The 72,089-nt window shown below is 41.8% G+C and overlaps 2 protein-coding genes across 5 annotated transcripts; both read left to right on the top strand.

Moving 5' to 3' along the window:
• The first annotated feature begins 6,791 nt into the window (after positions 1–6,791).
• LOC135552848 (T-box transcription factor TBX2b-like) lies at positions 6,792–17,146 on the top strand. Of its 4 annotated transcripts, none has more exons than XM_064984753.1 (7): positions 6,792–7,707; positions 8,818–9,094; positions 10,389–10,535; positions 12,227–12,303; positions 12,623–12,792; positions 13,804–14,411; positions 15,350–17,146. In XM_064984753.1, exons 1-7 carry the CDS (start codon positions 7,349–7,351, stop codon positions 15,773–15,775), a joined length of 2,064 nt encoding a protein of 687 aa, XP_064840825.1. In that variant the 5' UTR covers positions 6,792–7,348; the 3' UTR covers positions 15,776–17,146. The 4 variants fall into 4 exon arrangements, with proteins under 4 accessions (XP_064840825.1, XP_064840823.1, XP_064840826.1 ...); XM_064984751.1 differs by having other exon boundaries at positions 12,605–12,792; XM_064984754.1 differs by having other exon boundaries at positions 6,799–7,707; positions 8,818–9,085.
• Positions 17,147–42,012: 24,866 nt separating this feature from the next.
• On the top strand, positions 42,013–63,638 carry LOC135551525 (T-box transcription factor TBX4-like). Its single transcript, XM_064982733.1, has 8 exons — positions 42,013–42,156; positions 42,831–42,925; positions 53,938–54,057; positions 58,107–58,254; positions 61,205–61,357; positions 61,611–61,699; positions 62,479–62,717; positions 62,924–63,638. The coding sequence occupies exons 1-8, from the start codon at positions 42,013–42,015 to the stop codon at positions 63,595–63,597; spliced, it is 1,662 nt and encodes a 553-aa protein (XP_064838805.1). The 3' UTR covers positions 63,598–63,638.
• The last annotated feature ends 8,451 nt before the right edge of the window (positions 63,639–72,089 follow it).

Genomic DNA, 72,089 nt, shown 5'->3' with positions numbered 1-72,089 from the left:
GAACATTCTCGGAGCTGCATGGAGTATTGTGTGTTTTCAACCTGTGTTGCCAGAAGCAGAAAAGAAACAAAAACTCCATTCACTCTCAACCACAGACAATGACAACGCAGGTAAATGTTGGTGGGAAGATATTTCCTCCATTGTTTTGTCAAGAACGATATACCCGCTGTCATGACGTGTTTATAAAAGCCTTTCTTAATGCATTGATGTTTTTGTATATTAAAGTAAATAATACATTTTTACTACAGGTCACGTAGAATTAATGTCCAAGGGTAGCAAACTATGTAATGTGTGTAAACAGGCACCCGCACGTACACACACACACACACACACCTTTGAATCACTGTCAAATGAACTTGGACAGAGTGAAACAGTGAACAACACAGACACCATGAAAGTATATTGGTTTAGTGAACTAACATGGAGGCTGGAAAGCGGCAGTAAGGGTGTTCCTCGGTTCCCTGGGATCATTTTAGCGCCCCCACCTGTTGCTACCTGTGAAAGGTAGGCTGTCAGCATAGAATTGGGAGCAAGAATACTTCTCTCTGACTGTCAATTTCTCCAGACAAACGCTTCAAGATGTCTAGATGTGCATCGGAAAGACAATAAATAGGCTATACTATTCGCTAAATAAATTTACAATCGACGGAGCTGGCGTAATCAACAGTTCTCTGCTAATATTTTACAAATAACCTCAACCTATTATTACAAAAGCCTACTTTCAAGGTGATAGCTGCACGTGAAAATAACATCGTATTCACGTTTGCTGTAGGGTGGGGGTTATTCGGCTAACGGTGCTGCTTGTGCGAATAGTTATTTTTCATCAATCAGTCGCAATTTGGCCAAGCGGACAAGACAGCCCACCGGCAGCCCTGCTGACTCGGGTCAATGAGACAACACGAGCACGAAGACGAGCAAATTGAACACAATTCGCAGAGGGTGAAAAAGAGGGATTAAAACCCGGCTTTAATGAGTGGGAGATGAAGAAATTGAGAGACATTTAAACTGTAGAGTGGGGGCAGGGAAGGGGAGTAAAGTGAGAATGAAAGAGCGATGGGGAAGAGGAGGGAGAGGGGGTTGGTGGTAGCCTGGCTGGAGGAGGCGCTGGGTATACATGTGACAAGGGGAAATATTAGGGACTTTGACAGGTCTTAAACGGTCTGGCGCCAAGGCCTCAGTCTACCGGCTAAATATAGCAGGAGAGATGATGGGATGAGAAGAAGAAAAGATGAAAGAAAAAATACAATGTAGTGGGAGTAGCCTAAAAAAGAACAAAACAACATTTCAGACAAATAAGGCTACAGTAGTAACAATACAGTAACCCGTTATTTCGTAATTAGAATTTTCCCGCAGCATATCAGTAACACGCGGATCACCACTATGACCTTGAAGGTGTACTGTTCTTTCCGCACATTTTCACCTAACACTTGCAATTAAGCAAATTATATTGTGTGGACCTTACATGGCACAGGGCTTAATGCAAAATGATGTCTGTTACTTTGGGGTTACAACCTTTTCCATAGGAAATGATCTCGAGGTGTGGCGAGCACATCTCTTGTCACGCACAGGAGCAAGCGGAAAGACGTAATGGGGCATATTTCTATAGGACTATGTTCAACATTTAACCGAAATATGCTGAATATTTCCGTTATTGCCAAGTCTCTCATCTCTGCTTTAACAGGTAGCATAGAACGGGTAATGCTTCTGGCATGAATGACGTTAAAAGTCATCTGTAATAACACCACATCACTTGAGGATTGCGTTTTTGTCCATTTAGCCTTATATAGTGTATTCACACACCTTGATTTTTCCACATTGTGTTGTGTTAAAAGGGGGATAAAAATGTATTTAATTGTCATTTTTGGTCAACGATCGATATTAACACAAAAAAATCTAACATTTATTTTAAAAATATGGAAAATGTAACACTAATATATCTTGATTAGATACGTATTAAGATATCTGAGACAGCAATACATGTTAGAATCACCTTTGGCAGAGATTACAGCTGTGAGTTTTTCTGGGTAAGTCTCTAAGAGCTTTGCACATCTGGATTGTACAATATTTGCCCATTATTCTTTTAAAAATTATATAACTAGAAATTGCTTGAAAGCCATTTTCATGTCTTGCAGTAGATTTTCAAGCCGATTTCAGTCAAAACTATACAGACCATTCAGGAACATTCAATGTCGTCTTGATAGGCAACTCCAGTGTAGATTTGGCCTTGAGTCTTAGGCATACTTAGTTAAGTCCACAACTGAATGCATTCAACCAAAATGTGTCTTCCGCATTTAACCCAACGGCGCCGGGGTAGCAGTTATTGTTGGGGGTTAACTGCCTTGCAGAACAGAACTGCAGATATTTCCACCTTGCCAGCTCTGGGTTTTGAACTAGTAACTTTTTGGTTACTGGCCTAACAGTCTTAACTGCTAGGCTATCTGCCATTGTTATTTACCTGCTGAAATTTGAATTTGTCTCCCCAGTGCCCGTTGGAAAGAAGACTGAACCAGGTTTTCCTCTAGTATTTTGCCTGTGCTTAGCTGTATTCCATTTATTTTTATCCTAAAAAACTCCATAGTCCTGCAGATGACAAGCATACCCATAACATGATGCAGCCACACCCATGCTTGAAAATATGTAGTGGTACTCATTGATGGGTTGTGTTGGATTTTCCCCAAACATAATGCTTTGTATTCAGGACAAAAAGTAAATTTCTTTGCCATATTTTTTGCAGTATTAGTTAAGTGCCTTGTTGCAAACAGGATTCTCTGTATAGGCTTCCCTCGGTACTCTCTGTCATTGTGGATTAACTATAACGTTGTTGATCCATCCTCAGTTTTCTCCTTTCACAACCACTAAACCCTAACTGTTTTACGCTGAACTGTTAAAATCACCATTGGCCTCATGGTGAAATCCCTGAGCAGTATCTTTGTAGTGACTGGGGGTATTGTTACACCATCCAACGTCTAATTAATATCTTCACCATGCTCAAATGGATATTCAACTTCTGTTTTATATTATTTTTACCCATCCACCAATCGGTGCCGTTCTTAGCGAAGCAGTGAAAAACCTTCCTGATCTTTGTGGTTGAATCTGTGCTTGAAATTCACTACTCGATTGAGGGACCTTACAGATAATTGTATGTGTGGGGTACAGATATGGGGTAGTCATTCAAAAATGATGTTAACCACTATTATTGAACAAGGAATGAGTCCATGCAACTTATGTGATTTGTTAAGGACATTTTAACTCCTGAACTTTTTTTAGGCTTGCCATAACAAAGGGGTTGAATACTTATTGACTCAAGACATTTCAGCTTTTAATTTTGATTAATTATTAACATTTTCTACGAACAGAATTCCACTTTGAAAGGATGGGTTATTGTGTCAATGACTTACACACAATCTCAATGTAATAAATGTTTAATAACGGCTGTAACACAACAAAATGTTGAAAAAGTAGGGTGTGAATACTTTCTGAAGGCGCTGTAGATGTTGGGTACACAGAGCAAATAACTGGAGCGTAACTGCAAACCCGTTGTTGATATAATTAATTGTTTAAGTATATACATAGAAACCATTAACATTCTCTAGTGGTGCTAATATTTTCCCGCTCAAAATGTTTATTCTGTCCAACTTGAACCTCAGTAAGTAGGCTAAGCTTTAACGATGAGTCTTCTATATAGTCGAGCAGCAGTATAGCGTCTGTTGGAATGCACATCATTTCCCTGACTGGGCAACTGACTGACTCAGTCGACCACTAGTTGAATGTGTCGCCTATAAAGGACGAAAAACACAAGTACAAAGGAAGAGTAGTGCTTTAGAAAATGTGAGATTGATTTTTTTAAATGTACTCGAGCAAAATCAAATAGATCTGAAATAGGCTTCATGTTAAACAGCACTGAAACTGTAGCCCTATACATACATTCCCTAACTGTAAAAGGTTTAAGAACATTATATTCACAAAACTAAATGATGAAACATGTTGGGCCTAATGAGCTAGGAAAGTAGTCACCAAATGTTATATCCTTATCCATTATGCATAACTGACCACCCTTAACCTATTATAACAACAATAATTCTACAGGGTTTCAACAATTTCCCATTATTATGATTACATTGTTCATACTAGAAATGAAATAATCACAATTTACCTGATTCCTTTAAATTAAGCCACATCATAAAGATTCCAATTATGTTATGCAGAATAATTGATTCAGTTCAAGCCTGATAAAGGCCTGCCTACATACTATATTCTGCGCGCCGTGATCACAAAATGTATTGACAACTAGGCATAATTAAATTCACTACAGTTTTGAGCACGACTGGTGTGAAAAGAAGTCTATAAAACCATTTACAGAATGTCTCTCAGATAAAAATGCTATTGGAAGTGAAATGAGTTTTGGAATAAATATCAATTAGTTTTATCTTACTGCACATTGCATAGTGACGTCAATCAGGTTTTAAAAGGGTAGGTCTGCAAAAACAAGTGATCTATGTTCCAAAAAATATTCCACTGTCTCTAGTTTCTTTAGAATTTACAAGTTTAAGACAACGTCCTGGACTTTGCTGGGATTTTCATGTTCAGATATAAGTAACACGTGTCTCACCTCATACCACCAAGGCTCATTCTACAGGGTGCTTAAAAAAACGTTTTATTAGTGGTACATTCCTAATCAGATAATATGAATAAGATAGTAAGATATCCATATAACCTTGATGCACTAGAATAGACCACAAAACCTTATACCACGTCAAAGGTGTGAAACTCTAAATAGTATGCTACTTTACGTATAAATTACGCATAGATTACATTTAATTTCATTCCTGTTTTTTTTTTCAAATCTAACGTAAATCCTTCAAACTCTCAACACGCACTTGGAAAATAATGTGTTATATTCTATTGACACTAATGCCAATGGAGCTGTGCGAACACTGATAGGGAAGAAATGTAGACATACACAAAACACCGACTCAGCCTGCGATAGAAGGGTAAATCGGAAATGTGTTGTTTGTATCTGACGAACTCATTCGGAAGGATTATGAGTTTTTGTTTCAGTTTTTAAGTCGAAGTGACGATGTTCTGGATTGAGCTAGCGCGGAACCGGATCTACTATTTCTGCGTCAGATAAACATCAGGGCAGACTGTTCCGTGTATCCAAATTCTCACATTTTGATGCAAAGTTTTTTTTAAAATCCCTTCGAAAGAGCATTCTCAGACCAAAAACTCCAGGCATAAGCCGCAGCTTTGGCGTAGATAGCAAGGGGGATTGGAGGGTGCTCGCTGCTGGTAGGATTTTAGGGTAAATATGAAGTGACAAGTGTCTGCTCTTATTGTGGTGCGTCTGCCGACTGGCGCCAAACGGCTCTTTAACCAACGGAATTCAAGTTAATCAAGCCAAGGGTCCACAGAATGGATTTCTTAAAGGTACAACACAACAGTACCAAGACGAAGTTTTTGGTCGGAGCGCCTTAGGGGTCGTTGCAATGGTCTCAAGTGTGTTATGTACTGTATGGGATTTGACACATACCAACAAACTGTTTAGGCGAGTCAGGACGCTGTTGTGCCCTCACGCTCAGAGAGACATAGTTCACTTTATGTTTCAGTTTATGCTGAAAATGTTTCAGTTTATACTGAAAATGAGAGCGAAGAAGATCATATTAGCATAAAAGGAATAGTCTACGTGTATATAGTACCGTATAGGAGAGCTATCGACAGGCTTCGTCAGGCTATTCCTGGTTTTATTTATTTTCACTATTTAGGCTATAAGGCAATCAAATAAAGTGAATGTACAATAATCACTTTGCGTAGGTCATTACGTGAGCATGAAATATTTATTCTGCCTCAAACCAAGTGAAGAGGACATAGATAGGCTACACAACAGAAGAAAAAAACATATATTTCGTTTCTCTAAGGCTATAAGCAAGCACTCACCGCGTTATATATCTGTCGATTTTGCCCTCGAAAATCATTTGTTTTGTTTTCTTCTTGCCTCGACGCAGCATCTGTCTCTGCGCTTTTCAAATGGCCCGGGGCAGTTTTTAAAGTGGCAATGTCCGGTTTATTAGTCGCTGTCCTTGCTGTGAATCGTTCACAAAACAGCAGCGAGTCACGGAAATGGACAGCCCTGAAATATAATCACTACATCGAGTCCGATAGCCCACCATTCAGGTACGGGTGGCTGTGGACTCTCTTTCCGTCTCAGCATAGTCTGTGTAAGTATATCATTAAGCACAACCAGTGAGGGAACTAACTGTATGCTATTTTGGCCAAACCACGATCAACACTTCAACAGATATAACTGCACGCGGATTTATAAACAAACGAAACCAGATATAATGGTTATAAGGTAAATTGACCTAAACTGACAACATAATCTTCACATTAAATGGAACCACAACGAATCTATTTGGAATCTTCGTTTGCCTGAGCTAAATTCATACTTTAAAAAAAATCAATCACCGGTATAGCCTACTAACTTGATTTAGCCTACCTCTAGGCTATAATGAAAGCGACTAAAGAGCAATAAACGTAGGCTATCTATTCGGGTATTGTTTCTGGGCTGGAGTTATGCACCTCGTCGAAAGTATAAAGCGCAAGCCGAACGAGGTGATGCCTCCACCGGCCAAGAATTGAGGGCTGACCCGGTGCTTGGCTTGGAGATAGGGGTGGGATTTCTCGAGCTTTCCTGTCATTGGTTAATATTTTATTCCGTTGACATGTTTTCTTACTGCTAATGCTTCCGACACCTTGTTGTCCACCCCCCTCTCTTAGAGCCTGGCTGGAGCTGTCAAAACCACGCCTATAGAGGCCCACAATTGGTCCAGAAAGCGTAAAATCAGCAATCAAAGGGGCTTGGTTCATTAGTGTTGGGATCGAGGCAGGAAGGACATGTGAGATAGTCACAGTTCTACAGCGAACAGGGCAAGATCATTTCAACTCCGTGTCCGTGTGGAATGATTGCTCTAGCCTTCCGAGAGACACATCTTATTTTTATCAAAGCGATTGGTGGGGAGAAAGAAGGAAACCACGATTCTGCTCTCAAAGCGTCGCTGCTTCTTTATCTTTGACTGATATTGTTACTGTACTTCGTGGAGGTACCAGCAACGGGAGGTTACATGTAGTATTATCTAGTTCCTATCAATTCATTTTTTTCCCAGATAATAACCATCTATAACGCGTCTATTCATAGGCTAGCTTTCTGGCACCGTATTCGAAATTACTTCTGAATAATTGTTACAGAAATAAGACTGAAATAAATTATTCTGGAAACGGACCTACTATTTTTGCCCAAGGGGGAGAATATCACTGTATATCATCATTTCACTTCGATATTTTGGATGCACCGATGAGAGATCCAGTTTTCACAGGGACTGCCATGGCTTATCACCCGTTCCACGCTCACCGGCCGACCGACTTCTCCATGTCAGCTTTCCTAGCGGCCGCGCAGCCCTCCTTCTTCCCGACGCTCACTCTGCAACACGGGGCTCTCACTAAGCCCATGTCGGACCACCTCGTCGGAGCAGCGGAGGCAGGGCTCCACCCGGCTCTCAGCCACCACCATCAGGCGGCTCATCTCCGCAGCTTGAAGAGCCTGGAGCCCGAGGAAGAGGTGGAGGACGACCCTAAAGTCACACTGGAGGCCAAGGATCTATGGGACCAGTTTCACAAAATAGGAACAGAGATGGTTATTACCAAATCTGGAAGGTGAGAGTGCGCCCTGACAAGTATTGCCAGCGAAGCTGACTACAGCGTCATGGTTATTCTCTGTCCATCAGTGGCGATTTTAGCGTGTACATCTTGGTGGGACAAATATTGTCCATACTGTATAGGCTTTGTGTTAAGATGTGCATTGTGTTCAGATGTATTCTGTAACGCTACAGCAAGATTATGGCGAAAGCAAAGAGGGTACGAAAGAAGTAGCTACATTTAGGATTATAGGCAATAGTCCAGGCCCTGCTAGGCTAGACTGGCTCGATGTGATTGTGTTTTTCATTGTATTCTATTGCATGTTCTTTAACTTATAAGCCTAATGTATCATCGAAATAAATAAATTATTTAACTTAAAAGTGATAAAATACAAACAAGAGTTTTCTTTATCATTGTGACCTGACTTGATAGCATTGTGTTTAGTTTCGATGGTACGATTATAATGAAGTTATAATCAAGTTTGGAGCGTCTTTGACAGTAAAGGATATTTGACATATTTTGAAAATGTAGAATTGAGTTTAGGCTAGCAGTCTTGCCAGAGAGGGAAAAAACTCCCCTGGCTTTAGTCAGTAAAACGAGAATAGCATATGGATGGATCAAACTGCATTCTCTCGTGACAGTTGAGCTTCTGGATTTTGTAAACAGACTGTCAGACTTGAAAAAAGAAGATTGTGATTTAACCTGATAGTGTCATATCATAAATATATTTCACTCGGCTGATTGCAGACGAATGACTAAATATTATAATTAACAATAAAAAATAAATACAAAGTACTTTTAAGTAGGCTATTAGGACCTACTCCTTATTCGTTTTATTTCCTACAACTATCATGGTATTTGCAAAGTTGCATGTACATAATTCGATGGAATGCTTTTATTATGAATGACAGTTCTGTCAATGAATAGTACTTTATCATTTGCCTCGATCGATGACTTGGTGTTGCATTTTCCTGGACACGAAGGAGAGAGAGAGAGCAAGTCGCCTATTGACGTGTTATTACAATGTTATTGCCAGATTTATGGGTCTTGTCTGACAACATTAAATGTCATATTTGTATGAATAATCCTACATGGAGTTAATTCCACGCATATTTTTCTGTCTTCCAGGAGAATGTTTCCTCCATTTAAAGTCAGAATAAATGGGCTTGATAAAAAAGCCAAGTATATTCTATTGATGGATATAGTCGCTGCTGACGACTGCCGCTACAAGTTCCACAATTCTCGCTGGATGGTAGCGGGAAAGGCCGATCCGGAGATGCCCAAAAGAATGTACATTCACCCGGATAGCCCGGCTACGGGAGAGCAGTGGATGGCCAAGCCGGTTGCTTTTCATAAACTGAAGCTGACCAACAATATCTCGGACAAGCATGGATTTGTAAGTACTGTATGTTGACTTTTATTTACATTTAAACACGCAATTGTATTTCTGATGGATAACAATAATTACACACATTTTATAGACAATATGTTTTAGGTTTGGTGTAACACAATGTATTTATAGACATATACTGTTGGATTTAGGCCTAACGTATTGCCACTGTATTTATCCCTAATAGATGGATTAGTATTGCCAGGCTGTGTCGACAGGCCTCTTTCCAAATATGATCTCCCAAAAGTAACCTATAAATCTAATATCATGCTCTTGTTGGTAGAACTAGTCATATAACGCAATTACACATTTATAAAACTGAGTTGTACACGATTGTGGAAGAGGATTGTATTCATGATTCAAGTATTAGATTTGCTATTTTAAAAAAGCCTCATATAAACGAAAAGGAGTTCGTGAGAATTGGGGATTATGAACTTCAGAAATCAGGTCAAGGAGACCTGGCAGAGTGGAAATCGGTTTGGATATGGCGAGTCTCTGTGGCGTCCTTTCGGTTTGATAGCTTTACTCCGATCTAGCCTCACTGTCTTGAGCTTGCTTGAGCAGCGTGGAATAAAAACAGTGTATGGATGTAGCCTGTACTCGAACTCGAAGGCCGTGCCTATTCGTGTTTCGCCGTCGGTCCCTGAAGTGCTTTTTGTAGCCTACTGTAAAAAAATAATATCCGCGGAGAAGAGGGAAATGATGGATGCCACACAAAGTAGGCTATATTGAGAGAAGCTGCAGCGTGTGTTCAATGCTCCTATGTGCAAACAAACAGACTCTAAACAAATTGAATATTTACATGCCAGACGCATCCAGACGTTTTTGCAAAATGTTGCAGACAGTGTTTTGATAGATGTAGGCCATAGGCTATCCAAAGTTTACCTTTAATTATCCAGCCACTGTGTATAGGCCTACGTATTGTTGTAGTTAATGAATGTATAGAATATACATGTTATAAATGTTATCAGATACCCAGTAGGTTGGCCAGCAGATATGACAATGCAAACATTACATTAACTGTTTATCTTTAATATTGTTTTGTATCTCGATCTGGGTTGACCACAGGTGTGTTCTCTTGCATTCTGAGAATACACACTAGGCCCAACTCTAAATAAGACCTACTCACTGTTATGAATAATAATGATACTAGGCCCAGTAATAATTAGTATAAGAAATAATAATAGCATATTTTAATGTCATTTTATAGTGTTAATCACTTATGGGCCTACGAGTTATTTTGAGATAGGCTTATCATCAGATGGTCTCGATTAAATTATAATAATATATTTTTCCCATATTTCCACAGACGATTCTTAATTCCATGCACAAATACCAGCCCAGGTTTCATATCGTGAGGGCCAACGACATCCTGAAGCTCCCCTATAGCACCTTCCGGACATACGTGTTCCCGGAGACTGACTTCATCGCTGTCACAGCTTATCAAAACGACAAGGTAAGCAATTTAATACAGTAGCCCATACAATACTATACAATACTGTACAATACAGTGGAATTTAACATAGGCTACATTAATGTTCGAGACCATGAAATAACCTCGCCATAAGAGTTTGGGCCTATACTCACACAAATGCCACGATTTTGTATCAGCAAAGGGTTAAACTGAATTTCAATTTCGATTTTGTTTTGTTTGTTTTTATGCTGTGAAAACTTGGTTCATTTGTGGAATTAGATGGCCTCACTCGTTTGTTTAACCTTGTTGCATGTAATGATCTTTGTTTGCGAACGTTAAATACGTACTTTTTACAGTTGCTGCAGGGTTTTTAATCTGTAAGACTAAATGCACCTGCTCAATCAAACCGCATGTTGGTCATCATTGTCAAATGTTATGGTTAACCTTACGTAACCAGTCTAGCCTGCAATTGCAGGGATATATTTGACTAGTAAAATACGTATTTGTAAAGATTGGCTATTGCTGTTGTCTTTCCGTCTATGGGCTATGGACGATATGCTGCTGGCTACAATTCCATTCAAATCTAATTAGATGGCGCTTCTTTGGACACTGCCACCGTTTGGTTACAGACTGATTTCCCCATGGTTATTCAGGGTGTCAGTAATTCCTAAGATTGATGGTGAGTATTTATTTTAGTTGCAGTCTAAAATTATCTAGCTCCCTGCGCCCCCCTCTCCTCTTCCCCTCCATGAGTCTAATTGGCGTCCGTGTCAGAGGTGGTCTTGTTGCTATCGTAAAGTTTATGGCAAAGAGTCACAATCGATCAGAAGGCACTAGCCTCGTCAGTTTGTCCGCGAACTACACAGTTTCAGAGCCTGCCTGCGCAATCAAAGCGTGACAGATGGGGAACTGTGACTCCCTGATTGGTCGATTCGTGAATTCCTCAAGAGTTCCATACACGGTGAGGAGGGGGGAAACACCGGCCTCTCAAACAGGACAAACCCCATATCGAAACATTTAGGCCAAGCGGCGTGTACAGCGGTTCCAGTGACAGGGTTGGCTTTAAAGCCCATGTAGTATTTTTTTCCATACATGCCTTGCATGAAGCAACCCGCACTCAGCTCTCCCCCTCTCTCACTCTCTTCGAAAAGAATGGATGGAGAGACACTGTATGTTTCTCATGGGGCTCGTGAGAATAACGCCTCGTCATTAAACCCCTATTAATAATGCAACATCTACCGGGGCTTTCTTTCATCTGAGTGTGTTCGGTTCGGTGTGTTTAACGGGACACGATGTATGTGGGAGAACTATATCAGACTAAATCAAGTGGAGAACAACACGTGACCCTATATATAGGCCAAGACATTATTCGGCCTAACTGGACCTATATGCCCATAGGCCGAGTTATGGGCCCAATTCTACTACTAGTACTACTAATCAAGTGGGGCGGCAGGGTAGCCTAGTGGTTAGAGCTTTGGACTAGTAACCGAAAGGTTGCAATCCCCGAGCTGACAAGGTACAAATCTGTCGTTCTGCCCCTGAACAGGCAATTAACCCACTGTTCCTAGGCCGTCATTGAAAATAATAATTTGTTCTTAACTGACTTGCCTAGTAAAATAAAGGTAAAAATAACAATAATTAACTGTAACGTCTATGGTTAGGCCTATTTGTCATTGTTTATCTTGTGTACACCCTGCTCTGCCTAATATATTTTCTCTATCTCCTGTCTACAGATAACACAACTGAAGATTGATAATAACCCTTTTGCCAAAGGATTCAGAGACACTGGAAATGGAAGGAGAGAGAAAAGGTAAGCATAGGTTATGTCCATTCACCCATCACACTGTGTAGTCTAGCCTAGTTCTATAGAAATTATATTATCATAATACGATCAAATGCATAGGTCCTATGTTATGCATGTTTTAACAATGCCCCAGCGTTATTCCTTAATCTGTTTATTAGTTAACAAAATAAAAATGACAAAATGCATGCTATTCTCAACTCTGATGTAGGCTTATCATTGAATGTAGGTCGGCCTAATGCTGGCATCATGTCATGTTAATGGTGTATGGATGCCTTACTTGAATACATGTACCCACTATTATTAAAAGGGAACCGTTCAACTCTAGGAAACAGTTGACCCTTCCCTCCCTGCGGATGTATGAAGACCAATGCAAAGCAGACCGAGACGGGGGCGACTCTGATGCCTCCTCCAGCGAACCAACAACTGGCCGAGAAAGTGCGCACTCCCCAATCGGACCTGGATCCAGCCCCCTTAGGTTCAGTCGAATCAGCCGAGGTAAAATAAATTATATTCAACCTAAATCTCAGTTCGTTTGATAGGCTTAAACATAATAATGCAATTGTGGCCAATGGCATTTAGACTTATGGTGGCTGAACTATGTAGGCTATAGGCCAAATCCTCTAGTAATTTAGACTATTTGAGAGAATAGGCTGTAGGCCTATACCCAATAGTGTACGGTTTGTGATAACTTCATTTAATTTATTATGTCAAAGTATTAGATTTACATACTAAAATTCATAGAGGGCGGCAGGTAGCCCCATAAAGGGCGAAAGGTTGCAAGATCGAATCCCCGAGCTGACAAGGTAATCAAATATGTCGTTCTGCCCCTGAACAAGGCAGTTAACCCACTGTTCCTAGGCCGTCATTGAAAATAAGAATTTGTTCTTAACTGACTTGCCTCGTTTAAAAGAAAATATGCAACACAAAATGCAATTTACCAAGAAAACACAGAGTAATAGTACATTTTCTAATGACAAAATGTACTTTGATCGTTTTCAGCAGCTCATGTTCTTTAGATGTTCAATGTTCTTTCGTGACAGGCTATTTGTTCAACTCGCTTATTATTGAAATATTAAATAACTGTTTCCTGTTGTAATGTTTAGACTTAATCAGGCTATTTGACCATCGAAAAAGTAACTTTTGACTGCTCAACTTTCGAGTCATAACTGAAGTCTATTTACTCTTGGGTTAAAATACAACACAAAAGCCACATGTTAATGCTCGGAGTAAGCCTCTTGGGCTGACATGTAGGAAGGAAACGGTTAGACAAGGCATGTTAACACTAAATCATGACTGTACACTTAAAATAATCACTTACACAGTGCGTGTGTGTGTGCTTGTGAGTGTTGTAACCACTGCCGTTTCAACTGCTATTTTACATTCCATTATTAATAATATATTTGTATTTATTTAAGTCTGAGCATGGCATGGAATTTTGTGTTATTTTACATTTAGGCCCACCAACATACAGCTAATTCTGACTACAACTTTTTTTTTATATAACAGATGATAAAACCTGTACTGACAGTGAGCAAGAACTTGATCATCAGGATGAGCGTTGTTCCGCATCAAACAGCCCTGGACCGGAGCCGCCCTCTCCCTTCAGCCCGAGGTGCGAGGACCGGGTGAAGGATAAACCGAGCCTGGACAAGAAAGACGACTATCCTGGCTCCAGGAAGCCGAGTGACTCCATATTCAGGAACCCTGAGAAAGGAGACAAAACGGAGAACAGGCACAGGAAAGACACTACAGATTCGTCAAAAAAGAACACCGCAGACAGCGGCGGGATAAGCGCAAGCAAGGAGAGTTTCTCCCCGCTCATGGTTCAAACAGACAGCCCCTCACACTTCAGCGCGAGCCACCTGCAGAGTCTGGCCCTGTCTGGCTTGCACAGCCAGCAGTTTTTTAATCCCATGAACGCCGGACAAATGCTGTTTCACCCTGGACAGTTCGCTATGGGCCCAGGTGCGTTTTCTGCCATGAGCATGGGACATCTATTGGCGTCGGTATCTGGAGCAAGTGGTATGGAGAACGGCAGCCTCTCCGCCCAGGGCACGGGGGGCACCCCGAACCCTTTCCCCTTCCATCTGTCGCAGCACATGCTCGCCTCCCAGGTAAGGGAGACTTTAATTCTACACAGCAACAAATTGTTTGTTTGAACTCGGAGAAAACTTATAGGCCATTATGTTCGTTTGACTTTAGGCCTAGAATAGGCTTTGACGAATCAAATCAAATCAAATCGTATTGGTCACATACACATGGTTAGCAGATGTTATTGCGAGTGTAGCGAAATGATTGTGCTCCTAGTTCCGACAGTGCAGCAATATCTAACAAGTAATCTAACAATTCCACAACAACTACCTAATACACACAAATCTAAGTTAAGGCACGAGTCTTACAAGTATGTTCAAATTTAGTGCCAAAAGCCCACTGTAGACGCTATGCTTTGTACCATTTAACTGGCCAAATTCAGCAGGGCCTATTCTGGGCAGAACTCAATGTCTCAGTATGTTTTTGGGTTATCAGGTCACTGCCACTAGGCCTAGGGAAGCTTGGGTCTCTTGCACGCTTTCCATAGCGAGGACGCATGCTGGCAGAATAGCGACAAAAAAAGTATAGGCCTATATTATTATTAACATTATTTTGAACAACAGTTTTGTTAATTGTGTTTCAAAGCAGTCTGATATTTGTTTAAAATTAACATGCTTTAGAAGAGCACCAATAAATCAACCACTCAGAATGTGTGGGTGCAAAAACGCAAGACCTTGCTTTTATTTACCTCCCTTTGGATTGGAATAAGCGTTCTCCTTTTTAGCATCCAATGCGTATAGCCTTCATTATTCTAAGGGGTTCATTAACTTCGGAGAAGATGACTTCCTTGTAGGTTTAATTATTGAAGTGAACTAGCTATTCAGGCCGTGCATAATTTGGTCGTTGAGCGGGTTCCCCCAATAGACCTACTCATTTGAGTAGGCTACATCATGGTCTGAATATATCACTATCACCAACACGGTCCTAGTGCTAACTGCCATTTTCTCCTGTCTGATTTCAGGGCATTCCCATGCCGACCTTTGGAGGCCTGTTCCCGTACCCATACAACTACATGGCTGCTGCTGCAGCCGCGGCCTCCGCCATGCCCGCCAGCACTACAGCCAGCTCGCTCTCGAGGAATCCCTTCCTCACCAGCTCCCGCCCTCGGCTCCGGTTTAATCCTTACCAGATCCCGGTGTCTATGGCCCAGAGCACAAGTCTACTCACCACCGGCCTGCCAGGCGGACTAAACCCCGGCTCCGAATCCTCCAAATCGGGCAGCAGGGAGACGAGTCCAGTGCCTGATATCCACAACAACAAAGCGGGGTCGAGTCATAGGACCAGCTCTCCCAAATCGATGAAGGACTCTATCAATGAGCTCCAAAACATCCAGAGACTCGTGAGCGGCCTGGAGAGCCAGAGAGAGACGTATCCACCCAGAGACTAGTGAGCGGCCTGGAGAGCCAGAGAGAGACGTATCCCCCCAGAGACTAGTGAGCGGCCTGGAGAGCCAGAGAGAGACGTATCCCCCCAGAGACTCCCCTAAGTGATCTCGCTAATGGAATAATATATTCCACCACGACTTGGCTTGAAAATCAGAGGACTTTATTAAACATTTTATACAGCACATTATGCGAGGAATTGGCAATACCGGCCTGCCTACCTTTTCTCGCACCTGGACTGAGCAAGGAAGCAGGGAATGAAGGAGAGAACCAGCGTCATCACTTACTGTTACTGTGTGGGGTACGCTTTCAATATTGTAGGAAATTGAAGCATCGAAATCATATGAAAACCAAAAGTGGGCACTGAATTTTTAGGCTGCTGGCTAAAACTTGAGTACACAAAGAGGATACCACAAGGAGGAAAACCTACTAAGAACATTCTTCATGTAGAACATATTGATGTTAAAAGGACAGTGGAAACGTTGTGGCATTGTTTTTAGGGACTGAAGAAAGAAAGAACTTTATCGAACTATAATCAATAGACGTGCTTTTGATTTACGATGAGAGCACTGCAACAGCATAAGTACTGAATGAATATGGGCGTGCAACCTGTGGAATGACAGGAAAACAAGCTACATCCAAAAGGTTTTCAAAACATAGGCTATTTCAAAAGGGATGGATGAAATAAACATTCCGTTAAATATAATTGATAGAAGAAAGTTTAGGCCTATCATTTTTGCCAGAAAAAATGTTTGAACTATTTATGTAATTAAAATTAATTATGTAAATAAGCTATAAAGGAATCCAAGAATATGCAATTGGTATTAATTTATTCAAAACTGTACATTGGTGTGTATATAATAATTAGAGTTTAACTCATTGCTTTTTATTATTTTTTATTTTACATGAACGTATAGGCCTTCTGTAAATGAAAGCTATTTAGCGCTTGTTGGTTTGAATCAGAACGAACGTCTTTAAATGTAATGCATAGGCATAGCTGATTATCTGCCTGTGACACGTGAAGGAAACAAACATATGTGCCATGTTTATCTGCAATCTCTGTCTGCAAAAACTAATATCAGAAAAGAGAGAGAGATAGAAAGAGAGAGGGAGAGATAGATAGAGAGGAAGCTGCCTAATTTGTCACATTACCTGACTATTGTCTGCAGGAGAGGCAGAGATGTAGAAAAACCTCAGGTCATTTCACTCCAACACAGGAGAGGATGATAGCATGTATCTTTAAATGGGGCACAATGCATATCTATATATAAATATATTTAATTTGAAAGCGTATCTCGTTTATGCTGGTTGTCCGGGTAAGTTCATTTTTTTGTTGAATTGATCTCAAAATTTCAATAAAAAAACAATGTGTTAAAGTTTTGTTCACTCATATTTTTAATCTACTGGATACAGTTAAAGTACGTTTGAAATTCTGAATACTAATAATCATCATTTAAATTAATGATTCATAATGTATATAGGCTACCTATTACTAGTATTATTATGTTATAATTATAGCCGAATTATTATCTCCCAACATCAGATGAATGATGCCTCTAAATGAATGATAATACCGCCTTACAAAATAGAACTTAAAATGGTCAAAGACCTGAAAACACACACACACACACACACACACACACACACACACACACACACACACACACACACACACACACACACACACACACACACACACACACACACACACACACACACACACACACACACACAATTTTGTGAAACATGACCTAAGTAGTTCACTGAGTGTATGGCGCCCTCTGTCGGCAGTATATTTGAGGATAAAATTGAAGTTTTTCAGCCCAGTATTTCTCTAGTTCTTTATCAGTGATGATTGTTTAACAAATTCACACGAAATATTATGTTACATTATACAATTTTTAAAAAGGCAAATCAATGTATTGTAGGTTTCTGTTCATAAGAGCAATGTAGTATGTATAACTGTCATTAGTTACAAGTCAATTATTCTTATAATAATTAAGACTATAGGTCCATAATTGTCATATTTTCATTGCGTTGCAGTTGAATAGAGGCACGTGAGTGATGACACATGCAAGGCACTTATTTTTAAACTGAGCTACTGTTAGTGTTTCTATCAGTGTTTCCTGTAGTATTGTCTGTATTCTATTACTAATAGAATATAATAGTAATATAGGAGTATTTATAGGAGGGCGAGACACGGAAGTTCCGTATCCTCCTCCAATTCAACCGCACATATCCTCTACACTTTCAATGGCACTTGGCCTATAAACGCAGTTAACCGTTTGAGTGAATGAGAAAAACGGATCACCATTTGTATGATACACACAAACACAGTAGCCTACGGTTGTCTATAGGTCTATTGAAATAAAAAATAATTGACATATAAGGAGGGTTAAATTAAATATACTTCCCTTAAGAAATTAGACACAAATTAAATTCAACAGCAGTGCTCAACATGCCACAGGCCTTATAAGCATTTTGTTGTCGCATTACAGAAACCGAAGGCTTAACTTTCCAAAAAGTACACAAATATTGTCGTCACACGGGCTAGTACCGATTAAAACTTTATTATTTTAATCGTGAGAGAGATGCCTTGGTCGGGGTGAACTTGTCCCATATCACCGTGAAAGGGTTTTAAGCGCCACAGCACAGGCTGGGAAGTTTGGGAGGATTGGCGCTTGGACGCCAAGCCACTTTGGCAGCAGACAGCCCTTTGTCCAGCAACCGGCGCCTGTCGCCTGCCTGCCGGCCACACAGCCTCCCCACACCCGCGCATAAAGGCAAGGGGAGTTGGGGGAGATCCCACCAGCCACGGTTCTTCTAATTAGAGCACCCCTTCTTGTTTCTTTTCTTTTCTTTCTGCAGCCATAATCACAAAACTCTCATTCTATTATGGGGCCATTGTTGCCCACTCTGTTATCTTCAATTAACAGAGTGAGCGACTCGACCTCGCACTCTCGGATAACAAACTATTTGTCTAAAGCAATCAGTCAATGACTGATCAATAGGCTCGTTTAGTGGACTCATGGATGCGACTAATGATTGGTGACAGTTCGGGGTAAAAAGGCCAAGACTATTCACAACTTTGTTCAGTGATCAGTGTAGGCCGCTATTTTTCTATTGTTTCTACAACAGACATGAATAGAATCTCTACCAGGCCTGGTGGAACGAAATTAAATAAAATGTGCGCACGAGTTAATTAAAAGTGTGTGCATGACTCAAAAGAGCACGAGATAAGCCTGAACCGAGATAACTCAAATTTTCTTGCTCATCATTAACTTATATAATTAGACTATAATTATTTATATGATTATTCAGCTACAGCAATTGAATATTCCGTTTTGACCACATTTTCACATGCATTCCCATGGGCATGAGAAAATGTAATTCTTCCTGATCTCAACCAACCAACCAACCAACCAACCAACCAACCAACCAACCAACCAACCAGCCAACCAACCAGCCAACCAACCAACCAGCCAACCAACCAACCAGCCAACCAACCAACCAGCCAGCCAACCAACCAACCAGCCAACCAACCAGCCAACCAACCAACCAACCAACCAACCCAGCATGACTCATGATGAGTAATTAGACTACAGACTCGACTCCTTTCACTAAAATCAGGGCCAGACAATGACATGATGATGCTAATCTATTTGTCCATTACAGTTGACTTGTGTTCTGTGTGCTTATGTAGATTTTCGGATGTTTACACTTACCTGAATCTTCAAACATCTCTCAGCAAAGTGATCGTGGAGGCAGGTGTTTCGCTGATTGGATCACTGTTGCCTGACTGTGGCCCAATCGCAAGGGCACATTTTCCCGTAAAAAGCCGATATTTGAGCTCAAATTAGATAGCCTATAAAATAGCTTTATCAATACAGCAAAGAGGAAATGCATTGGTCGAGTTCCCCTGCTCAGACATTGCATGCATCAACCAAAAGTTGCGTGAGATTGCTATAACAAAACGATGTGGTTAGCTGATACTTAAAATACCTATCCAGGCGTTGTAGATCTCGCATGTGTCAGCAACGGCTGGGCAAAGGAAAGCGGCCATTATCTGCTGTCTGTTCCACTGAATAGCAGATAATTAGGGGAGACCGAACACAAAGTAACACTTTCAGTCTTTTGCTTATTTATGAAACTGTTATTTGAGTTAGATTAATAATATGTTTATACAAACAACATACACATATGCCATTAAACACTGTAACTAAGTTCCTCCCTAGGACATGGCAGAAGCAAAATATTGTCTATTATATTTAACAAGACAGTCAAGTGAACGCTATAACAATGGAAATACATGTCCTCAAAGATGGAAGGCAACAGTAGCTAATAAGAGGGCAGGCATGCGTGAACAACAGGCCAGAGAGATAGATAGAGGACTCATTTTGTATCAGTCCCATTATTGACAGCAAGAACAACACCACTGAGGCAATCTCCATTTTAAAGTAGTATATTTTCTTCTTCTTCATTGCCTGATCACTCCCAACTCAGCTATCCAAAATTAATAGAATCTGAATTATATTAAGATAAAGAACAAGTAGCCTATTCACTTATAGCCATTGGTGATTAGTTGGTGATTCTCTGGTGATTAGAAGCAAAGATGGTCTATTATATTGACAAGATAGTCAAGTGAACACTATAACAATGGAAATATATACTCTCAAAGATCGAAAGCAACAGTAGCTAATAAGAGGGCAGATGCATGCATGACCAGCAGGCCATAGAGTGGCGCAGCGATCTAAGGTACTGCATCCCAGTGCTAGAGGTGTCACTACAGACCCTGGTTCGATTCCTAGCTGAATCACAACCGGCCTTGATTGGGAGTCGCATAGGGCGGTATACAATTGGCCCTGCCTCGTCCAGGTTAGGGTTTGGCCGGGTAGGCCATGATTGTAAATATGAATTTGTTCTTAACTGACTTACCTAGTTAAATAAAGATCCAATAATACATCATTAGTGGTCTGTCACACAGGAAATGTATTGATAAACTTGAAGAAGGACATTTAAAAACTTTATTTTAACAAAATTATCGAGATTCCTGGCAAATTACCTTGGGGGCAGGAGGAGTCTATTCTGCATTCTATATCGCGCCCCTTGCCTTCGCTATCTCAGAACGTGAGCTGGGTGAGAACACACCACTGGAGGAGTGGAGACAGATCTCTTGGCGGAGATAACCAGCAAGGAAGCAGATATCAGCCCAGAATAGACAGGCAAGGAGGGTGGCGCGCACAGGCTGCTGTAACCTTCTAAATAAACATTTTCTTGGAAGCTCTCACCTGCTCTGCGTTCCGAAAAGACACTTGCCATGACCTGGATTTCAGGCATGGGGCGCGTACACATAATGTGGACTGGAACTGCCTCTGGCTCTGACTTTTTGCTTGTTCTTGCCAATCTTAGTGGACTTGCTCTAAACAGTTTTGAAGTACCAGCATTCACCACTAGATGTCACAACTACTTACTTTTGAAAAACAACAAGATTTTATCAGTATGAGATCAATTATTTCGTGAAATGTCACAAAAGCTGGAAAAAAGGCAACAAAAGAAAGCAAAAATAAGTTAGCTACATGTTTTAAATATGAAGCAACATTTATGAATTCTAACACATTAGTGATGGTTCAAATGTATTCAACTTCTCCAGTACTGAGTTAAAGCCTTGAAATAAAAGAAGAGTACATGACCTAATAATGTGTGTGTGTGTGTGTGTGTGTGTGCGTGCGTGTGCATGTGTGTATCTATTGCCATACTTATTGAGAAGGATGCCTTAAGGAGGCCCTGAGAAAAGAATATCATGTAGGCTACATTGTTAATTTACAACTATCCTCGAAAAAGACAGTGGTGGAAAAAGTACTAAATTATCATACTTTAGTAAAAGTAAAGATACTCTAGCTAAATAAAAAGCTAATTGAGTAAAAGTGTAAAAGTATGGTTTTAAATGTACTTAAGTACAGTGGAGGAAAAAGTACTACATGTTTTAACTTGAGTAAAAGTACAAAGTAAAACTAAATGCTATACATAAAATTCCTTATATTAAGCAAACCAGACCTCATGATTTAAATGTATTTACAGACAGACGGGCACACTCCAACAATCAGACATCATTTACAAATGCAGTACACAAATCAGAAGCAGTAAGGATGATAAGGAATTATATTGATTGGTGCGTGAATTGGACCATAATTTTGTCCTGCCTCAGCATTGAAAATGTAACAAGTACTTTTTGGTGTCAGGGAAAATGTATGGGAGTAAAAAGTACATATTTTCTTTAGGAATGTAGTGGAGTAAAAGTAAAAGTAGTAAAAGTAAGTAAAAAAATATAAATTGTAAACTAAAGTACAGATACCCCAAAAACTACTTAAGTAGTACTTTAAAGTACTACTGGAAAAGGATGTGTATAAACTAAAATATTACAATACGAAAACCAGTAAATCAATAATAAACCAAACAATATTATAAATGAGCTCTTGAACCCAAGATTGTGTCCCAAATGGCACCTTATTCCCTACATTGTGATTATGGGCCATGGTCAAAAGAAGTGCACTATATGGAAAATAGGGTGCCATTTGGAGGCAACTCTCAGACACATGCTCCATGCATCCTGTAGGACCTGTAGAGTATACAGAGTAGACGTCCAAAGTGTCTTTTGATCTCCGGGGTCCTTGAGGACATGTTTAAGAAGACATAAAACACTGCAGAAGAGCGGTGAGGGATTTTCAGATCTGACCCGGGAGAAATCATTTGCTCCTAGCACACAGCACCCCTGGTCCTGACACAGAGATTAACATAGCAGATTCATTTAGACTAACAGAGTTTGTCATGATGAACGGAGTGCTGGGCCTAGCCGGGGCCTGAGACTAAACCAGCCAGCTCTTCTAAAAACATACAATCCTCTCACACAACCCCGGGTTAAGCACAGCGAGAAACAGTCACAACGGCTGACAGGGACATAGTGCACATACAGACATAGGGCTTGATTCAATCATATTCACGCTAGCCGACACCTGCATAGTTTGTGTTTTGATGTGTTAGTGGTGGAACCGCGTTCGAACTGTCAAATCCACAAGTGGCTCCCGGCATAGCTATCGCGGACATTGGCTGCACGGTCACATTAATAGACTCTTAGAAAAAAAGGTGCTATCTAGTAACTAAAAGGATTCTTCGGCTGTCCCTATTTGAGAACCCTTTGAAGAACCCTTTTTCGTTCCAGGTAAAACCCTTTTGGGTTCCATGTAGAATCCTTTCCCCAGAGGATTCTACATGGAACCCAAACAAGTTATACCTGGAACAAAAAATGTTCTCCTATGGGGACAGCCAAAGAACTCTTTGAAAGCCTTTTTTCAGTGATGGAAAAAGTACCCAATTGTCATACTTAACTACAAGTAAATATACTTTAATAGAAAATTACTTAAGTAGAAGTGAAAATCAACCAGGAAAATACTGCTGGAGTAAAAGTCTAAAAGTATTTGGTTTTAAATATACTTAAGTATAAAAAAATTAATGCAATTATTAAAATATACTTAAGTATCAAAAGTAAAAGTATAAATCATTTCTAATTCCTTATATTAAGCAAATTTACAGTCAGGGGTACACTGCAACACTCAGACATCATTTACAGATAGTCAGGGGCACACTCCAACACTCAGTCATCATTTACAGATAGTCAGGGGCACACTCCAACACTCAGTCATCATTTACAGATAGTCAGGGGCACACTACAACACTCAGTCATCATTTACAGATAGCCAGGGGCACACTCCAACACTCAGTCATCATTTACAGATAGTCAGGGGCACACTCCAACACTCAAACATCATTTACAGATAGTCAGGGGCACACTCCAACACTCAGTCATCATTTACAGATAGTCAGGGGCACACTCCAACACTCAGTCATCATTTACAGATAGTCAGGGGCACACTCCAATACTCAGACAGCATTTTACATATAGTCAGGGGCACACTCCAACACTCAGACATCATTTACAGATAGTCAGGGGCATACTCCAACACTCAGACATCATTTTCAGATAGTCAGGGGCACACTCCAACACTCAGACATCATTTTCAGATAGTCAGGGGCACACTCCAACACTCAGTCATCATTTACAGATAGTCAGGGGCACACTCCAACACTCAGACATCATTTACAGATAGCCAGAGGCACACTCCAACACTCAGACATCATTTACAGATAGCCAGAGGCACACTCCAACACTCAGACATCATTTACAGATAGCCAGGGGCATACTCCAACACTCAGACATCATTTACAGATAGTCAGGGGCACACTCCAACACTCAGACATCATTTACAGATAGCCAGGGGCATACTCCAACACTCAGACATCATTTACAGATAGTCAGGGGCACACTCCAACACTCAGTCATCATTTACAGATAGTCAGGGGCACACTCCAACACTCAGACATCATTTACAGATAGCCAGAGGCACACTCCAACACTCAGACATCATTTACAGATAGCCAGAGGCACACTCCAACACTCAGACATCATTTACAGATAGTCAGGGGCACACTCCAACACTCAGACATCATTTACAGATAGCCAGAGGCACACTCCAACACTCAGACATCATTTACAGATAGCCAGAGGCACACTCCAACACTCAGACATCAATTACAGATAGCCAGGGGCATACTCCAACACTCAGACATCATTTACAGATAGTCAGGGGCACACTCCAACACTCAGACATCATTTACAGATAGCCAGGGGCATACTCCAACACTCAGACATCATTTACAGATAGTCAGGGGCACACTCCAACACTCAGTCATCATTTACAGATAGTCAGGGGCACACTTCAACACTCAGACATCATTTACAGATAGCCAGGGGCATACTCCAACACTCAGACATCATTTACAGATAGTCAGGGGCACACTCCAACACTCAGTCATCATTTACAGATAGTCAGGGGCACACTCCAACACTCAGTCATCATTTACAGATAGTCAGGGGCACACTCCAACACTCAGTCATCATTTACAGATAGTCAGGGGCACACTCCAACACTCAGTCATCATTTACAAACTAAGCTCTTATGTTTAGTGAGTCCTCCAGATCAGAGGCAGTTGGGATGACCCAGGATGTTCTCTTGATAAGTGTGTGAATTGGACCATTTTCCTGTCCTGCTAAGCATTCAAAATGTATCGAGTACTTTTGCGTGTCAGGGAGTAAAAAGTACATAATTTTCTTTAAGAATGTAATAAAGTATAAAGAAATGGTTAAGTACAGATCAACTCAAAAAAAGTTTTATTCTTCAGCTTGAAAATGAGAAGTCACACCTAATGAAGAGGATCCTTGTGTTTTAGGTATTGAAATGCTCAGTAAGACAGAGCAACGAAAGTACTTTACACAACTGCCTTTGGAATGTGTTGGAATCCCAGCTGTGTTTACAACTTCCAACACTGGAATGTGTGATATAATCTAGGCCTACACCTTGATTAGGCTGATAGAAATCCTCAATATTTTGTTTCATGATTTTCAATTTCAGCGCCATTATTTCTATATTGCCTAGGCCCACACTTTCTCATTCTGAACTTCTAATGCTAGTGGGACGGGTGTGGCTTCGTGGCAACCACAAGAGCAGCAGCTCATCGATGTGACAGCTCCAACGCAGTTACACCTCCAACACCGCCAAAACATCAGCTCTGCGGATGTCAGCTATCGCTGGTTAACGCTTGATCTGATTGAATCTAGGCCATAGATAGACAGACAGATGTTTAAACATATTTGTTCACTGGGTCATACAGTGGGGCAAAAAAGTATTTAGTCAGCCACCAATTGTGCAAGTTCTCCCACTTAAAAATATGAGAGAGGCATGTTATTTTCATCATAGGTACACTTCAACTATGACAGACAAAATTAGAAAAAAAATCAGGAAAATCACATTGTAGGATTTTTAATGAATTTATTTGCAAATTATGGTGGAAAATAAATATTTGGTCAATAACAAAAGTTTATCTCAATACTTTGTTATATACCCTTTGTTGGCAATGACAGAGGTCAAACATTTTCTGTAAGTCTTCACAAGGTTTTCACACACTGTTGCTGGTATTTTGGCCCATTCCTCCATGCAGATGTCCTCTAGAGCAGTGATGTTTTGGGGCTGTTGCTGGGCAACACGGACTTTCAACTCCCTCCAAAGATTTTCTATGGGGTTGAGATCTGGAGACTGGCTAGGCCACTCCAGGACCTTGAAATGCTTTTTACGAAGCCACTCCGTTGCCCGGGCGGTGTGTTTGGGATCATTGTCATGCTGAAAGACCCAGCCATGTTTCATCTTCAATGCCCTTGCTGATGGAAGGAGGTTTTCACTCAAAATCTCACAATACATGGCCCCATTCATTCTTTCCTTTACACGGATCAGTCGTCCTGGTCCCTTTGCAGAAAAACAGCCCAAAAGCATGATGTTTTCACCCCCATGCTTTACAGTAGGTATGGTGTTCTTTGGATGCAACTCAGCATTCGTTGTCCTCCAAACACGACGAGTTGAGTTTTTACCCAAAAGTTATATTTTGCTTTCATCTGACCATATGACATTCTCCCAATCTTCTTCTGGATCATCCAAATGCTCTCTAGAAAAATTCAGACGGGCCTGGACTTGTACTGGCTTAAGCAGGGGGACACGTCTGGCACTACAGGATTTGAGTCCCTGGCGGCGTAGTGTGTTACTGATGGTAGGCTTTGTTACTTTGGTCCCAGCTCTCTGCAGGTCATTCACTAGGTCCCCCCGTGTGGTTCTGGGATTTTTGCCCACCGTTCTTGTGATCATTTTGACCCCACAGGTTGAGATCTTGCGTGGAGCCCCAGATTGGTGGAGATTATCAGTGGTCTTGTATGTCTTCCATTTCCTAATAATTGCTCCCACAGTTGATTTCTTCAAACCAAGCTGCTTACCTATTGCAGATTCAGTCCTCCCAGCCTGGTGCAGGTCTACAATTTTGTTTCTGGTGTCCTTTGGCAGCTCTTTGGTCTTGGCCATAAATAATGGTAACGAGTGGAGGACAGAGGAGCCTCTTAAAGAAGAAGTTACAGGTCTGTGAGAGCCAGAAATCTTGCTTGTTTGTAGGTGACCAAATACTTATTTTCCACCATAATTTGCAAATAAATTCATTAAAAATCCTACATTGTGATTCTCTGGATTTTTTTTCTCATTTTGTCTGTCATAGTTGAAGTGTACCTATGATGAAAATTACAGGCCTCTCTCATCTCTTTAAGTGGGAGAACTTGCACAATTGGTGGCTGACTAAATACCTTTTTGCCCCGCTGTTCATACACATATGCACACATTCCTATTCAAAAGCTTGCATTCAGTCATGCACTTACGTGTACCCTCACAACACATCATCCATGCACACTGATGGGGAATTGATGTCATCAGTAGGCTTACGTCCAATGTTGCTTCCTAATTGTCTAGTTTCTGTCTCCTATAGTCTTGGTGTTTCTGTGTTTCTACTACTCTCAATGCTTCTCTTTCCTCGACAACAAAGGCAGAGTACTAGGGAAGTCTTTTGAAATACAGTTGAGATAAAAACGGAGGGAAAAACTAAGTGTTGCATGACAAATGGCCTCCCTTACTCCATATTTAGAGAGCAACACAAAGATGAGAGGGTTTAGGAAAGTTCCAGACCCTACTAGAATCTTTGCCAAGGGGCATTGAATCTGTTCTGGCTCGTGGTGGCCCAACGCTGGCAAGGAAGATGACAAAATGACAAGATGACAAGGAAGATGTGTGTTTTAAAAAGAGACACAGGAAGAGGCCATCAAGTTAAAGGGTGATTCTGGGATGCTGGAGTCTCCCTGGGAGGTCCAAGCAGCACTACACACACACAGCGTGTGGAGCAGGACTTGCCCCACGGCTTCTGTAATGTCCAACGGCCAAACTAGGTCCCACGTCTCCTCTTTGGGGATCAAAGAGCGGTGGACAGGAAGAGGTGACTGTGTGTGATTGCGTTTGTGTGTGTGTAACAGTGTGTATGTTACAGTGTGTGTGTTGTGTAAGTAAGTGTGTGTTGTGTTAGTGAGACTATGGGCCTTGCTTGACCGTATCCTGAACCACACAGCACATGATGCCTACATACCAAGAGAGAGAGGAGAGAGCTACTAAACTGGACTAAACACACCAATTAACCCCGACACTAATGTCTCGTAGCACTGCTATGAACTGCACGCTAACAGTCCAAACCCCATTTCACTTCTAAGCTTGAAGGGCTTACCTCAGAAGAACAGAGTGCGTTATTTTTCTAATTTACGCTAGCTAAGGATATTCCGATGTTTATGGTGATGTAATGGAGTACTGATGGCACTACCACCAAATAAACATGAGAATGGTTTTACAGAGAACAGAGACATGTGCAGTAGTGCTTGTTTGTATTGTGGATAAAGAAAATACAATTATATGAGTGGCTCTGTGGTTAAATTGAGACCCCTGACCTCTTACTTTTTATCTCGCAGCTTAGACATAGGCTTCTTTACACTTCACAGTGTAACTAAAATCAGCTTCAATAGTTACATGATCAGTCTGCTCATTGGGTTCACGTTCAACAATGAGCATCTACAACTAGAACAAGCAAGGGATTGCAAGTAACAGGCTACCAATATATACAATATCCTGTCTCCCTACAGAGATTGGCTATGATCAGAGCCATATATTTATTATTATAAACCGGGTGGTTCGAGCCCTGAATGATGATTGGCTGAAAGCTGTGGTTTATCATACCGTTTACCATGGGTATGAGTACGACCAAACATGTCATTTTACTGTTCTAATTATGTAGGTAACCAGTTTACAATAACAATAAGGCACCTCTGGGGTTTGTGGTATATGGCCAATATACCACGGCTGTCGGCTGTGTCCAGGCACTCCGCGTGCGTCGTGGGTGAGAACAGTCCTTAGCCGTAGTATATTGGCCATATACCACACCCCCTCGTGCCTTAAATATATATAGAATTAAATACATGGCTCTGGTTGAGACGTAACATGGTCATTTTTATCAGTCCAGGACCTCCACACTAGATAGATAGGTAGGAATGTGAACCTTGCCTCTCCACTGCCTCTGCCTGAGTCTGAACCTAAACAACCTAGTGGGTCTCAACTGAGATTTGTAGCATGACACCCTCGGCTAGCTGACAGCCAGGGCTCAGTGTTTCATCTGCTTCGGACAGCTCTGAACCATGTGTATAAACTGTCCATTTGCCTTGACAGAAAGCCAGAAGATGTCAACTGCACTTGAGTTACTTTTCCCCATGTGGGGTGAGCCTCGGTATGGGTGAGCCCCAGTTTCTGCTCCTATCCAATGTTTTCCCATACCTTAGGGGTCAACTGGTCATCAATGGCTCTGTTTTGGTTTATAGATTTGTATGTAAGCAGGGCTATTCAGCGCCTGTGCAAACGTGTCTCTCTATTATGCGAGGGAATACTTGGGAACAGGTTTCCAAAATTACAATCAGTTGGAGCTGATTCCTATGTGTTTTCAAAGTATTTGAAATGCCCTCTCCCACCAGTTGGGGAACCCTGTTATGCAGTATCTGCACCGGGCTTCAACGGAGAGAATATTGGCGGATGTCATTTGTCACTTGACCAAATATCTATAAATGTAATCTAGATGTATAGAATTGTCAGAAATTGGGTGAAAAGACAAAGCAAACTTCTTATACTTGTCAACCTCATTATCTGTGATAACCTTTGACTGCATTCAAAAAGTTTTTCAACAAACCACAACTTCTACATTAATTGGCCTTTGGGAATTTATGCTTGATCTAATCCAACCACAGCTATTTGGACTCAACTTTACCTCCCAAATTAAGGATATTTAATTTTTGACATCATTCAAAACAACGTTATAGTGTGTGTCACTTAAAATGGAAATAAACAAAGTCTTGTTTGAAAAACATAATTGGGTTAAAGCTGCTTTTGAGGATGTTGTTTCAGAGTAGACCAGCCCACTTGTGGTTGAACTGAAACCAGAGGAGGCTGGTGGGAGGATATAGGAGGACGGGCTCATTGTAAAGACCGTCATGGAATAAATGGACTTGTATCTACCATATGGAAGCCACATGTTTGACTCCGTTCCATTTATTCAGTTTGAGCCATTACGACGAGCCTGTCCTCCTATAGCTCTTCCCACCAGCCTCCTCTGATTGAACCACCCCAAGAGCTCCAAGAAGGATCTGAAATCCCATCCTGCCAAGAAGCCATTTAACACAAGTTCTACTGTAGGCTTGCCCTATGAATATTCAGAACTAAAATCATGAGCTAAGTTTTACAATGTTATCAAGGTCATTGCTCTATAGATACATTCAGATCGGGTGGATAACTTTGAAAAATATATAAATTGTGCCTGCTTTATAAATAAAAATGAAGAGAAAAAAAAAAATCTTAAATCAGAAGATTCTCCTATTATTGATTATATGAATAATACCATTTCATACTAGTTAGTACATTACCTAATAGAACTGCACACACAATTCATTACAGAAGGTCTACCAAACTGAACGGTCAACGGACACTTGAGCTGTGACAATTGGGACATGGTGTGTGTCTCTGTAACATCCTTAACATTTAACAATTAACATTTCAAGTTAACGTGATGTAACAGGGTCGTAACATTAGCCCCGTGTACGGTTAATCTGCCCCCATGTTTGGTCAGTGTCCTGGGACACTTCCTGTTTCCCATGATGCACCATGGCCATAGAGTAGAGCCTGGGGAAAAGATAGCCGGTCGGACCACCATTTGGATCTATAGAGAGAGAATAGTCATTTACACTTCCTGTGTGAGCAGCCAAACAGAACCATGGGTAGTTAATTTCGGCAAACCCATGGTTCTGATTGGCTGCTCACACAGGAAGTGTACGTGACTATTCTCTTTCTATAGATCCAGCTGGTGGTCCGACCGGCTCTTTATCCCCCAGACTGGCTAGTGGAGGGAATAGGAGGAGTCTGATTGGACTCATACAGTGTGTCCGCCACCCACCATTCGGAAAGTATTCAGACCCCTTCACTTCTTCCACATTTTGTTTAATTACAGCATTATTCTAAAATGAATTAAATCAAATAAAAAATCCTCATCAATCTATACACAATACCTCATAATGACAAAGTGAAAACAGGTTTGTATAAATGTTTGCAAATGTATATAAAAACAGAAACACATTATTTACATACGCATTCATACCCTTTGGTATGAGACTCGAAATTGAGCTCAGGTGCATCCTGTTTGAGATGTTTCTACAACCTGATTGGAGTCCACCTGTGGTAAATTCAATTGATTGGTCCCACAGTTGACAGTTAGAGCAAAAACCAAGCCATGAGATCGAAGGAATTGTCTGTAGAGCTCCAAGACAGGATTGTATCACGGCACGGATCTGGGGAAGGGTACCAGAAAATCACTGAACCAAATATCAGTATTGAAAGTCCCCAAGAGCGCAGTGGCCTCCATCATTCTTAAATGGAAGAAGTTTGGAACTACCAAGACTCTTCCTAGAGCTGGCCGCCCGACCAAACTGAGCAATCAGGGGAGAAGGGCCTTGGTCTGGGAGGTGTAAGTGGGAGAAATAGCCTCTGTGAACTGGCTAGCACTATGCTCACTGCTAAGCTAATAGGCATCTGAGCACTGTAGGTGTAATAAGCTCAAATTCACCACTCTCTCTATCTCCTCCATTTTGACTGCACTCAAATCAGCAAGGAGAGGCACTGGCTTCTTCAAGCCACAGTCTGCAAGAATAAACAGTCTGTAAGATTATTTCAACTAATGAATTATGTACTCCTTGATTTGAAAAAATATGACATACGCACACCTTAAGGAGTGTGGCTTTAAAGAGAAGAAAGAAGAAAGACACCGACGGGAGAGAGAGAGCGAGAGGGGGAACCACGTCGTTCCCATCTTTTGTTTTTTATTAGCCGAGACCCCTCTCTCTCACCCACTGCCAATTACACAGGCAAATGTTTTCCCAAGGAAAGAAAAACCCTCACTCCCTCCGACATAAATCAGCCAATGGACTACTCTGTATGCTGTGACACCAACGCTCACCCTAGTTAGACAATATCATGTAGACACAACTCCAGCTAAATAAGCATTGTCCTTTATCGAACAGAATAGAACATCCCTATTTTAACCCAACACCAGAATTTAAGTCCTTGTCACAAAGCATAAAAGCAATTCTGAAACCATGAAAGGCTGAGTGGTATCAAACTTCTATATAATACAATGGTATGTATGGCAATATATCAGAGAGGGGAAATGTCAAGTATATTATTGTAAACAACTGATTACAGAGCTAAGTCTGCTTCCATACAGTCAGATGGAATAGATTGAGGGAACATGTATACTCATACAACATTATATAAATATTAATAACATCAAAGGGTTTTAGGTCAAATTGGCACACACAGTGCCTTCAGAAACTATTCAGACCCCTTGACTTTTTCTACATTTTGTTACGTTACAGCCTTATTCTAAAATTGACAACATTTAAAAAAATGTCCTCCGCAATCTACACACAATACCCCATTATAAATTTGTGCAAATTGATAAAAATAAAAAACAGAAATACCTTATTTACATAAGTATTCAGACCCTTGGCTATGACTCAAAATTTAGCTCAGGTGCATCCTGTTTCAATTGATCCTCCTTCTACAACTTGATTGGAGTCCGCCTGTAGTGAATTAAATTGATTGGACATGATTTGTCTATAAGGTCCCACAGTTGACAGTACATGTCAGAACAAAAACCAAGCCATGAGGTCGAAGGAATTGTCAGAAGCCCTTCGAGACAGGATTGTGTCTAGGCACAGATCTGGGGAAGGTTCCCAAAAAATGTCTGCAGCATTGAAGTTCCCCAAGAACACAGTGGCCTCCATCATTCTTAAATGGAAGAAGTTTAGAACCACCAAGACTCTTCCTAGAGCTGGCCGCACGGCCAAATTGAGCAATCGGGGGAGAAGGGCCTTGGTCAGGGAGGTGACCAAGAACCCAATGGTTACTCTGACAGAGCTCTAGAGTTTCTCTGTGGAGATGGGAGAACCTTCCAGAAGGACAACCATCTCTGCAGCACTCCACCAATCAGGCCTTCATGGTAGTGACCAGACGGAAGCCACTCCTCAGTAAAAGACACATGACAGTCCGCTTGGAGTTTGCCAAAAGGCACCTAAAGACTCTCATACCATTAGAAACATGATTCTCTGCTCTGATGAAACTAAAATTGAACTCTTTGGCTTGAATGCCAAGCGTCACGACGGAGGAAACATGGAACCATCCCTACGGTGAAGCATGGTGGTGGCAGCATCATGCTGTGGGGATGTTTTTCAGCAGCAGGGACTGTGAGACTAGTCAGGATCGAGGCAAAGATGAACAGAGCAAAGTACAGAGAGATCCTTGATAAAAACCTGCTCTAGCGCGCTCAGGACCTCAGACTGGGGCAAAGGTTCACCTTCTAACAGGACAACGACTCTAAGCACACAGCCAAGACAACTCAGGAGTTGCTTCGGGACAAGTCTCTGAATGCCCTTGAATGGCCCAGCCAGAGCCCGGACTTGAACCCGATCAAACATCTCTGGAGAGACCTGAAAATAGCTCTGCAGCGACGCTCCCCATCCAACCTGACAGAGCTTGAGAGGATCTGCAGAGCGGAATGGGAGAAACTCCCCAAATACAGATGTGCCAAGCTTGTAGCTTAATACCGAAGAAGACTCAAGGCTGCAATTGTTGCCAAAGGTGCTTCAACAACATACTGATTAAAGGGTCTGAATACTTATGTAAATGTGATATTTCAGTTTTTTATTTAAAAAATAAATACATTTGCAACAATTTCTAAAAACCTGTTTTTGCTTTTTCATTGTGGGATATTGTGTGTAGAACAAGTTAATCAACAATTTAATCAATTTTAGAATAAGGCTGTAAAAAGTCAAGGGGTCTGAATACTTCCCGAATGCACTGTAAATGAAAATATCTCTTTGTTATGTATAGTATTTGAAATATCAAATTCGTTGGAGATGCGTAATTGGTTCTGAAAGGGCATATACCAACAATAATACATAGAGTTGGTGTATATCATTCGAATCACGATAATGACTAAAACATCTGCTTCTCTAATAGCTAAATTTTAAGAAAAAAACACATACATACATATACACATACATACATACATACATACATACATACATACATACATACATACATACATACATACATACATCAAAAACGTAAGCGTAGGATTTAGAAGTCAAAAGGTCTTGTAACCTGTTTAAAATTAAACTGATATTTGCATGATGCCTAGTTTTTTCTGCTAGAATGTTTTTAATAAATATTAATTAGTAGGTAAAATGAAACAAACTAATATATTCTACGGACCGTTCAGAGAAATGTAATACTTACATCCTGAATTGTTTGCGACTGTACTGCACCTCGTGCTTATCTACTCAGGGCCAAAGGTCAATGACATGTTCATTCACCATTCATGTCTTTTTAAGTTTGGAAAAAACAGTTTCTGGTTTAATTTGATACCAAAATAACGAATTAAAATGGTTCAAAATAGACTATACAAATAAGACAATTGGCACACATTTGTTTTTCTCACTTGTGAAAAGAAGCTGATGTTTGTATTGGAATTAATGTTTTTGCAACAGATATTTTCATTAATAAAACCAAAATGATCATCATATTAGCAAGGTTTATTAATGGTCCCATCAGAGCCACAGGTAACATATTGGCACATGAATAAAAGGAACGGACTTTTCTATTATTCTGCCTAGTATTTCTCAAAAATATAAAAATAGCCGAACTACTAAACCAATAAACACTATTAGTTTCGGACCAGAGACTAAAACTGCCAAGGAATCGGTATATATAATATTGGAGTTTTTAACGATGCTTGAACGATGCTTGAACATTGTCCCCAGCAACACCCCGTTTTGCTCCAAGTCCACTAGCCCACCACAACCCCACTGAACTCCTGTTCCTAATTTCTGCACCACGTGACTGTGGGAGTGAGTCAAGTTTAAATTCCCTTTCAGAAACCCATCTCAATTCAGCTCCTATAAAAAAAATCTACCATTTTATAGCAGAAGCATCTTCTATACCACGGCGGCTAAGGTTTTGTCGTTGTGGGACTAAGATTCTCGGAAGAAAAGCACAGCTAAAGGGGAGTACAGTGCAGAGGTCAAATTCGTGTTAAGGGCTGAGCAATAACGTGGAGGTAAGAACGGCTACTTTTACATCACGTGTTATGTTTGTGAGGGCCAGTTACACATAATTTAGTATTAGCCTTTGGGCGTTTTAAATTCGGTATATTTATTGTTGGTCAATGGTCATACCATTTTTTTGTCTTTCATGAGGTAGGCTAATATATATGATTTAAGAGATAGAATGGCACATCTGCATTTCCTCAAGCCTTCACTATATCCTTTATTAGTGGCGCACATTAGCAATATGACAGAAACATCTTCTAAATACTAATTTCTGTTCAACATTTACGAGGTATTTGTGTAAACACAGCCTGGCATTGTATTTATATGATGCAATGAATTTAGGGTCAATATTGACCTGTATCGCTAAATATGTTCTTCCCGCGCAAATGACTGAAGTTTGGAGGACTGCGTTAGATCTTGGATGGACTGCATCTTCGATCTGGAACTAAAGGCCTTCACCCGGACTCAAGAGGCTTTGGCCTTTTGGCGCCACATGATTAAAGACAGATTACTAAAAACAGATTAGTCCTCTTTAGCGAAGGGGTTGATATAGCAATATGGGATGGAAAACGATAGAAAACGGACTGTTCTGCTTGATTGTTCCCTGACAAGAAATGTCAATATTTATTATATCATATAATAAAGATGACAGGCCTATCGAAAAAAAATGCACGTGTCCATTCAATTAGATTAGCCTATGATTAGTACCCTATTATTAGGCTATTAGTAGTATTCTATGTTTACAATAAAGAAACATTACAACTATTATTAGTAAAACAATAATAATTCATAAATTTAATGGACGAACATAAAACGAAAATCACCCCATCTACAAAGTAAAGAAATTAAAGGCAACTAGCGTGTTACATTGCAGCCGATTTCACTTTAAAAAACATGATTTCAATAAACTGACAAATGCAGTCAGCCTAGATGCTATTTATTGTTCTCAAAATGATACCAAAATCAAGCCATTTGGTAATTATAATGGCTATGGAAATATATATTTTGAACCAACAAATGATCAATAGGTCTCTAAAACCTGACATTAACCGATACAATACATCACCCATGTCCAAACATTCAACAGACTCAAGAAATGACCACTGTCTGATCATTCGATGCCTCCTCACCAGTCATATTTTGGCAGAGAAATATTGAAAGGGCTGAAAATGACAAACTGTCGCTGGAAGGACATTTAGCCTGTTCTCGTTCATTTGGTCATGTCACCAGTAGATATAAGTCAAACTCTCCCCGACCAACCCGACCCGCCAACTTCTATTGTTGATTTATTGGTCTTTCGGCCTCGTGCTTCGACCCATTTATTCCAAAACCACAACCATATTTCACCTGAAAATGTATGATCGTTTTAGCGTCATTCTTCGACGCCTATCCCTGTTTTGAAAGGAAAACATAGCGTGCGAAATAACTGTCCAGAAATACCATCTATAACTCAACCAGATCATGGGTAGGCTATAGGCTAGTCCACTCGTCATCACTGTTGCCCTCAGAGGTCATTTGCTGTTTTGAAAGGAATACATGGCGTGCGAAATAACCGTAAAGAAATCAAATCTAGAGCGTAACAGAACCAGAGGATGGGTTGGTTGTAGGCTAGTCCACTCCTCTCCACTGTGGCCCTCAGAGGTCATTTGACCTCACACTGGAACAGAGGATACTCTGTTACCCCAACAATCCTGATTTGGACATGGTTCACCTCACAGGTAACTCAGCTCCTCAGATGTCTATTTGCATAGTGCCACCTGATTGACAAAGACCCAGAGCAGATGCTTCAATTATCAATTTGTGCTCTTCTGAGTTTGTTGATTTTTTTTTTATCTTGTCGAAAAGGCCTATCGGGCAAACTATTAATTATTCTCTGAATAGTTTATTAATGAAACCTATACTATATTATGCATAATAATATCCCATAGGCCCTATCAAACTCTGCAGCTACATCTAGTTATAGGCTATATAGCCTATATCATTGGATTAGTATTTTTAATGATGTAACCAATAGCCTGTGGGATGGGGGAGGAGATGAGGTTGTATTCATGTCATACACAACATTTATTAGTCCAATAGTCGTTGGTGGAGAGATTCTGGCTCCAGAGGAGCAGTGCATCGCGCTGTAAGGTATTCTCGTCGTTAGAGGATCGACGTCAGGTCTGCGTGGAAGAGAGGGAAGGGAGAGGGGGGAACGAGTCAAATAATTCACTCATCCCGGTTTTTTAACAATTCAAGGGATTGAGCAAATTCTTTTTTGTGTTTCCAAGAAAACATCACACACCAAGTTCGTTCTCTCTAGCTCAAATCGCACTGCACACGCGCAGAGTAGGCAACAGTCAGTTCACGAGAGTTGAATCACACCAAGTCAGTGTTAACACCGGCGCTCACGCGTGTCCGGGAGTTTACTCGAGAACCGTTATGCCGGAGAAAGATAAGCAAGCCTATTAAGATGAGATGCTGGACGACTTTCCCTAACTACGTCCCAATGGAACGTAACTTCCTGCTATTTCCTTGGTGAAGACAGAAAAGTACCATTTGGAAAATAAATGGATTCGAGCTCATAATATTTCATGAGGTAATATAATACTATGATTTCCTATGTTCATTGTAACCTGCCTATCTAGGTGCTTTGTGCTTTGTAAACAAGCTCAGACATGGATTCAATCTGTAAACACCATAGTTGGATAGGCTCAGCTTCTTTAATGCGATTAGTGTTAGGATATACTTTCTACTTTATTTTTTCCAGCGTTATTTGACTGCCTTGATAGTGATGGTGAACGCGACAACGCTATCTGTAGCCTATTTCAACAATAACAGCTACAGCAGTGTCCTTCACCGTTGTTGTATGATGCGGTGATATTATGGAGATGTATAAGAGTCTATGGTCACACGGTCTATAAAAAACTTAATTGTAACTGATATGAACATGTAGCCTATAGTACAATTGGAAAGTCACCATTTCTTTACATTTCACATATGCTCAAAGAAGTTATAGGCTATATGCTTCTTATTTTCACAATACAATTTTGAGGTTACTATAAATTTGATGAAAACAGTTGTTACATAATTTATTCAATTTCTCAAAAATTTCAAGAGTCCTTGTCTGAGATTGTACGTTTCTTTATGGATCGTAGCCTAGATGCTGTGTAGAAAAGTCATGAAATGTCATATAAAACACCAAAATACCAGTCTGATACATGTTTCAGGGCCCTGTGATGGTATTCAAAGCTTATTGACATTAAAGCTATGAGAACTATGGATGCAAGGACTGACCGTCCATTGTAGTAAAATTATAGTTTTAACCATGTTTTGGTGCTATACAGTGTTTGTTTACATTACGTTGTTTACAAACATTGGACTAAAACAAGCTTTTATTTTGGGTTCTGATGGGGGTATGACAGTTGAACTAAGCTCATGAGGCGTTTATAAGTCATATTCTTCAAGAATCAATGGGTGTATACATTTATAAGTCCAAAATTGGTTTAGCAACTTTCAATTCAAGCTTTAAGGTAATGTAAAAAGTTAAACAAACAACAATTCTATCTGTTCTGTTTAAGATGAAAAATAGTTCTTATCCTTAAATAATGTTACAAATATTATTATTAGTATCATTATTATAATAGTAAACGATGAATAATGATAATGATAATAATAAAACTATCATTAATATTCATAATAATATATTAAATTAGTTAATACAGACTGACTGCCAGATGATGATTTTAGGACATGCTTTTAGAATTATATGATCACAAATTACAACCAAATAATTTAATCTACAAATGGGAGTCTAAATAATGTCCTTTTCATTCAATAAATACCTAAATACATAACTCAAACAATTATGTTGGATGACTCTAAAATGTGGACTATAAACAATTACACAAATTTACAATAATTAAAATCACATTTTATTTTTCATTTGACTCTTAACATTACATCCTGAGATGTTCTGTTAAGTAGTATACTGACATTTGAAGCCAATCAATCAACTAAACAACTGATAAAAACATAGGCCGTATTCACTTTTGTGGAGGGAATCGAACATTAGAGAACTGCTTTCCAGGTTAGAGATTTTGCAGCACCATACTCACTTATTACTTTGGTACCATTACATTTTTGTTGTGATAGGTCAGTTTCACATCCAAAATAATTTTGCACAAATGGCGTGCTAACAAGCTCAAGGCTACGTGATGTGATTCTACTGACATCGCTGAGTAGTAACTGCCATAGACGTACATACAACAACAATAAAGGTGCTCTCTCTCTGTCTCTCTCTCTCTCTCTGCAACACATCACCAGATGCATGAGACTGGCTGCTGCACAAAATGGTAGGTCAGGTTTGAATTTATGGTAGCTGTCTCAATAACATGCATCATGCATCATGGCTATGCATTTCAGACTGGGAGGCGAAAACACAGACACAGATACACTGACAGATACAGGCAAAGACACACACACACACACACACACACACACACACACACACACACACACACACACACACACACACACACACACACACACACACACACACACACACACACACACACACACACACACACACACACACACACAGGACAATCTGCCATGAATAGTTTAGTGGATTATATGTCTGGGAGTGACACAGATGTAAACAGAGGGCTAGCTCAGTGTGTTTAGTTAAACAGGGTAAGTGAAAGGGCCCTGTTCAGGAGGGTATAAAAGTACCACGGCTGATTTGCAGCGCGCCTTATCTTTATTCGCTTTAGCAAATGTCTGCGTTGGTTTACAGTTGGAGCCCCTTCTCTTTCATCCTGAGAGAGAGCACTCACATTGTTTACATGCCTGAGATTAAGGGAGGGCCGGGGTGAGTGTAAAAACTATCCAAAATGTACACTGTATACCTTTATATCTGCGTCGCAAATGGCACCCTATTCCTCATATAGTGTAGTACTTTTGACAAGGGCCCATAGGACTCTGTTCAAAAGTAGTGCACTATATAGGGTATTGGGTGCTATTTTGGACGTAGACCTACAGTTTGAGTCTGTATGGTAAAATGGCTGGGGGAATGGTTGCTATGGGAGAGGAGAGGGTCTTGTGAAACTGAACTGTATGGAGCAGACGATGCTATACCAGGCTGTCTGTGTGTCTGTGTCTCTCATGAAAAGATGTTTGTCTTTGAGCTGGGTTTAGAGCTGTGAGAGCACGAAGCTTAGCTGGTGATCTGGACTAATGGAATGAACAGTGTTTAGGAGCCGTTACATAAAACTATCCCCCGTATGCTAGAAAAGTAAATATTTAATCCAACTCTTCTGAAGAACAAATTAATCTTGACCCCATGTGCTTAATATCGTGGTCTCCAAGCATGCAGGCTGAGTAATTAGCTTATGTCTAGAGTTTCTTATGATTTACGGTGTTAATATGCAAATATATATTAGGAATATTGTAATTTCATTCATCAAACTAAACGTCAGAGAATCAAAATGGAGATGCTATAACAGAAATAGAAATATTCAATATGGCCGCTGGTACACCCATCACAGAGCGCAGACTTTAGCAATTGTAATTCTATGGCCAGAATGTTGCTTGAATATTTATGATTACTTAGTAGTTGTGTATTTACGATGACCTAATAAGCACAACAGTGTAGTCATATGTGGGAATAACGTCACTTGAATGGGTCCGGTAATTCAAACTCTATGTGAGGAACAATCAAGTTTGCTAGCTACTATTCAATCTTTTCATATGAGGGGAGAGCAGAGCAGAGGGTGCAGTATACAGTAGACGATTCCTCCTTGAAACTCACATGGGACCTCTCTGCAAACATAGATCAGATCTATTTTGCATGAATGAAGGCCCATCATCATAAAGTATTTGGGTCATTGTAACCAAATTCCCCCAATGGCACATGGCCCTTGCTGCAGTGATCCACCTTGAAATGACTTTGCCTACACAATTCAACAAATATTTCTTTTAAAAATGGTTAGTAGCTTGGGGACGAAACAGTGACCTGGTTTCCAAGAACTAAAACATCTATTCCAAGAAATGTCCCACAATGAGAGAGCATGCCTTGAATAAATTAATATGCAGTTGAGTTTTTTATTTTTTTATTCTCTCATTGCAAATATTTGTTGTTGAATACACACCTTCAAGTGTGTATTATTACAGTGCAAGAATGAGGCATTGACTTCTGCATCCTTGAAATTTCCTTGTAAGGTTTGATTTGAAATATTTGTATCTACCAGAAATGTTAAAACATTTTAAACAATTTAATTTTGATTCATCGTTCAATATAAATAGTAATTCATAAAAATATATACTTTTCTTGTGTAAATAACAGACACAAATTGAAGTAGACGTGTCTTTTACCCAGACCAGATTTTCTTTCTAAAACAGATAGGAATTCCATTGAAGAACATCATTCAAGGTGTGGGATGACAACAATTAATGATCTGATAAAACATGTTTTACGGAGTCCCCTTTAGTTCCGTTTTTTTCTCCCATTGGTCATTCTGCAGATGTTCATTAGAAAATATTGAATTAATTAGCAGCTTTCCAGTAAGATGTGTTTAATTTCCATACAGTATTAATAGACATAATTATTGTAGAAATACAAAATGAACAGCAATTACTGTACATGTACATTATGTAAATGCACTTCATGTCAATTAGTAGTTGAAAAAATAAATAATAGCTCAATTAAATATTAGGCTATGTTTTTAGGGCCAGGGTTCATCTTTGTATCTTGAAGGTGTGTTACATTGTGTTTTGGCATGGTGTATTTTGTATTTTGTCCAGTCCATTCCATGGGAATGTGTTATTTAAGTATTTTACGAGACAGTTTAGTATTGGTTTGGAGTCAGTCTGTGTATTGTAAGTCTGTTATTATCTGTAGAGATGCTGTGTTTCATTTTAGTATTATAGTACTTCTATGTCACAGATATCCTATTACATTACTATATAAGTTCTATATAAGTTGTATATGTAATTCTATGGTCTATGTCTGTGTATTGAACTGAAGCCATTGTTCGTCTCATAGAGATGCTCCAGGAGAAGGCCTCAGCTGTGACGGATGACAGTGTGACTGGGGTCCAGCCTGGAGGGCCCCCAGACCTCAGCCCTGACTCCGCTCACCTGGGCCTGCCTACAACTCCCAGCATCCCCCAGGGCAATGAGCCAGACCAGGTAATCATGGGTATTGTAGGCTCTCCACACAGCCAGAAACACAACTGCAAAGGTATTATATGTTCAGAAGTTTCCTATTCTTGGAAATGACGAAATGGGTATGTTTCCTTGCTCTCAATTTCAATGATTTTAGCTATTATTAAGGAAGTCGTTGACTTTTTAACAAAATAATTGGCCATATTAAGTCGTGGGTGTTTTTATTTCTTGTCGGGGAAGAGTAGGTGGACACCCTAACAATTGTGAATGATTTATTGAGAATGAACTGGTTTAACTTAAAAATGCAGATGGCATAATGTATCTTGAAGGTGTGTTACATTGTGTTTTGGCATGGTGTATTTTGTATTTTGTCCAGTCCATTCCATGGGAATGTGTTATTTAAGTATTTTACGAGACAGTTTAGTATTGGTTTGGAGTCAGTCTGTGTATTGTAAGTCTGTTATTACCTGTAGAGATGCTCTGTTTGATTTTAGTATCATAGTAATTCTATGTCACAGATATCCTATTACATTACTATATAAGTTCTATATAAGTTGTATATGTAATTCTATGGTCTATGTCTATGTATTGTAAGTCTGTGTATCGAACTGAAGCTGTTGTTCGTTCATAATGTGAGTTGTCTATAAACCCACAACAGGTTGCCAACCCTCATGGCTGTCTCTACCTTTCTCTATTAGAATATTGAGAACATCAAGGTTCTTCTTCATGAGAGGGAGCTGTGGAAGAAGTTCCATGAGGCGGGAACAGAGATGATCATAACGAAAGCAGGCAGGTGAGTACCTACAGTTCATATATCACAGCAAATACATGGGATATACCATATTAGTCGACTAGCACTACACATTCTATACTATACTAAACTGTACCAGACTCATCTCAGATTCCCCACAAATATGTGTTACTTCTGCAAATTGAGTAGCTGCTTTCATTAGTGTTAAAATGTAGTCATTATGGCACCTCCATTTTGAGTAGCTATGGCCATCTGTTGGAGCTAAGGCAACCAATTACACCATGCTACAGTTATGGCACGCTGGGTCTCAGGTAGAGAAAATGAAGAGACATCATTTCTGCCCCAGTGAACATCTAATTGAAAACACAAACCCACAGCTCTGCTCTGTGTGTTAGATTTAATGCTGCCCCGTGGATTAGACAGTCTGGCCCTTAACCTGGACTTTAACCAGAAGATGACTAGATTCTCTCTAACCAATCTCCTCCCACCCTTCATTCCTCACAGGGGCTTTTTTCCCAGTCCAAAATGTAAAAGGTCACCACAATTTTTCTTTAATGCCGCATCAACTGTGAAAGATGGGCTTTACCTTGTCCAGCTGATAAAGTGTGCCGAGAATCCTTTAAAACCTTTGAAGGGCCCGGCCTCAGAGTGATGCTTAGCTACGCATCTCCACCAGCTGCGCTCAGCTGAAAAACCTGACTGACTGAATAGGCTTATACAGTCAGTCAGCCTGAGAAGCCAGAGAAGAGCAGGGCGGCATCCAAAACGGCACCCTGGTACCTTTATAGTGCACTACTTTTGACCCGAGCTGATGGTGAGCATGAATAGGCTGCTATATGGGACGCACACCAGGTTTATGTTGCTCGGTAATGGAGCAGGAGCAGCTACAGTGCGTAATTCAACAATTCTAAGAATGAACTCTGTCTGAACTGATGTGAAGATAAAATGTTATTGAACATAAAAATGGATTGTAAATGAAACCAGTTGTAGGCCACAACATTGTGGAATGTTGTAGGTAGGATAACAAAAAACTGTAGGGGCCAAAATTGTAATCTGAAATTTTTACAGGTATATTTCTATGTAAAAATTCTGAGTAAACATAGCAAGGCCGCTTCACTGCTACACCAGCTCGAGCTAGACATTTTGCACTGCATGCTCTAACAGAAATATTGTTGTTCAATTGGCAACTGAGACTGCCAAAACAATTCAATGCCAATCTATTCCAACACCAACTTTTTTCAGAGAAGTATCTGGAAGGAGCATCAAGCAGTAGTGCTCGGAGCTGCTAGATGCTAAAGGATCTGACGAGCTAGCAGGTTTTAATCCCTCTCAGTACTTGAAGAGTGAATGAGTAAATTAATAAATAAATGAATGAAGGTTCTCAGGAACATTTTCTCTTGTAAGGGATGACAGTGAGAGGTCAACATGCTATAGAGATTGTGCAGTGTCTGATCAGCACTCCTTGGAAGGGGCACAGTGTAGCTTGGCCCTTCAGCCTCTTACAGTGCAGCTTGGCCATTCAGCCTCTTACAGTGCAGCTTGGCCATTCAGCCTCTTACAGTGCAGCTTGGCCATTAAGCCTCTTACAGAGCAGCTTGGCCATTCAGCCTCTTACTGCGCAGCTTGGCCATTCAGCCTCTTACAGTGCAGCTTGGCCATTAAGCCTCTTACAGAGCAGCTTGGCCATTCAGCCTCTTACAGTGCAGCTTGGCCATTCAGCCTCTTACAGTGCAGCTTGGCCATTAAGCCTCTTACAGAGCAGCTTGGCCATTCAGCCTCTTACTGCGCAGCTTGGCCATTCAGCCTCTTACTGCGCAGCTTGGCCATTCAGCCTCTTACAGTGCAGTCAGTGAACTCCTTACTGAGGAACGTAGATGTAGTTTGTTATTGTGAGTGCAGCAATCCCCGTCTTAATTCTTGCTCTTCAACGTACCTAGGCAGTGCTCCAACTCTCTCCTCTCTCTCTTTCTATAGGCACAGTGCTCATTCTCTCCTCTCTCTCTGTCTGTACACAGCCAGTCAGTGGGAGCGGTGGCAGAGGGGTGATAAGAGGACCACGGGGCCCGCTTTCAGCGGCGTCTAGCGGTGGCCTGGAGCACTCCATCATCCCCCTGCCGCTCCTTTTGATCTCCCTCAGTGTTGGATGTTCCCAGAGACTGGGTGGGAGTCCCAAATGGCACCCTATTCCCTGTATAGTGCACTAGATTTGACCAGAGCTCTATGGGCCTTGGTCAAAAGTAGCCCATTATAAGTGGAATAGGGTTCTATTTGGGAACAGCCTGGATAGATCCCTTGACTGGAGGGCCTAGGAGGCAGGGAGGCTCATAGTGCTGGGCTGCTAGCAAAGAAACAGCTGGCACACACCACACAAACACACACCCACACACTGACACTGATATCATACACATTCTCCATCTCCATTTCTCATTCTCTCCAGTCCTCTACACACACAAACACTCTCTCAGGCATGCATGTTCACAGAAAACACATGCCTTGGGAAAATGTGGCAATCAGCTTGTCCTGACTTGTTTGACCTTGTTTTGACAGGCACTCGCTCTAATAAACGCATCCCTTTCCATTGTTCATCATTGTCATATTCCGTTTTTGATGACACAAAGGCGTGCTTTAGAGTAAAGTCCTGCACCTCAAGGGGATGGGCAGTAAAGCTTACATATTTCTTCATGGCTGTTTGGCAGCTTTGCCATGGAAACCACAGCATCTGTCATCAGGCAGGGTTGAGGTGGCTGAGCCATCGAGGTCCTTGATTATCCATTAGCAATGCTAAGTGATTCAGTGTGGGCCCCCTCGCTGAGCTATGCTGTGGACCCCGTCGTGGAGATGAGTATTTTGGTAATGGACTCAGATAGGGAGAGGGTAATTCTGGGGCCCAATCGAACACAGTCTCCACCGTAACTATACACCACTATTTCAACTTATGAGTCATGTCTTTGTCAGAATCATTCTTATGGATGTGCTGAAAAGACATCAGCAATAATGTCAGGCTGGGTTACATAGAAATAGCCTTATATCCTCCTAGAGACCTCCTGATCTGTTGACACAGGCCTCAATATGGGCCTGGTTGGAGGGTGTGAGTGGGGCTGGGATGAGCTGCAGGTCTGTTTTTGAGTTCCCCTCAGATTACCTGCCTTGAATGCCCTCTACCGTACAGGATGGGTTGAGTATTTGTGATCCATGAACAAGGCATTAGTAAGGGCTCCTTTCAGGCCAGAAAGATCTGGGATGGGTCCTTTGAAGCATTGTGCGTTAGCAGCAGATAGAGGGTGGGTCCCAAATGTCACCCTGTTCCTTATATAGTGCACTACTTTTGATGCACCCAGAGCATTTTGCTTGGTCTGCTTAGGTGGCCCCAGATATCTGCTCACTCTTACATTCATCTGTTCAGAGAGCATGTCACCGTCAGCCTTTCACAAGTGTGTCTCACACTCTTCTATTTAAACCTGTTGCCAGGGGATATGGGAAGCAGCAGATCAACTGTACTGGAGTACAGACCCTTTGACCGACCATTCTCTCAGGGGGTGATGCGGTACGATGACAAGTCAGATGTAAAAACTGCTGTCTGATCCGGACTGCCATTAAAAAGCACTTAGGGGTTTATAAGGGGTGCTGCAGATCCCTTTGCAACTTTTTGCTTTGACGCAGATGTGATGAAAAAGAGAGCCGTTTCTCAGGGAAGAGGTCACGGAAGGTAGCCCTATTCATGTGTTTTATGGCCTTGTCTGCTATATTAGCATATTCTGTCTATCATTCCTGAGTCTCCCTCTCTCTCTGAGACGGCTGAGAGCAGAGAGCTACACTCACAGCGTTCCTACACTTGTCTTTTTATGGCGCTGCTGCCGCTGCAATCTCAAAAACCATCATGTGAGTTCTAAGAACATCCCACTGGGAACACCATGTCATTTTAACCCGGAAATTTGATTGAAATGTTGATCAATGAGATTTCAGCCTTTATCCCCCCACTCAAAAAGACAGCCAGAAGTCTGTTGAATAACTGATGTGTTATCACTATGTTTTGAACCATCAAAAAGCACAGTAAAGTTCAAATGGGAATACAATATCGGTATTTTGTATTCATATACCAACTTAATGTGTTATCACTGTGCTTCATCTAATAGCACAACCAAATTACAGTTGAGATTACATCAAAAGTACATAGTGTAGGGGATCAATGCTGTTTAAGATTCTGCACAGATTATTATAGCAATTGTGAAGCTCTCCACCGACATGCGACCTTTGTGTGCTGTCTTGAACATGCACGCTTCTATGATGACAAAAGAAGACAACCTCAACATGTGGCCGTAGATGTGCTAGTCATTTTAAGGTTGAATAAATAACGGGTTCAGAATATTAGGAAAGAAAGAAAAGCCATCTAAATATATGCATATTTTTCTATGTGTCAGCACCAATTGGTAGATTTAAAAATACTCTGATCTCGTCGATTATTTTGGGTTAGGAAGGTATGTAGAAATCATAAGAAACTGGTTAGGAGAGCCTTTATGCTGAAAGATATAAAACTGTGGTTTGATTCATTGTGAAAATTGCCTCATTCAGTTCTTTAACCCATGGTAATGTTGGAAGATTAGTGTACATAGAATTATACTAGGGAGAAGAGTGTACAATAGTAGGCTATACCCTCGTCTATTGCCTGCACTAACCATGGAACTGTGGGATGAGACAGCCAAGTATTGCTCTATGCATATGGTTCAAACTGTTACGCTTTGGTCTGCACTCCGCTCCATAACCATTTAATTAAAAATATGATCAACTGTTACTAATGATCCTCAGCAACAACCACATGGTGGTGACGACATTTACAGAAAAAGCAAAGGAACGTAAATGAAAGAATGGAATGATAATGTAGGCTATACCAACTGAAGGGAACTAACAGTAAGTTGGCAAGCTCGAGATCAAGCTCGAGACCCTGGGTCTCGACCCCGCCCCGCTCTGTGCAACTGGGTACTGGACTTCCTGACGGGCCGCCCCCAGGTGGTGAGGGTAGGTAACAACATCTCCTCCCCGCTGATCCTCAACACTGGGGCCCCACAAGGGTGCGTTCTGAGCCCTCTCCTGTACTTCCTGTTCACCCACGACTGCGTGGCCACGCACGCCTCCAACTCAATCATCAAGTTTGCGGACGACACAACAGTGGTAGGCTTGATTACCAACAACGACGAGACGGCCTACAGGGAGGAGGTGATGGCCCTCGGAGTGTGGTGTCAGGAAAATAACCTCACACTCAACGTCAACAAAACTAAGGAGATGATTGTGGACTTCAGGAAACAGCAGAGGGAACACCCCCCTATCCACATCGATGGAACAGTAGTGGAGAGAGTAGCAAGTTTTAAGTTCCTCGGCATACACATCACAGACAAACTGAATTGGTCCACTCACACAGACAGCATCGTGAAGAAGGCGCAGCAGCGCCTCTTCAACCTCAGGAGGCTGAAGAAATTCGGCTTGTCACCAAAAGCACTCACAAACTTCTACAGATGCACAATCGAGAGCATCCTGGCGGGCTGTATCACCGCCTGGTACGGCAACTGCTCCGCCCTCAACCGTAAGGCTCTCCAGAGGGTAGTGAGGTCTGCACAACGCATCACCGAGGACAAACTACTTTCCCTCCAGGACACCTACACCACCCGATGTTACAGGAAGGCCATAAAGATCATCAAGGACATCAACCACCCGAGCCACTGCCTGTTCACCCCGCTATCATCCAGAAGGCGAGGTCAGTACAGGTGCATCAAAGCTGGGACCGAGAGACTGAAAAACAGCTTCTATCTCAAGGCCATCAGACTGTTAAACCGCCACCACTAACATTGAGTGGCTGCTTCCAACACACTGACACTGACTCAACTCCAGCCACTTTAACAATGGGAATTGATGGGAAATGATGTAAATATACCACTAGCCACTTTAAACAATGCTACCTTATATAATGTTACTTACCCTAAATTATTCATCTCATATGCATACGTATATACTGTACTCTATATCATCGACTGCATCCTTATGTAATACATGTATCACTAGCCACTTTAACTATGCCACTTTGTTTACATACTCATCTCATATGTATATACTGTACTCGATACCATCTACTGTATCTTACCTATGCTGCTCTGTACCATCACTCATTCATATATCCTTATGCACATATTCTTTATCCCCTTACACTGTGTATAAGACAGTAATTTAGGAATTGTTAGTTAGATTACTTGTTGGTTATTACTGCATTGTCGGAACTAGAAGCACAAGCATTTCGCTACACTCGCATTAACATCTGCTAACCATGTGTATGTGACAAATAAAATTTGATTTGATTTGATTTGATTTGAAATATTTGTTGTTATTAGGCCTACTGATGGTTGATACTGATAGTGGCTAATATTTAACATGATTGTTAGAGAAAGTTGAGGTAGTCTATAATTAAGACATTCAAAATTGGCTATCCCTGCAAGTTAAAAGGCCATACACTTCAAATTCTGCATAATGGCACAGCGTTTCATGAACTTTACTGTGGGAACGTTATGTTGATATGCTTCAGTTTGCTGCCATAAGGCTGGTTTCACATTTTTCTCCAGAGACTATAAGGTGAAATATATCTAAAACAAGTGTATTTTATATTTTTCAATTTCCTTATCCAAACAGATTAATAATTTACCTAGCTCTTATCCATAGTTCTTGTCAAGTTGTAAATTACAGTCCATGGAGAATGGTGTTATTTATATCGGGAGAAAATTATGTTGATGTGTGAATTAAGTCAAGGTCAGAATACAGCATATCTGTGGACACACCTCAGCCACACCTTCATTTACTCAATCTCCACCCAAAAGGAATAGCAGGTGAAAAGCTTGCTATTCTCATGCTTAAGCTCAAGGTCAGTATACTCGTAGTTGGAATCGGCTCCATATTGAATTGTGTTTGGTTGTCAACGCAACCAAATATCATCAACATTTGAAGGAGATGTATCTTTTGTGCCACTGACTTTAATTCCAGTTTGTCTACAAATTAATAATTGATTTAGAATTCAGGTCTCCATCTCAACCAAGAATCCAAATTAAAGATTAGGACTTAATCATATCAAACTTAATGTAAAGTGCATTTAAAGTCTGATTTAGTCCTAGTCTTTAATTTAGATTTTTGGTTGAGATGGAGACATGAATCCAACATATCAATGATTCATTTGTAGACAAACTGGAATTAAAGCCAGACTAAGTCAGTGGCACAGATGGAACTATCCAAGCAAAAGTATGTGGACACCTGCTCGTCGAACATTTCATTACAAAATCATGGGCATTAATATGTAATTGGTCCCCCTTTGCTGCTAAAAAAGCCTCCACTATTCTGGGAAGGCTTTCCACTAGATTTTGGAACATTGCTGCGAGAACCTGATTCCACTCAGCCACAAGAGCATTGGTGAGGTCGGGCACTGATGTTGGTCGATTAGTTGTAATAAGGAGCATCCAGATGCTGCACTTGATGAATTTATAAAATTGCGTCTTCCAATTATTGATAAACATGCACCTGTTAAGTAACTGACTGTTAGAACTGTTAAGGCTCCATGGATTGATGAGGAATTGAAAACTGTATTGTTGAAAGAGATGGGGGCAAAAGGAGTGGCTAATACATCTGGCTGCACATCTGACTGGCTGACTTACTGCAAATTGAGAAATGATGTGACTAAACTCAATAAAAGAAGAAGAAACTGTATTATGAAGCCAAGATCAATGATATAAAGAATGATGGTAAAAAAACTTTGGAGTTCTTTAAATTAAGTTATGGGCAGAAAGACAAATTCAACTTCATCTTTCATCGGATCAGATGTCTTATTCATCACAAAACCATTTGATGTTACCAATTCTTTTATGATTACTTCATTGGCAACGTGGGAAAACTTAAGCAGGAAATTCCAACAATGAACAGTGCGCCATCATATTCATGCATAGAAAAATTAAATAATGAAAGAAAAGCATTGCAAGTTAGAATTTTGTAAAGTTAATGTGGGAGAGGTGGACAAACCTGGCGTTGACAACTTAGATGGAAAGCTACTGAAGATAGTAGTTGACTCTATAGCCACTCCTGTCTGTCATATCTTTATTCCGAGCCTAGAGGAAAGTCTTTGTCCTCAGGCCTGGAGGGAAGCCAAAGTAATTCCCATACCCAAGAGTGGTAAAACAGCCTTTACTGGTTCTAACAGCAGACCAAAAAGCTTGCTGTCAGCTCTTAGCAAACTGTTGGAAAAAATAGTGTTTGACCAAATATAATGTTATTTCTCTGTAAACAAATGAACAACAGACTTTCAGCATGCTTATAGAGAAGGGCACTGAACATGTACAGCACTGACACAAATGACTGATGATTGGTTGAAATAAATTGATAATACAAAGATTGTGGGAGCTGTACTATTAGATTTCAGTGCAGCCTTTAATATTATTGACCTTTTGTTGAAAAAACGTATGTTATGGCTTTTCAACCTCTGCCATATTGTGGATTCATAGCTATCTATCTAATAGAACTCAAAGGGGTTTCTTTAATGGAAGCTTCTCTCATGTCAAACATGTCATGTGTGGTGTACCACAGGGCAGCTCTCTAGGCCCTCTACTCTTTTCTATTTTTACCAATGACCTACCACTGGCATTAAAAAAACCGTGTGTGTCCATGTATGCTGATGACTCAACAATATATGCATCAGCAACCACAGCTAATGAAGTCACTGAAACCCTTAACAAAGAGTTGCAGTTTGTTTTGGAATGTGTGGCGAGTAATAAACTGGTCCTGAACATCTCTAAATTTAAGAGCATTGTATTTGGTACAAATAATTTCCTAAGTTCTAGACCTCAGCTGAATCTGGTTATGAATGGTGTGGCTGTTGAACAAGTTGAGGAGACTAAATTACTGAGCGTTACCTTAGATTGTAAACTGTCATGGTCAAAACATATAGATTCAATGGTTGTAAAGATGGGGAGAGGTCTGTCTGTAGGTCTGCTTTTTAGACACCACACTCCAAAAAGCTCTAGTTTCGTCTAATCTTGATTATTGCCAGTGTGGTCCAGTGTGGTCCAGTGCTGCAAGTAAAGTTGCAGCTGGCCCTCTTTTAAATTTTTATACCCCCCAAATTCATGGTATCGTTACAGTCTTGTCTCATCACTGCAACTCCCGTACAGACTCAGGAGAGGCAAAGGTCATCCTCCAAAACACAACCCAACCTAGCCACACTGCACAACACAGAAGGCAGCTGCACCAATGTGTCAGAGGAAACACTATAGCGTGCACTGCACCTGGCCCGCCACAGGAGCGGCCGGCAGGGATATCCTTGTCTCACCTAACGACACTTGGCCAATTGTGCGTTGCCCCATGGGCCTCCCGGTCACGGCCAGCTGCGACAGAGCCTGGGCTCAAACCCAGAATCTCTGGTGGCACAGCCTTAGACCACTGCGCCACCCGGGAGGCTCTATGACTTGCTCTTAATTATAATCAGAGGGCTGATATAAATACTATGCATGCTAGTCTCTCTTGGCAAAGAGTTGAGAAGAGAGTGACTGCATCACTTATTTTTTTAATAAGAAACAATAATGTGTTGAAAATCTCAAATTGTTTGCATAATCAATTTACACACAGCTCTGACACACACTTACCCCACTAGACATGCCAACAGGGGTCTTTTCACAGCCCCCAAATCCAGAACAAATCCAAGAAAGTGTACAGTATTATATAAAGCCATTATTGCATGTAACTAAATCCCATCTCATATTGCTCAAATTAACAGCAAACCTGGTTTCAAAAACAGATAAAGCAACACCTCACTGCACAATGCCTCTCCCCTATTTGACCTAGATAGTTTGTGTGTATGTATCGATACGATATTTATGTTCTTCTGTCCTTGAGTTAATCTTGTCTATTAATGTTGTGTATTTTCTGTGAACCCCAGGAAGAGTAGCTGCTGCTTTTGCAACAGCTAATGGGGATCCTAATAAAAGACCAAAATACCAAACCAAGATTAGTCTGTTGGAGTGCCAGCTGGTGAATCGTGATTCATCATTCCAGAGAACACTTTTCCACTGCTCCAGAGTCCAATGGTGTCAAGCTTCAATATCCATTTTTTCTACAAATGAATCATTTATATTTTGGATTCACTTCTCCATCTCTACCAGAAATCTCAGTTAAAGAATATAGTCAAATCAAACTTAAATGCACTATAAATAAAATACGTTTTGATTTAGTCCGATTCTTTAACTTTTATTTTTGGTTGAGGTGGAGACGTGAATCCAACGTGTCCTTTCCACGTAGATTCCACGTCACAATACGTTGACAATGGAAATAACGTTGATTCAACCAGTTTGTGCCCAGTGGGATTGTACTTTACATATGACCCTCAACTCTGAGATCCCTTGTGACCTCTCTAGCTCGTCCCAATCAGTCTTTAAGCTTGGCTTGATACGCTTTCTGAGCGCTAATCGTCTGCTCGCTCACCTGCCAGACAGAACACTTTCCGTGCTGATGCTCCACTCAGGGCTGACTAAAACCCTCCTGCAAAGCTGGAGAAGAGCCTCTTATGCATGTTTACCGTGTGCCCTCAGCCCCGCGGAGAGACACCTTGGGGCTAAAGCAGATTTTCATTAGCTCATCTGAAGAGGCAAATCTTTTCCAGTGTAAGGTAGCTAGGTGAGGGAAGGTACTTAGGTGCTCAAAAAGCTTGGGTGACATCATTGCCTAAAGCGCCTTATCAACTCGCCCGTTCAACATCCCTCAAAGCTCCAAGGTGTGAGGGCAGCACGATGACAAAAGGCATTATATAAACCTCTGTATTTACGGGTCTTACGATACTGAAGGTGCTTAGAAGCTAATGGCAAGTCTTTCCAAATTGGATCAGGATGAGGTGACTTCGTCACCAATAACGAAACACCTGCTGACCCAATTCGTGTTTGAGTGAGTTGGGGAGTGAGCTTTATGTCTAGTGGGTATAATGGTGGGTGAAATCATCGTCATTAGGGAATGTCTAATTTAATGTAAGACCCTTCTCGTGTCCTTCACAGGAGGATGTTCCCCAGCTACAAGGTGAAAGTGACGGGTATGAACCCCAAAACCAAGTACATCCTCCTCACAGACATCGTCCCTGCCGACGACCATCGCTACAAGTTCTGCGACAACAAGTGGTGAGTTAAGTCAGAGACACCTTTTAAAAAATGTGATTCTTTATTTAACCTGGAAGAACGTTGATAAGGAATCTCCTTTACATGGAAAACCTGGTCACCAACACAGCAGCTATTTGTTATGTATTTATTTGAACCTTTATATAACTAGGCAAGTCAGTTAAGAACAAATTCTTATTTACAATGACAGCCTACCTTGGCCAAACCCTAACCCGGACAACGCTGGACCAATTGTGCATCGCCCTATGGGACTCCCAATCATGGCCGGTTGTGATACAGCCTGGAATCAAACCAGGGTCTGTAGTGATGCCTCTAGCACTGAGATGCACCACTCTGGAGGCCCTATACAGTCGATACAAAAATCTACATATTAAGAACAGACAATACAGCAATACATACAATACAACAGTATACAAAATATACCAAGACAATGATAAAATCCTGCCAAAATCCTTGTCAGGGTGGTTCTTCCAGTTTGCAGTATTGCTCAAGTTCTTCTCTAAGCTCCGGGTTTAGATGAGTAACATCCTTAATGGTTGTTATGAGACATCTAACCATTCTACCCTGTCTCAGATGCTGCTTGGCTTTAGAAAGGGGGGGTCAAGAAATGGGGTGGTGAGGGAGGTTGGGAGGGAGCGGTGGTGAGCTTAAGGAAGGTGAAAATAGCTCTCATCTTCTCAGCCACAGCTTCAGCCCCACCGCTCTGTAGAGGCCTTCCTCTCACCTTAGGAAAACATCCCCCAATGCTGTAGAGTAGACAATAACGGTGGGTGCAAATGAGAGAGACATTTAACACTCTCAGACAGTTTTATATGCTTGAGGTGATGCTGCCTCCCACATTCAGTATACACACAGACAAGCAGTACACACGCACACACACATCCCCGGCGGAGGGCACTGTTCCCGGCATGCTCTGGAACAAACACTTTACATGCTGTGACATCATTATGCAAACCAAATAAATGGAAGGGTACAAATTAACATGTTTCTGCATTATATTCTTTATTTATACCTCCCTCTCTTCCTCGCCTTTCACAAATGTCATGTTGGATAATGTAACGTTGTTACCATAGCGGATCCCATAGCGGATCCCTTTTTGGTGCTGTATAGAACACTTTTTTGAAGGTTCTATAAAGAACTATGCTCATATGGTTCTAAATGGAACCTTTATGGTGCGTTTAATAACCCTTTCCTATAAAGAACTATAAAAAAAGGTTCTCTATAGGACCAAAAAGGGTTCCGCTATGGTTACAACCCTTTTTGGTGCTTTAAACAGTACAACACTTTATAATGGTTCTTTATAGAACCTTTATGGAGAATGGTTCTATTTAAAACCTTTTTCAATCTCAAATGTTCTACAAATAACCTTTTTTGAAGAACCATACAGGGTTATTTTTTTCTGGTTAAAATTCCATAGGTTATATTATTTTATAAACTGTGTGGTTCGAGCCCTGAATACTGATTGGCTGACAGCCATGCTATATCAGACCGTATACGATGGGTATGACAATACATTTATTTTTACTGCTCTAATTACGTTTGTAACTAGTTTATAATAGCATTAAGGCACCGAGTTGTGCCTAAGAACAGCCCTTAGCCGTGGTATATTGGCTATATACCACACCCCCTCGGGCCTTATTCTTATTCATTGTTTTAATTGCAATATTGTATTTACTTCGCCACCATGGCCTAATTATTGCCTTTACCTTCCTTATCTCACCTCATTTGCTCACATTGTATATAGACTTATTTTTCTACTGTATTATTGACTGTATGTTTGTTTTACTCCATGTGTAACTCTGTGTTGTTATATGTGTCGAATTACTTTGCATTATCTTGGCCAGGTCCCAGTTGTAAATGAGAACTTGTTCTCAACTTGCCTACCTGGTTAAATAAAGGTGCAATAAAAAAAATGTAAAAAATGATGGCTGAAGTGTTCGTTGACAAGTTGAATCAGGTGTGCTAGCTCTAGAACAGCTGGGGGTCCTGAAGGAGATGGTTGAGAACCATTGACTTACACAACAGTTCTCAACTGACAAAAGGCCATATGTGACTCTTTCACAAAACACTGTCACGGGCCATAGTAATTTTCAACATGGCATAACAAAAAAGATTAGATGAACTGGAATGACACTCACTCACTGTTGTACAAAAAGAGTGGTGCACAAACCACCCCCCAAAATATGATAATGAGTGTAATTATTTTAATTGTCACTGAAATTGGAAATAACCCTTTTTTGACTCCGTAAACTGCAAAGAACTATTGAAGGGCTCAAAGGGTTCTTTGGGTCAGTATGGTTCCAGGTAGAACTATCACCCTTCACAAATAACCATTGAGGAACCCTAATTTGTTGTGTGTACTGGTTAACAACATTTGCTTTGTGTTCAAGACCAACGTGTGTGATGGTCATCTCCCTCTCATCTGTTCATTCATTCATCTCTATCCGCTCATTGATGGAATGGAGAGATGGAGCGTGAGTCCAGCCACTTGCTGGCTCCAGTCATGGATGTCTAAATTTAGTCTGTTGTGGTTAAATAATGAGGAAAACCAACTGGTTTCTGTCAATTTAGTCATTGCTCTTGTGAAAAGGAGCACCCTAATCCCCTCTTCCCACAAAAACGGGATCATTTAAGTCAAAAAATACATTCTTTCAACCATTTTCAAACATCCTGGCTGCAGAGAAATATCACCACTTCTCAGAACGAGAGAGAGGACGCAAATACAGTATGATGATCATCAAAATCTCTAGTACTGTAATATTTTAAGTGACAAGGCTGTCCACAGGCAACTTTGTTGTTATTGAGGTCATGGTACAATAGTATGCCATGCTATGCATGCTCCTTTGTTCTTTCAGAGCACACCAAGACCAGAACCTCATGTCTCAGTCGCTGCGCCAACTGAACTGTAGCTACGGATTGTCATTAGCACACAGTTCATTACCGCAGGGCACTGGCAAGCCGCCTGTCAAAACCTATGGGATAAAAACAGCTTGGCTGTACCCACTGGCCTTCCAGTGAACCTTTACTTTGGGTGATGCCTAGAGAGGAAACAACTTATGTTAGAATTGACCAGAAAGAATTGACTTTTCAAAACAGGTTTGGACAATTAACGTAGCAGGTTAGGAGAATTAGGTTAAGGTTAGGAAAAGGTTAGGTTTAGCTAAAATGCAGCAACTTTTGACATCAATTTGATATAAACTGTATCCCTCTAGCCATGACCGGTGATGCCACCACAGCCTGCTTCTGCCACTGCCCACCAGAGCAGCATCAACCGTTGGCACTGCTGGCCGTGCAAATGACAAAACAACCGTCTCCAGGGTAGGGCGTACTGAAACCAGAACCCGACGTCACGTCACGCCAAGAAAAGAAAAGTCTGCGTCCTCAATGGCACCCTAATCCCAGGGCCCGTAGTCAAAAATAGTGCACAATGTAGGGTACCATTTGAGACCCAAACAAAAACCCCATAAAATGCACAACTGTGCTTTGCTTTCTCCAGCAGAAACCCAGCCATTTCTTGTTTTACAGCCATTTGTTCCCGATCTTTGTGGGATGGCCTGGGAGGGCCTGGAATCCCAGCGGTTGCCAGCGTGGGGTTCTGGACTCTTTCAGCGACACCTTGGAGGAGCGTAATTAGCAGTGATGTTACGGTTGAAGCAGCCTCCATTCTGGGGGAATGGTTCCTCTAGCCCCATAGTGTGAGGACTGAAACCGCTGCCATTACTGACTGTAGCTACATGTGTTTGTTATAGAAAAGGGATTCTTCAGAGGACAATCAGTGAGCACGAATGGAGTCGTGTGGCTGCTGGAAGATTTAGCCATGCCGTGACAAGAGGTTGACAATAGGGTTTGCTAGAGCACTGGGCTGCTGGGTTGCAAATGGTTGCTGGATTGCCACAATGGCTGAGACATCTTGGCAGAGAAATGGTTGTTGGTTGCTGCTAGCCAAGCGGTCCTTATGATGATCACGACGTTGCACCTTAATTTGTCTCTTCATCTCCCTCTTTCCTTCCCACTCTCATTCTTCTCTCTCTTCTCCCTTTCTTTCTACTCAGGATGGTGGCAGGCAAGGCGGAGCCAGCCATGCCAGGGAGGCTCTATGTCCATCCAGACTCCCCGGCAACAGGAGCCCACTGGATGAGGCAGATGGTGTCCTTCCAGAAGCTAAAGCTCACCAACAACCACCTGGACCCCTTTGGGCATGTGAGTGACTCTCAGTCTACAAACTAATGTCAACATTTATAATCTTTAAGCTCAATTAACTGTAAAGGGGTAGAGAGAGAGAGAGATGATTAGTTGGGCGGCAGGTAACTAAACCCCGAGCTGACTTGGTAAACATCTGTCGTTCTGACCATGAGCATGGCAGTTAACCCACTGTTCCCTGGGCGCTGATGACGTGGATGTCCATTAAGGCAGTCCCCTGCACCTCTCTGATTCAGAGGGGTTGGGTTAAATGCAGAAGATGCATGCAGTTATACAACTGACTAGGTATCCCTTTTTCCCTTTACTGATGCCTCACAATGTAGGTGAATTCACATCCCAGGAAGGCACTGGGTTATTTCACACAATAGAGCTTATCACTTCTCCTGGTCATGTAAAACAAGAGAGGTGATTGGACACAGCTCTTTTTCTCAGAACTACACAGTAGATGAGACTTAAATAGACTAGTGTTAAAACAAGAGCCGAAAATAGGTGTTTTTTTAACAAGAGACAGGGTCATAAAGCTGTCTTCGTGGAATGAGTGGGAGAGAGGAGAGAGGGGGAAGGACTCGAGGAAGGATGGCCAGAGAGGAAAAGGAAGAGAGCAGGAGAGAGGGTGAAAGATGGACTGAAGTGGAGGGAGTGGCGGTGAGAGAAGAGAGGGAGAGAGAGAAAGCATACGAGAGAAAGTGAGCATCTTGCTACAGAGGGAGTGAGAAGTGTGACGGCGGCAGCAGTGCTGCCCAGAGGAACTCTGAGCAGGCTTGTCCAAAGCCATCCCGTCAGAAGGCGAGCTCATTAGGTTCATAACCCCTGGGATCAGTGGCGGGGCTCGCTGTCAGGTTGCATCCGCTGCCTGGATAGTGATAAGGGCGAGTAATGAGGACAAAGAGAGAGAGAGGGGCCAGGTCTTACTAAGCCCTGCTGATAGAACAGTCCACGCCAGCAGGGGAGCCAGAGAGCCTCTCCCTCCCTCTGACCTGCATAGCACTGGATCCACCACCCACCTGACCCACTAAACCAGGGGTGTCAAACATATGGCATACGGCCCATGGGGGTGGGGGGAATAAATTCCAGCTTGCTAATAATCACTGAAATGAAAGCTAGACAGTCAGGGAGCACAGAAATTTCTAAAAACGATGGATAGAGGACTATTTTTTTCATATTTCGACTCCTAGGAAATATAAGAAATTTTCAATGCGGCCGTCCGGACCTCATTGAAGACCGCGAGGCAAAATGAGTTTGACACCCCTGCTATAAACTGACCCACAGTTGAAATAAAACAGCTTGTGAAGTCAGCTAATGACAGTCAATGACCGACTCTGTTGTTTGTGCATTTGAGAGTGTGTCTTCTCAAGAGTGTTTGTTTATGTAATGTGAGTATGCGGTCTGCATGACTGTGTGTGCAAGTATGTGGGTCAGCATGGTTGCTCGTCCACAGTTCAGAGCAGGATGGCCATCAGCTTGATTCAACCCAGGGGTATCTCAGATCTATGACAACCCTTCCCCTTCCTCACCATCCCCCACAAACTCTGCCCTTCCCCTCCCTACGCTGCTGACCTGTCAGCATCAGCAGTAAAAACACTATCACTGATCTGGGATCTGGGCTCCCACTGACCCCTGCTACTGTTGACCAAGAGATGGTCCAAGGAATCACTCCTGAAATGCTGTCACTTCCCAGCTGTCACTGAGTGTCTTGGTTTAAAAACCAGTTAGCAGACATTTTTACCCAAAAGATGAAAGAGAGAATGCACGATTTGGTTCTGGATTGATCCAAGGAGGGCTTGTCCTGATCAATGCAACCAGACAGCACAGAGAGAGTCAGACTCCTTTCTGCACTGCCTCCAGACAGACCCCGGCCAGACTAGCAGACTAGACAAAGGTTGTGACCATAGTCTCCAGTCAACCAACCACTAGCTTATTTCTTTCAGTTCCGTCACTACAGAGTCTGTAGTCAGCCAATGAACCAATTGATTATCTCTGTCTGAACCTTGCCTCAACAAAAGGGGGGAAGGGGCATGTGAGCATTGGGCTGTTCAGGGTGCAACTATGACCCCAGCTGCCTGTGCCCTGATACCACAGGAGGCTGCTGAGGGGAGGATGGCTCATAATAATGGCTGGAACGGAGTGAATGGAATGGTATCAAACACATGGAAACCGTACATTTGATGTGTTCGATAACATTCCATTTTTTCCGTTTCAGCCATTACTATGAGCCTGTCCTCCCAAATGAGTCTTAACCTCTTTCTGTGATAGTCTCCTGGAGGGGCTGGCCTCTTAAGTCAGGGCTCTGGTACCAGCGGGCTGTAAGTCTAGAAGGTAGGAGAGGTGGGAGAGCTTGATGCTCATCGGTCCTGACAGAGCTACGCTGGAGATGACCCTGCTCCGGTCCTGCTGACGCTCCAGTGAGCATGTTCCTAGGCTACTGGGCTACTCTGAGCAGACTGGTGCCGATGTGCTGACCTAGCCCCCTCCAACCCAAACATTGAGCACGCTCCACACGTGCTGATTAATGCACTATACAGTTGCAACTCAAGTGTGACAAAGGGGTGCCCACTTTTCAGTATCAACACTTTGAACTACAGTACATTGACAAATGTCCACATTGTATGCACACTAACACCGACTCCAGGAGCATTAAAATAGGCCTACTTCCAAAAAAGGCTAGCCATGGAAAACTTGAGCATCGTAAGCACCCCATTCACACTATGAGTCTATTCAAGTCAATACAATTACATCACTTGGCATTTAGCATCTAGGGCAGGGACAACCATTCATTTAAAGGGGGAAAAACGAACCTCTTAAACAAACATCTTAAAAAGTCTCAAGACTGTGGTGGTGGCCAGTCATTCACTGGTGCCTCTAAGAGGACTGTGTGCTGTGATCGACTTCGTTCGTCTGACCTTGTACTGGTCTTTCTTTTCTTCTACATTTCCTTCCTTCCCACTGATAGATCATCCTGAACTCGATGCACAAGTACCAGCCTCGGCTCCACATCGTCAAGGCCGACGAGAACAACGCCTTTGGGTCTAAGAACACAGCCTACTGCACTCACGTGTTTCACGAGACAGCCTTCATCTCCGTCACCTCCTACCAGAACCATAAGGTACAGTATGTGTGCCACCCATGTAGTTGTCCACCTGCTGTCTGATGTTCAACGTCTTCTGCACATAGTCACATTTCTAATGTCAGTAATACGAGAGCATGTCTTCAAAACACTGTCTGCAGGAGAAAGCTTCCAAATCCAAAATGGACAGTTATAGATCAAGTCAAGTTTTCATAGTCAAGTTTTGACTGAACCTAGCTGCACATTTCATGATGAGTCAGTGCAGTGACAAGATATGTTGCTGTCTTCCCAGATAACTCAGCTAAAGATCGAGAACAATCCATTTGCTAAGGGTTTCCGTGGCAGCGACGAAGGGGACCTGCGTGTCTCCAGACTCCAGGGGTACGTTCTGTTATGTTTATGGGAATGTGCCACTCAATAAAAGTATATGGAATATTTACTTTATAATGGAAACAATTCTTCTTTTGACACAGTACATCATTCATTGGAACCATTTTTTCCTTTTGGAACTTGTTCCATTTCTTACTTTAGCAGATTTTTTCCCCACCTGTGAATGGATTAACTGTGCTTGCTTCCTTTAATACATCGTTCTCTCTCTGCAAAGTAGAATCTATTAACGCAAGTGTTGGGGAGTAGTGAACTACATTTAGTAATGTAATTACATTTTGCAGTAGCTTGGTGGTAGTTGAACTAAATTCAAATCTTGGTAGTGTTTTCAGTAGTTGCTATGTAGTGGTGTAGCTAACTAGCTAACTAGCCAAAATAACAGATGGGTGTTGGCAAGAATGTACCTTCTTTTTTACATCATACCTGCCCAATTCTCACTTGAAACACTTTTTTTGTGTGCATAATCACTTTTTGTGTTTAAACTACACATTTTGTTAACATCTGACTCCAGAGTGATCTGTCTTGCAATTTGTAGTCTATGACATTTCAGATTTATATATGATCATTTTTCACTAAGTAGTTTGGATGTTGTGAACTACTTTTTCAAAGTAACTTAATAAAGCAAACTATATTTTTCTCAAGGGTAGCTTTGGTGAAGCTTAACTTCTTCCAGTGTGAAGCAATTGGTCGCTTGGTAAACTATATTTTCAGACTAGCTTCCCCAACACGGTAACTCTAATCCTTCCGTTCTTGTTTCTCCTTCCTGTCCATAGAAAAGACTACCCAGTGATTTCTAAGAACATGGTTCGCCAGAGGCTCCTATCCTCACACGGTCACCTGACGGGGAAACTGGGAGCTGGGGTACACCTGTCGGGGCACCCCCAGGTCCTGTCCCACTACCAGTATGAGGGTGGGGTGCCTCTGGGGAACTCAGACCACCAGGAACACATCTCCAATTCCTTCCCTCCCAGCCGAGAGCCCAGCCTGCTCTACCACTGCTTTAAACACAGAGGTGGGTTAGCTAAAGACCTACCTGAAAATCTCCAGAAAACTTTCTCGTCTTGCAATACATCTTTTGGTGCTACACATCAATATCACACAATATAGATGGATTGGTACACAGTTCCGAACAGTATGAAGAAGCATCATAGGACAGCAGGGTGATACATACAAGTTTTTGCATTCAGTTATGATGATTCAATCTTCATTTCTTTACAGATAACACCAGGCACTTGGAACTGGGTTGTAAACGGCCGTATCTGGACACGGCTCCTCCACCAGTCTCAGAGGAACACTACTTCCGTTCTCCTCCCTCCTATGAGCCTCCACTGTTGTCCCACCCCTACTGCGGTGAGGCCATAAGCTCCAGGGAGGCCTGTATGTATGGAGGGATGGAAGGAGAGAACGGCCACGGGGCTGTGGGTGCTGACGACCTGGTTCCCCCCTCTCTGAACTGCAACGTATGGGCGTCGGTGCAGCCTTACCCCCGGTACAGTGTGCAGACAGTGGAGGCCGTCCCCTACCAGCCCTTCACTGCTCACTTCACCAGTACTGCCACCGCCACCTCCGTGGTGCCCCACCACACCCCCTCCGGTCCCTCACGCCCCCAGCCCGACATAGGAGTCTACAGTCCAGCCACGGCACAGCGAGGCCTGGCCGTCATCCCCTCGTCATCCTCCGCCTCGTCTTCTTCTCCACCGGTTCCTGGTTCCAGGGATAGTAGGCCGCTGGTCTATCCCCCTATGTACCACAGGAAGCCTGGGCCTGGGTCTCCTCTCCTGCCTCACAGGGAGTTCTTCCCAACACAGAGCGCCCCCCCATCTATCCGGGACCCGTCCTACCAGTACCAGATGGGGCAGAGCAGTGTAGGGGCCCACTGGAATGATAGCTAGGGCTATGGGGTGCTGTGTGGATCCTGAGGCAGCAGCGATGTCCACCCACCCGGTCGGTCCAGAATCAACCAGACTCCCCCTAGCCAGCCAGCCAACTTTGAACTGCCTGTGAGGCATCTGAAGTGAGATTATGTTGAAATACAGCCATGATGACCTTGCAAGTTGCAAGGAAGCTATAGTAGTTTAGCATGAGGAGAAGCAAATCAGAGTGGCCAATCTCCAATAGAAGCCTCCATCTGCCCAAAAGCTCTGCACCTTCAGATCCATGTTATTCTGACTGGAGGAGCATCAGGACTGTGATGATGATGAGTATTCCAGAGGAAGAACCCCTCCTATAGCGTGCCATATAATGGCTTTAAAAAATGATCAATGTCAAACAGTGTCAAAAGGAGATGAGTTCAGCAAAGTGAAGAGTATCCATTATGCCTTTGATGTTTTTGAAGTAGTGTGTTTAGGATTAAGATGAACACGTATGTACCAGTAATGAATTGATTAACGTTTCCAAGAAAAACATTTAAATGCAAAACTTTATCATATCATATACGACGGAGTGGAACATGGATGTGTATGTGCAAAGAGATTGAAATAACAGTCCAAATGTTTTGTTGAGACCTTGAGTAAAGCCTTCATTTAATTTGCCTCCTCTGCTTGTGTTGAGAAACTTTGCCAGTTAGAAATCTGTTGAACTTTTAAACATGGGCTGCAGGTGAACTACACAACAAGCCCACCCATGCAGTCCATTTGAGCAGAGCTTAAGTGTTTGTAGGTCTAGATCTCACCTTCAGCCATAAGCCTCTGCTAGCCATGTTTCAAGCTAGCGTGACACCACTTAGCATGAAGCCAAACATCCGCTAGGCTAACGGCTCTTAGTTACAAACCCGAGGTCCGTTCCAAAGCAGCGTTCCCGCCTGTTGAAGTGGGACTTCGGATAAGGTCCCTGGCCAACCAGATGGGAGCTTAAGGAATCGCTGTTAAGTCAACGCTAGTGCAGAACACAGAGCTCCGCACAAATCCCAGCCCCAAATGACTGAGTTGGAAAAATCCTTACAAGACTGCAAATGTAAAACAGCCCGAGCGGGGCGGGCGAGGAGCCACATTGTGAAGTCAAGCTGAGCTGAACTGAAGCAGGGACGACCGTGTAACATTCGGCAAGGCCTGGCCTGTCTGACCTTGACAAGTAGGAATGGGTAATAATAGAACAATATGGTGGTCTATTACCTGGCACACTCACGTTATCCCCTCATTTCTTTTGATATTCAATATAACTTCTTTTTTTTTGCACACCTGATTAAATAAATATTTGTATGCCTCCCATTGTTGCTTAGCGTTATGTTTACTCCAAAAAGTTGAAGAGGTCAGATAGAGTTGAAAAGGTCAACAGAGTAGCTTTGCGGATGTATTATTTTGGTAATAATAATGGTAATGGATTCAGTCTGAAATGAATTTATGTCTATCCTCCACTAGCACTTACCTGTCATTGGTGATCTAAGACACATAAGCTCACATCAATCATTACAGGCGGCAGGTAGTCTAGCAGGTTAGAGCTTTGGGCCCACAGAAATATAAATTATATTTCTATTTCCCTTGAGCAAGGCTCCAGGGTCGCCGATTATAATGGCAGACCCTGGCCATGACCCCGATCTCTCAGAGGGTGTCTCAGGGAGAGGTCGGATATACAAAAATCACATTTCCAATTCACACCTGCGTATTAATACACTCTTGTGTGAAATAGGACAAATATAAGCACCCACCAAATTATCATTATTAAAAACCAATCAAGCTATCAAAGACATTAAACATCAACAACAACTACACCCACCTAAATGACATCATACCATGAACATTGACTGGGTTAGTTATCTATCAAATGAAATCATTTGTGTCTGTCATATGTCAATGTGTGTGTCAGGGCAGCGTGGCTGTACAGTAACACATGCAGGTGAATGGTAGAGGTAAAGGAGGTCAGATCTCCCAGGGCATACATACATACGGGTCCTGTAGCCCTCTGCTTTCTCTCACACACAGCAATCATTAGGTTCCTGAGTTATAGTGATGGTTCTGCCCTGGCTCATGTCAGCACCTCCTTTCTCTCTCTATACCTCATTCACTCTCTATTTCTCTTCCTTGTTCTTCTCTCTCTCTCTCTCTCTCTCTCTCTCATTATCTCTGTCCCTCGTTCTCTTTCTCTCTATCTCGGAGGAGAACTTCCCACTCCAACTAACCACAAGATCTAGGGTCCCCAGACAGGATGAAATGTCTACCATGTCAAACGGTGGGCGAGAACTTGGTGCACTGAACCTTTCTTTGCCTGATAAGAGGGGTACTGATATTTTCAACAGAGATCTTGTTAGTATCTTGAACATGAATAACATTTGAACAATTCATGTATTTTCCCATATACTGTATGAGCAACTTAGGTTATGTATACACCTTTACTGGTGTGACAAATACCCCACAATACATACACCAAAGATATGAGAAATAGAGATAATTTCCTCTCTGAAATGGATGTAGAAATGATTGAATGTGGGGCCTTGCAGTGTGTCTATACAAGAGAACCTAACTATTGTGGGTACAAATCATCATTTTACCATAATAAATATTTACAGTTATATACAAAATAAAATATCTGGTCAAATTCATTAAGAGACATATTTATTACATAGAGCTTCATACAAATCACAAGTATGACAATAATGAGATACCGGATATTAGTAATAAACCATGTATATTGCAATATACACAAATGTGTTATTCTCACATGTGCACACCAGGAGGAAGTATGGTTAGGATGTGTATGTGTGGCGGATATGGTGGTTGTGAGGCTGAATAGTTAGACTGGCCTCCATGTTTCTTTGGAGGATGTTCAACTGAGTGCAGGTGGTTCTACTGGGCTGGGCTGTAGGTCTGGAGGAGTGAGCAGAATCGGACCGCAGCTGGGGCCAACCAGATCTAAGAGCAGGAAAGAAACACAACAGAGAAAGAGAGGGAATATTGGATCATTCAGTCAAGAGTCATTTGACTACAAAATAATCTCTATTGATTTGATTGTCATATGATGGCTGAGAGGCCAAGGATGGCTAACAGAAACAATGCTATGATGGCTGAGAGGCCAAGGATGGCTAACAGAAACAATGCTATGATGGCTGAGAGGGATGGCCAGAAACAATGCTATGATGGCTGAGAGGCCAAGGATGGCTAACAGAAACAATGCTATGATGGCTGAGAGGCCAAGGATGGCTAACAGAAACAATGCTATGATGGCTGAGAGGCCAAGGATGGCTAACAGAAACAATGCTATGATGGCTGAGAGGCCAAGGATGGCTAACAGAAACAATGCTATGATGGCTGAGAGGCCAAGGATGGCTAACAGAAACAATGCTATGATGGCTGAGAGGCCAAGGATGGCTAACAGAAACAATGCTATGATGTGAGAGGCCAAGGATGGCTAACAGAAACAATGCTATGATGTGAGAGGTGAGGACAGATAAATAAAAGCATCATGTGGTTTGAACAACCTGCCTGTAAAACAGGAGATACCTAAAAGATACTATTAAGAACCTACTGGGAAAAAAACTAAAGTTAATTCTCATCGTTCAATTTATGATGACCTTTTTCTGACTTTAGCTAGCTTGAATAGAGCATAAAAAGACAGATGTAGCAGTAGTCGTTAATTTATGCGAACTTTCCACATAAAATACAGTCTATCTCTGTTATAAAAAAGCCAAGTTTAAGCCCCATGCAAAGCACAGTATCCCCACTCTAGAGCTGCGGAGGTATGGCAGTGTATCAACATATGTGTCCGAAATGGAACCCTATTCCCTTTATAGTGCACTACCTTTCAAAAGTCAAAAGCCATTTGGGATGCAGACTATCTGTGAGAACCTGACTGGGGGCCTAGGGTTCCATCTGGAACTCATTGGTGATGAGATCTGGCTGTGCCGGTGCCTCTCTCCCCTGCCTCTCTCCAGTCCACACTGCCCTTTCTTTCCCTTACCGCTGTCATCCCATAATCCCGTCTGAGAGCCGCCTGGGGTTGCGTCCCAAATGGCACATATTCCCTATATAGTGCCCGAATTTTGACCAAAGCCAATGGGCCCTGGTCAGGGGTAGGGTACCTCATAGGGACTAGGGTGCTATTTGGAACACGGACCCGGGCTGGGCGGTACCCACTCTGATGACTCTGACCCACTCCGATGGGCTTAACTGGGCTGCCTTGTAAAAAAAAACAGGCCCTCTTTGACTCCTTCTCTCCTTCAGTCCAGCCGAGGCACTCTGAAAACACGCTTTAAATAGTGGAGGGGGGATTTAATATCAAGTCCATTACGGCCTTTCTGGAGCCCTGTAAATAGTCAATTAGTGGACGATTCTGATTTGATCCACATGCGGAGAGATCCGCTGTGAGGGAGGGAGGGAGGGAGGAGAGAATCTAACTACCCATCTTGAGGTCAACCTAATACGCAATGCCAGGCTGCTGCACGGACTGAAAAGGTTTCTGGGAGATGTTTCCCCACCAGCTGCCACAGGAAGTGCAGCAGAGGGAGCAGAGAGAACCCTGGGAACTCTGAATTCTTCCTTCTGAAGGCTATGTGTAAGTGTGTTAGGAGTGAATGTATGTGTGTATGTGTGTGCTTATGGGGGGGCTGCGGCGGGTTCAACTCTCTGGTGGGACACAACTGTGGCGGTGTCCCTTGATCAAAGGTAGGGCCGACATCTGGTGGGTTCCACTAAAGCCCTCTGTATAAAACTGGGCTCCCACTTTAATAAGTGGCTTTGGATAAAAGCATCAGTAAAAAAATTAATAATTATATTGTGAGAGCTTCCTGGATTAAGCCGTTAGGGAGGAAATGGGAGGGGGGTGGATTAAGTGTTTTATCCAGCAGATTAAGTTAGAGTTCTACGAGCCTTGTTGAGATCGCGGAGTCGTCGCTGTGCAACGTGAGTAGAATGATGGTGATGGCAGTGGAACACAGAATAAACAAGCTCTAGAACTTTGAAGAACTCTTAAGATCGAAACCCTCTGCTTTAGCATTACGTCTCAGCCTAATTGGCCCTGAAACCAATCAATGCATAGCACTTATAACGTGGTAGAAGCGGGTTGCCATCCAAATCCATAGTTACCTCAGCTCAGTGAAATATGCACATGTTATTGGAGGGAGCAAACAGAACAGAACAGGATCTCATTATGGACTGTTGTGGTGGAGGGAGGCTCTAAACTGCTTTGATGATGCAGATGCATGGTCTGAAAATTACCTCATCTTTCTCTGCATAGCTCTGATTAAAGCCAGTGTTTATCGAAGTGAATGTATTGTGTGTGTGTTGGAATATGTGTGTGATGATGCTCGAGTATACACTGTGTGGGTGAGACATTCATTTTCAGAGGTTTGCGTGTCCAGCATTCTTCTCCTCCTCCCTCCTCCAATTGCTGCCAAGGCTGATTCTCCTTAGCCAATCAGCACCTCTCTTATTGTCTCCCGACCCTCTCCTCCCTCCTCCTCCTCTCTCCCTGCTCCATCTTTGCTCCAGCCAAGAAAACAACAGTGTCCCTTAGCCTGAGCAGTGGGCACAAGGAACACAACAAACATGTCCAATGACAGTGTCCATGTCTATAGTTCTCTCTCTCACACACACGCACATACACACACACACACACACTCAGACACACACACACACACACAAAACTAGGGGAGGGAATTGCCAGGGACCTCACGATATGAAATTATCCCTATACTTAGGTGCCGATACGATATGTATTGCAATTCTCACGATTCTATATGTGTTGTGATTCTATACTGCAAATTAATTATGATTTGATGTTCCAAACATAGTGGTCACTATACAGTGCCTTGCGAAAGTATTCGGCCCCCTGGAACTTTGCGAACTTTTGCCACATTTCAGGCTTCAAACACAAAGATATAAAACTGTATTTTTTTGTGAAGAATCAACAACAAGTGGGACACAATCATGAAGTGGAACGACATTTATTGGATATTTCAAACTTTTTTAACAAATCAAAAACTGAAAAATTGGGCGTGCAAAATTATTCAGCCCCTTTACTTTCAGTGCAGCAAACTCTCTCCAGAAGTTCAGTGAGGATCTCTGAATGATCCAATGTTGACCTAAATGACTAATGATGATAAATACAATCCACCTGTGTGTAATCAAGTCTCTGTATAAATGCACCTGCACTGTGATAGTCTCAGAGGTCCGTTAAAAGCGCAGAGAGATCTACAGCTGAGGTGGGAGACTCTGTCCATAGGACAACAATCAGTTGTATATTGCACAAATCTGGCCTTTATGGAAGAGTGGCAAGAAGAAAGCCATTTCTTAAAGATCCATAAAAAGTGTCGTTTAAAGTTTCATGTGGAAGAAGGTGCTCTGGTCAGATGAAACTAAAATTGAACTTTTGGCAACAATGCAAAACGTTATGTTTGGCGTAAAAGCAACACAGCTCTTCACCCTGACCACACCATCCCCACTGTCAAACATGGTGGTGGCAGCATCATGGCTTGGGCCTGCTTTTCTTCAGCAGGGACAGGGAAGATGGTTAAAATTGATGGGAAGATGGATGGAGCCAAATACAGGACCATTCTGGAAGAAAACCTGATGGAGTCTGCAAAAGACCTGAGACTGGGACGGAGATTTGTCTTCCAACAAGACAATGATCCAAAACATAAAGCAAAATCTACAATGGAATGGTTCAAAAATAAACATATCCAGGTGTTAGAATGGCCAAGTCAAAGTCCAGACCTGAATCCAATCGAGAATCTGTGGAAAGAACTGAAAACTGCTGTTCACAAATGCTCTCCATCCAACCTCACTGAGCTCGAGCTGTTTTGCAAGGAGGAATGGGAAAACATTTCAGTCTCTCGATGTGCAAAACTGATAGAGACATACCCCAAGCGACTTACAGCTGTAATCGCAGCAAAAGGTGGCGCTACAAAGTAGTAACTTAAGGGGGCTGAATAATTTTGCATGCCCAATATTTCAGTATTTGATTTGTTAAAAAAGTTTGAAATATCCAATAAATGTCGTTCCACTTCATGATTGTGTCCCACTTGTTGTTGATTCTTCACAAAAAAATACAGTTTTATATCTTTATGTTTGAAGCCTGAAATGTGGCAAAAGGTCGCAAAGTTCAAGGGGGCCGAATACGTTCGCAAGGCACTGTATGTCTGCTGCAGAGAGAAGAGAGAACATGAGAATGAGGTTTTGGACAGTCAAGGAAGTAAAAGTGCAGATATCCTGTTGTCTCACTATTAAAAAAATATTTTACAAAGCAATATATCAAATATCAATATAATATAGTCCCAAAATAATATTGTGATATGCAACTGTATCGATTTTTGCCCCCATCACCACACAAAACAATAATAATTCCCGTAACAAAACATACAAGTAGGCCCAACTTGAGGCCCTCAGGACTGTCACATAGGTTGTTCCTAATTGGTGCAGAAGAGGTTAAAAGTAACAAAACAATGATGACTAGAACAGAGCTGAAAAATAGAATGTTTTATGCGGATAATCCAATGACTGTATATATGAATGGACAAAGCCATCGATCACGTGACACCACTCCTATGTGAAGACTCAATAGCTCACTGAAGCCAAATTGTGTCAGTTAAGATGGTGTCTCATGGACAGGGCTGGAGTAATGCAGGGGTTACCGGGGCTGAAGCCCCTGGGCCCATGCCTGTGGGGAGCCCAAGAGGCAGCAAAAAATGTAAAGAAAAAAAATCATTTAAAAAAGTGGGTGGAACAGAGCAAACGGAATGGCATCAAACACAGTCATTACCATGAGCCCGTCCTCCCTAATTAAGGTGCCATTAACCTCCTGTGCTGCCACTGCTAAACATCAGATGGGGGGAGGAGAGGAGGTAGGGGGCCCTCGTGGGCAACTGGGGGGGCCCTGTCTTGATTGGGCAACTGATTCATATACTTAAAAATTAAAATGAAATAAACTGCATAATAAATACATGTGACTGGTCAATTGTGTGAGTCAGGGGCCCAAGCCCATAGGGGGCCCAAATGTATTATAATAACTTTTTTATCCAACCACAGGAGCCCACTCTCAATGTTCAAATACACCCGAGAGCATCATTTAGCCACAGAAAATCAAGTTTATAAAAAATCTGCCAAAATGAAAGAAATATAAAGTGTCTTAAAAGGGACAGCTTCAATGCGCTTTGGCATAGATTCTACAAATAGACCTAAACCATGCCAGGAAAATGCACCCTACACCATAACATATACTTTGTATCCCTTGTTTACTGAAGTGTTTCATTTATTTTGGCAGTTACCGGTATGCCTACAGTCAGGTAGGCCGCAGTTTGGGCAGCATGCCAAATATAGGATACAGCTTGTTACATTGTGGCCATAGACATATAATCCACATAAGGGTTTTGAAATCTTTTTCCTGGCAATTTGACTGTTAAACTCATGGGTCCTCTAGCAATGGATGCTAGTCCTGGCATTAGTGGGAACTGCCATAT

This window comes from Oncorhynchus masou, chromosome 13, assembly GCF_036934945.1.
Source record: "Oncorhynchus masou masou isolate Uvic2021 chromosome 13, UVic_Omas_1.1, whole genome shotgun sequence".
Lineage (NCBI taxonomy): Eukaryota > Metazoa > Chordata > Actinopteri > Salmoniformes > Salmonidae > Oncorhynchus > Oncorhynchus masou.
This window is presented reverse-complemented; position numbering and strand designations above follow the sequence as displayed.

What these genes read in the sequence shown, in the direction of transcription:
- LOC135552848 (XM_064984751.1), top strand. Translation starts at nt 7,349, where the DNA reads ATGAGAGATCCAGTTTTCACAGGGACTGCCATGGCTTATCACCCGTTC. An exon ending in AGCATGGATTTGTAAGTACT is followed by an intron (nt 9,095 to 10,388) that starts GTATGTTGACTT and finishes ATATTTCCACAG; the next exon opens with ACGATTCTTAATTCCATGCA. An exon ending in GTTCAGTCGAATCAGCCGAG is followed by an intron (nt 12,793 to 13,803) that starts GTAAAATAAATT and finishes TTTATATAACAG; the next exon opens with ATGATAAAACCTGTACTGAC.
- LOC135551525 (XM_064982733.1), top strand. Translation starts at nt 42,013, where the DNA reads ATGCTCCAGGAGAAGGCCTCAGCTGTGACGGATGACAGTGTGACTGGG. An exon ending in ACCTGGACCCCTTTGGGCAT is followed by an intron (nt 58,255 to 61,204) that starts GTGAGTGACTCT and finishes TCCCACTGATAG; the next exon opens with ATCATCCTGAACTCGATGCA. An exon ending in CGTGTCTCCAGACTCCAGGG is followed by an intron (nt 61,700 to 62,478) that starts GTACGTTCTGTT and finishes TCCTGTCCATAG; the next exon opens with AAAAGACTACCCAGTGATTT.